The sequence below is a fragment of the Rissa tridactyla genome, chromosome 1 (assembly GCF_028500815.1).
Source record: "Rissa tridactyla isolate bRisTri1 chromosome 1, bRisTri1.patW.cur.20221130, whole genome shotgun sequence".
Taxonomy (NCBI): domain Eukaryota; kingdom Metazoa; phylum Chordata; class Aves; order Charadriiformes; family Laridae; genus Rissa; species Rissa tridactyla.
The window spans coordinates 127,219,745-127,288,163 of NC_071466.1; the positions used below are offsets into that span (position 1 = coordinate 127,219,745).

Sequence of the window (68,419 nt, forward strand, 5' to 3'; positions counted from 1 at the left end):
GCATTTTGTGCCATCAGAAACTGGCCTCAAGGAGCAACAGCATTTTGTTACATATGACTCCTGCTGATACGGTAAACCACAGATCGAGGGGGAGGCTGGGAATTCTCTTGCTTTCATCTCTAGCTCTGGCTGCTGTAGTACCTCTTTCCTTTTGAACGACCCCCTTGCCTTAAAGCGAGGATATTTTCCAGCCACCCTGAAGCCACCTGGCTGGACAGGCCTCTTTTTGCCAGTGCTCTGCCAATTTGGGCACTCGAGCACACATGTTACTTCTTCATGGGCTTTGGGGGACAAAGAGAAGGAAAAAGGGTTTCTCAAGTAATCCAATCTTATTCTACCTAGAGCAGGTAGATTTAGGGAAACAAATATGTGCCACTTTCTGCATCTATGCCCATGTGTTTATTATACACATAGAATGAGAAGGCATTGTGAGAAACACATTTTCCTGTTCATTTTCTCTTGCTGTTTCCACTTGTACAAAACACAGCATGTAGAAGAAAAGCAGCTTGGTGTGATAGCCTGTCAGTGGGGTGACATGGGTTTGTATCCATGTTCCAAGCTTCAGAAATGCTCTGTGAAGAGAGGGCATCTTTCAGTCTCCAGGTGTTCCCCTTCACCATTCTCAAACAGCAGTAGCAGGTACAGGAGGAGATTTATACTAGGGACATGTAATGCTGAAATAGGGGTAATGTGAAAGAGACACAGCTCACCTAGTGACAAAAAAATGAGTCACTGTGGTCACTCTGTGGTCTCTCAGTTGTGCGCGCCTGCTGGTGGAGGACTGAAACTTAGAAAAGTCAGTTCTTATTTAGGGGTGGGGGGAGAAAAGTTAGTGCAGCCTTTAAATTTGTTAGAATTTTCCCACCCAACTTGAGGTTGGTAAGTTCCCCCCCCCCCGCACCACTTTTTCCCCCTCTTTTGCCCTTCTTTTTTTCTGAAGGAGAATAATAGTTTAAAACTGGTATGGCTGAAGAAAAAAAAATCATAAAAAGGTAAGAAACGAAGCAATGTTTTCCTGCTGTCTTGGTTTAAGGCATCCATCAACTAAACCTCCCTGCAGCTGCTCATGTGCTTCCCACTCCGTGGTGGGATGGGGGAGAGAATCAGAAGGGCAAAAGTAAGAAAACTTATGGGCTGAGACAATGGCAGTTTAATAAGTAAAGCAAAAGCTGCATGCGTAATAAAAGCAAAATAAGGAATTCATTCACTACGTCCCATCACCAGGCAGGTATTCAGCCATCTCCAGGAAAGCAGGGCTCCATCATGTGTAATGATTACTTAGGAATACAAACACCATAACTCCAAACGGCCCCCCTTCCTCCTTCTTCCCCAGCTTTTATTGCTGAGCATGACATCATATGGTATGGGATATCCCTCTCATCAGTTTTGGCCAGCTGTCCTGGCTGTGTCCCCTCTCACCTCCTGTGCACCCCCAGCCTACTCGCTGCTGGGGTGGTGTGAGGAGCAGAAAAGGCCTTGACTCTGTGTAAACACTGCTCAGCGATAACTAAAACATCCTTGTGTTATCAACATTGTTTTCAGCACAGATCCAAAACATAGCCCCATACCAGCTCCTATGAAGAAAATTTACTCTATCCCAGCCCAAAGCAGCATAATTCTTCACCCCTTATTCCCTACCATTTACATCATGCCCAGGCCACACACTGCCCAATAAATCCTCATTAATCACCACACCTCTTCCCATCCTTTGATATATACACACAGATATCATTCCCTTAGTTTTTTGACCACCCCCCTGTAAAATGCCCATAAATGTCCATAAAATGTTCAATGAGTTCATTCAGTCTATGACTTCGGCCTCCATCTGTTATGGTGGTTGCTCAGGACAGGAGAGGTGATGTGTTGCATGGAGTTACTGGGCACCAAAGCCAGTTCAGGTTGGGTCACTGCTGCACTTGCTCTGCTTCTTGTGTGGCTTGTCCTCCATTGGTTCGGGTGGCTCCTGCTATAGTACTTCTTATAACATGCAACTCAAATCATGCGCTAGAACAATTTAAAGGTGTATCTATTACAATCCGTACCCCTGGTCTCTTGGGACCAGACCACAGAGGTTAACACTGTAATGAACTCCTTCCCTTTACCCTGCTCCGGATATCCTGGGACCGCAGTCCCTCAGGAGTGCACCTGCCTCAAGTGGAGCCTTATCTATAAGCCACCGTCTCTTCAGGGGTATAACTGCTGCAGCACAGACTTATCCACAGCCACATTTGCTTAAAGGTGCACCTGCTCAAGCACGGCCTTATCCATGGACCACAATCCCTTCAGAGATGTACCTGTTCCAGCGTGCCCTTACCCACAGCCACAGTCCCTTCAGGAGTGTGTGTGCTCCAGCATGCTCACAGGCACAGTAGTCTAAGACGATAAGCAGTACAGCAAGCAGCAAAAGCAAAACTGAACCACTAATGAGCACTAGACCCTAATATACAGTAAGGCAAGCAAGCTCCATGACAAGCACAGAAGCCTGCCAATTAATGCCTAAACAGCTATAAATTCAATGTAGCACATTCCAATCAAATCTGTCATTATCTTGTGGTGAACACACCAGTAAGAAGAAGGGGTGCCCAGTGAGAGAAAGGAAGAAAAGTTGCTCCAGTAGTTGCCCAGGAGACTGGGCTGAAATATGACCATAGAAAGCTTAGGTTGCTTTATCCTCACTCCTGCAAGAAGGATTTCTGATGGCTTTGAGAGTAAATAGACCAAGGAGTAGGGGCAGGGCTGGTTACCCAACCCTGTTGACTCCGTTATGCAAGTTTGATCTCTTTTATCCCTGATGGAGGTTAGAGAGACTCTGAGCCTTTTGAATATAAACTGCAACAAAGGATGTGAGACATTTTTCTTTCTGTCTGGAGAGCTGACCGGTCTGGAGAAAAGGAAAAGAAATGTAGTAAGTAGAGCTCAACAAGAACATGTCCCGTGTACTGCTGACGCCAGTGGGCTGTTGCTAACCTGGGGCATGTCTGTTGGTACCTCTGAAAATTTGACTTGGCCTGCAGTTCGTGAAGAGAGGAAAGGAAGATGGGTCTTCTCTGTGTACTCCCTTTGTCTGTAATATACTTAGTAGAGCCAAGCAGAGTTGCCGCTTTGCAGATGGTTTTAACATAAAATGAGACCACTGGTGGAGAAGCTGTGCGTTTGCCTATAGGTTTGTATGTGTAGGTGCTGAACGCTTGCATAGCTGCTGCAAGTACGGCTTGCGTGCAGTCAGTTGATGTGCACTGTGGAAACTCAGTTATCAGGATAGCTGCAAATATCAACTAAAGTCAGTGTGGTTTTCTGCTTGCTGGCCGTTTGATAAAGCAGTTAGGTTGCCACAAAGAATTGGCAGTAATTCTGTTAGCCTCCAAATTGTTTATTCTTCTAGATCTTGTCTCTGAGTTCATCTGCACTGTCTGCCAGCTCTGCAGAGTTCAGACTCTGTTGTGACCAAACAGCCTTATGTGACAACAGACAGACATAACGTGAAAGGAGCAGTTTCTGTGCCAGCAGAATAAATGTCTGCATCCTGCAGGTGTCATTCTGCACAAACCGCCCCAGGCAGTGACTTAGAGGGTTTATTAGCTGCACCAGGAAAGGGTGAGGGGCAGCAAGGTAGTGGTAGAAAAGCTGCAGAAGGGAGAGAGTGCGTGACACAGCATTTCCTTTTCTGTATAAAGCTAGATAACTATTCTGTGTCACTGATACTCAAAGAAATTAAATAAATGCACGAATAGCTAAGGGGGGGGGGAGGGGGGAAGAAAAAGAAGAATAAAAAAGATTCAGTCTGGGATTGGAAAGGTTGTGAAGAGGGTAGAAATGCCTAACAGCTCTGCAACCTGGGCATGTGAAACACAGAATCACAGGGCAGCATGCCTGGCAAAGGTGCTCCTGCAGTGCCTTCCCACTTCTGCCCTTAAGTACGCTGACATCTCACAGGAATATCATTGACATGGCATTGTGGAGATGTAGCAAACTGAATGACTGTAGCAAGTGGAAAAGATCTCCAGATGTATGACAGTTTGGAATAGAGTTTTCTGTACAGGAACAACGATGAGACGTGTATTTCTGCTGAGCATGGAGGGTGAGACGGGTCTGAAATACCCGTGCTTCCTTTGAAATTTTGGGTGCATGGTGGTATTCAGCTCACATCTATTCAGAATAGAAGTTAAGAAATGCTGAAGAGACACAGCTATGTTTAGAGGCTTAGTAGTGGCAGTGCGTCATCAAGTGAAAGAATAAACTCAAGGGCTCCCTTGTGGTAGGACCAGTAAGATATGTTTAAAGAAATTAATGTGAGAGAGCTGTGTTGTGTGGGCTGCAGGTCTCTGGATTGTGCACAGAGGTAAATGGGTGTGAGGCTTAGATCTCAGGAGTGCAGTAACTTCTGCGCTCCAAGTAGCAATAACTGCTTAAGCTCAGTTATTCTCTCTCTCCCATTTTTGTAGCTGTTGGTGAAACACTTTAAAATGCTTATGGTGAAAATGAGAGTTGCTCAAAGTTAGCTTCAGTCCTGCATGATCATACTGGGAAGGCTGCTGCTTATCAGTATGCAAGGAAATGTCTTTGGATTTCTTTTATCCTGTAAGACATGACACTTAAATACTAGAACACAATGTATTTGAAATGGTGTGACCTCATCTTATACAACATGACTTAATTTCCTATTGCTAAATATGTTAGATTTGGTTTCATAAAAAAAGATTGATACTTGCATGAGTGACAACAGCATCTAAAGTTGCACCAGAGAGACGATGGGAGACAGAGCTGACAAGGGTCAGGTAGGATCTGCCCTCCATGCCCTAGTTCTGCACAGTTACAGCAGCTGCGTTGCAGATGTTTGCTTCTTTCTCCGGAATGCTTTGGTGAGGTGTCCAGGTCAGACTGGCAAGTCCCTGCCACAAGTCGCATTGCTGACTGAGGCGTACTGAGAGTTTCTTTCATCACTGCTCAGGTGCTGAGTTTGAACGAGGCCCAGACAGCTCTGCAGATGGAAGAGGCCTTGGCTTGTACTGTTTTCTCATTGTCCTAGGAAACAAGACACCAATACTGTAAGTGTGAGGACGAGGCTGTTTTGGGAATGTGGTTTTGGGAATGTGGTTTTGGGCTCTAGGAATGTAAGAACAGGACTCCTCCCTTCATTTGATAGAGGAACAAAAGAACATAAGGCTTTACATCTGTACTGTCACATGAGCATGACTGGCCATGCTCCAGCCAGCACCAAATGGAGAGGTGCCAAGAGCCCTGGCAAAGCGTGGAGCTGAAGTGACTGGAGCACAGTAACTAGTTCTGCCCCTGCCGTGTTTGTACTGTGATGCTGGGCAGCAACTGCACCTTGTGACAGACCCGCTAGCTCAGATAGAGTATGCGGCCAAGCTGCCAGACTGCTGCCAGAACTCCTGAGCAGTTACAGCAGCAGGCCTGTTCTGCTCTCGTGCGATACTTCCTGCATTTCTACACTGGCCCTGCCTTCTCTGGCTTCCTTTCAGCAGGACAGACTGGACTGAAACTCTGTCTCCAAGCTCTGAACGATACTTTGCCGCCTCTTTAATCTTCATAGCCTGGCAATCTTTGTTCAGATCTCTCAGTTGGGTGGGAAAACCTAACCATTCCCTTTGTATTTTTGCTTCTGAAACAGGTATGGCAGCAGGGAGAAGGTCCCTAGTGCTCATGTATGGACTGCCTCCCCCTCTGCCCCAGCTGTGGTGATGTAGACCTTGGACAAACCTCTATCGACATGGGCTGAACTGGCATGTTTCTGACAGACTGAGGTGACCGCACATGACATGAGTTAGTACCAGAAGCCCTTCTAAACCTCCCCAGGACTGGCCAAATGGGTTTGTGTGCATCATGTCCCATACGTACCTGCTATCCCAGAAGGTGTAGAGATGAAGAACAGCAAGCAGAAAGAGGAGGCTCAGGAGACTAGCAAGGCTGATGACACAGTGAAGAAACCGTGTACTACTCTCTAAAGAGAAACAGTTGCTGCTTTAGGTACATCTCACAGACTTTTTTTTTACCCTGTGCCTCCATCAGGATGGCATCTTCTAGATACTGCTCTCTTTGTGCTCTACTTCAGAGGATGACCTAAGGTAGCTGGAGCACAGCGCTAGGCACAGAGCTGGCAATACGCAATGTCCCTCCATGCCCTTGATGGAGGACCCTTGTCTTTTGCTCTACAGGCACTAATTAGATCCTCCTCCCTACCCGTTCCCATGCTCCAGCTGCATCCTTGCGCGTGCATCCCAGCAAATTTCACCTCTGATTCTCTTCCAACCAAGTACTTCAGTGAAGTACACACGGTTGCACACAATTTCCCAGCAAGGTCTTCAACTTCACCACCTAAAGCCTTCACCTACCAGCTATACTTTGGAGCTGTTAGGTAGCTTTCAGTCTTCCTGTCACAACCTACGTATAACCGAACAATTAGCAAGACATACTGGTACCACTGGATCACAATACGTAGATCTAGGTGATGGTACCATTGACATCTTTGTGTGTCACAAACTTCTGAATAATCCTGCCTTTCCATCCAGCTCTATTGGGTGGAAGGCAAGACCACTTCTTCTTTCCTAGAATTTCACAGAGGAAGTTACAGCACTCTACAGGACTTTTACAGGGGACTGACAGCACTTTTGTTTATCTTTCCCCCTCCTGACAAATTTCTCACTGGAAACCAGCTCAGCTGCATGGTTCCTGCTGCAATCCTGCCAGTGCCACTGGTGTTTGTCTTAGTCCATGAGCAGAGGGCTAAATAGGGTTTTGAACGCTGAATGCACAGGGGGAAGCTTACTTGTGGGATGACAGGCTATGGACTTGCTCCAGTTCCCAGCCAGGTGGGACACAATGCAGGTTGTCCCATTGGTGCTGTATGCTGTGAACTTGCTGACAACAGTCACTGTCCCGTCGTCATGGCCTTCTTCCTTGGGGGTGGAGTTGTTCTCTAGGACCCACGAGATCTGAGCAGCCGGTTTCCCTGCCGCTGCCTTGCACACGGGGTTCCCTTGATCATCACAGTAGAGGGTCAGCCTCGGGGGGACTGCAAAGCATCAGGAGGAGGAGATACATGGAATGAGTTTGCTGCAGCTGGGGTAGGATGTTCTTGTTTTCTACCCAAAATGAACAGAGTGAAAAGAGGAGAATAAGGTAGGAGGTGCAATCCCGTTACAGTGACATGGGCCCAAGTCACAAGAGACAGAGATCGTGCCTCTTTTTTCCTTTTGGACAACTCTCCCCCATTCAGGTGGCTTACCACAGCCATGGAGGAGGTTTCCCTGGACATTGCGGTAGGCAATTATCCCAAATGCAGGACTGAATTAGACTTTTGACCTAAGCAGCCATTGTACACATTTTTTAAAATGTATTTGAATGGCAGCATAAGAGGAAATGGGTCCATTCTTACTGTCTGGAAAAGAACATCCCCTGTTCAGTACAATATCTCGGCACTTGGAAGTGTCAGTCTCACATGCTTTAGTTCTCTTAAATAGTGTATTTACAATTGATTCTACAGGATGACTGTATGCATATGCAGAATTCTCTGTTGGTATATTGGATATTGCTTCACACCTGCCATTTCTAACTAGGCAGTGGAGAAGGGGGCGGGACAAGGAAGAGAAGTTTTGGGAAATAAGGAGAAGGGAGACATGGAGCTGCTATCAATGAAATGCATGAAGTTTATCCCAGGAAGAAACCTCCACTTCTTACTGCGCGCTTCCCCTGGTGCATCCCCATGCATGTCCCTTTGTATGTCCAGGCCCAGCCACGGTCCTTTGGAGAACTGTAAAATAAGGAAGGAGTCCCTTACCCAGCACAGTCAGGTAGTATGACGTGTGGAAATTCCCTTCTGCTACTACTACTTCGCAGGTGTAACTTCCCTCATGGGCTCTTCCCACTTGCTGTATCTCAAAGGTAGGATCCTGATCTGGTCTGAATTTCCAGTTGATGCTCTCACTGCAGTTTGTTCTGTCTGTCATGTTCTGGTCAGCCCTGTATCCCAGGCTGCAGGGGCCTCCAGCCTTGGGGTTTATTTTCCATGTTGCCATAGTCATATTTGGTTTGGGAGAGCAGATGAGCACAGAGCTGTTACCTACTGTCACTGACACTCTCTTGTGCCCTGAAGGAGAGAAAGAAGGAGAGGGATATTTGAGAAGGATCCCAGGGATGTCACTCACAGCCTTGGAGTTCTGGTCTGTGCTTCACAGAGAAATACCTGCACTGTTACACACTAGTGTAAGGCCCTGTCTGGACCAGCCTGAGCTGCGTCTCTCTTCTTAGGTGGGAATAGATCACCAAATTCATGGTTGCCTTCTCATACATTTGTCCTTGTTTTCACTCCCTCCTTCTGTAAGGTCCTCTCCCTAGGACAGTGGATTAAGAACATGACTAGGGAGCAGAGTTGGAATGAGCTGCAGAGCCCATCTATTTGGGAAGATCTCTCAGGTTGCTTTTACCTCAGTATCACAGCCCACTACATCAGAAAAATGAATGTTTGAAGACATTCACCCTACTTTTGTGCTTGATAGAAGCAGCCCTCCTAATCAGGTCAAGCACAGGTGGCAATTTCTGCCCTGCTGCTCCAAAGCTTATACGAACCAGTTTCCCTGATTATAGTGATGACAGAATATATAGTAGAGAATTACGACATTTAACTGGAAAGAAAACACATTCCTGTTTGCTGTTACATGCAGAGATTCCTGACAGACTCAAGATCACTGCCTTGTGACCTGCCTCACCTGTCCTAACAAAAACAAACAAGGAAGACAAACAACATTTTGCATAATCAATGTAGTGTAGGGAGGAGAAGGGTTATAGCTGCATTTTCAGATTCCACATTTTTGGAATTAGCTTTTCTAAGTATTTAAGTAAGTTTGTAAAGGGGAAACAACCTTCCCATTAAGTATTATTACAACTTTCATCTGAATGTAGTGTCATAAAATCCCAGTATCCTTCATTTTTCAGGACAAGTTATTGATACCTAAGGGTAAAGCCTGATAGGGTACTCAGACTGACCAGAAAACCTCCCATCAAACAGTTTTTTTAATAAGCCTGTTAATTATCACGAAAAATATCATACTCCAAGAAAATCATTACCAGTTTTCATCACATCATTGAAAAGCCTAAGTTCAACATCTTCTTGGTTGACAACTGAAAAGATCTAGTTGCAGCTAGAAAAGTTTTGATCTGCAGGTTATCGGGTTTGCATAAAAAATTTCCTTCAGCAATTTGTAAAGATCCCTTCTTCTAGATTTTTTTGTTCTCAGAGAAGAACGGAGTAAACATCACTCTGATAGATTGCCTTTTCCTCCTCTGCCCTTAACAGAGTTGGTACCAAAGTACCATCACAAGTACCTGTAGCTCCTGTGACCGCAGTGATGGTGAACAGAACAATGGTGTACGTGGCCTTCCTGACACCTTTCAAAGTAGCTCTTGCATTTGTGGGCGATGTGGGTTTCTTGCACCATCCGCCGTGCTGTGAGCTCCCCATCATCCCCTGCCAGTGATCCCCAGCAGCCAGAGTTACCGCTCCTCCTGTGCTCCTGGGTACCCCACAGTGCAGCTACAAAGAGGTGGTTCTTCTTCTTCCTAGCACAGAGCTTCCTGTGCCGAGAATTGGTGAACACAGAGGAAATGGTATTGTTATCTGCTTTCTGACCATTGGCCTTCGGTATAGTGTTACTGTGGGAAGAAAAACTCTATAACAGAACTTGCATGAAGTCTAAGTAGTGTGATTTTTCATGTCTGGTTCTGATCTCGCAGTGAGAATTTTATCATTGGGAACTGGGGGAAGGATATTCTCAACTTACCACTTAACGGATGCTCAACATATTCCAAAAATTCTCTTAAAACAAATTCCTTTTCCTCCCCACCCTATTCTTCCCCACATACCTAACAGCCTAAGACCTTTTCCTCTAAAGGGCACTGTGAATCACTTCTTCCCTGCAGGGAGGGAAGGTAGGTAGGTACATTGCTCATTTATATTACATTTAACTGTTTTGCTGATAAAAGTATGTCTATAGACAGTTAGGCCAAGGATGCTTTTTTTTTTTGCACCACTGTTTTGTTTGTTTTTCAAACTATTCTGGTATTATATTCCCCCCATACATAACACAAGTGAACACTGAAGGACGTTCCAGTGGTGAGCTGCGAGATTCTCTTTAGAGCCAGAAGAGTCTCTTAATCTTTACAAGGTCCTTAAAAACATTTTCCCAAGCTACTACTCTCCGTCTTCCCATGTGATTAAATACCAGCAAAGACAGCTTCCCTAAATATAAGATGAACCTACTTGGAAATGAATGCACTGAATTTCATTTTAACAGAAAAATGTTAGCCTCCCCAAACTTTGAAGCTACCAAGCTGAAATGAGTTGGTGACCATTTGCCGGTTCTAAGAAAAGAACTCTCCCCTCACAACTATTGTCATGGCAGATTCATGTATTTCCATGGCTGTGCTGAAATGTTCCTGGAAGGTCTTCAGTTCTGTGGTCAAATAGATGCACGGCATCCACGAATGGAGGGGATCACTGGCAGGCAGGCAACTAGTGGGTGCCATTTAACTGAGAAGAGGCATAGCGCCCATTAGTGACTCAAAGGAAGAGCTGTGTAAGTTCAAAAAGAAGGTTAGGCAACCTCTGTTCACAGTCCTTGTATTCAGAAAAGTCAACAGCAGCAATGTAATGAAATCTTCGTCTCTGCTGGCTGTTGTTGCTGCAGTTATGCTTTCCAAAAGTCACTTTGTCAAACAATTTCAGACAGCTACCTGCGCCTTGGCCAATGCAGCTTCTGCGTCAGTGCTGTGGTTTGGCGGTTAAGTGCAACAACCATTTCTCATGTTTAGAGGCAGGTCCAAGACGCAAAGATCACATTTAGATCCCTGCAGTGCAAGACATACCATAATTTCAGCCATAGAATCTGTGAGTGATGTAGCTTAGCACTAAATGGCAGAGGCAGCAAGAAAAATGGTCCAAGTCATGAAAATCAGACGCTTTCAGAGTCCTAATCACTTGGGGTTTAATTGGGAGCAATGCACCCTGGCACCTGAAAGGATCTAGGGTCATTTTAGAAACTAAGACAGGAAAACTCACGGTAAATGGAAAGGGAGAATTTCCTACAGCACGTGATGCAACTTAGTCCAGTTATCTTTGGGGTGAGGCCTAATATTTTTGTGTTTGGGTTTTTTAGGGTTTTTTTTGTTAAAGATTCTGCTTGCTCTCTGATAGTGAAGATGATGTATGAACACCATGTTCATATTTCTTTAGTTAGCCTTTTGGTTTTTGAGTCTTTGGATTACAGTCTAGACAGAGCACAGCAACTTACTGCGTGACTGTGAAGAGTGGAAAGGTTGTATGTGGGCGATCTGGCGGGGGAGAGTTGAGGGGGGTTCTTTATTTTTTGGAAGCCCAAACTCTCAGTCTGACACTAGAGCTGGAGACAGACAGCATGGTAATATTGTGCCCCAGAGAGGTGATCCAAACTACCGAGCTGCTGGATCTGGTTATTCTCCATCCAGCTCTGGCACAGCCTGGAACTGGTTTTAAGTGTCCTTCAGTATTAGATTGTTTCCTCCTTAGCTTGTGTTTTTTGAGACCCTGTTTTACTTGAAGTTGTAGAGTACCACGAACAACTGCACGATATCCTGTTTCCTTTGTGTCGTTTCTCTCTTGCTATCTTACTTTTTTTAGCCATTCTGCAAGAGCCCTGGTAAGGGGCTCTATATGTACACGATACCCATAGCAGATGGACTTAACCTCACCCTCACCCTCTTCCCCCCAGTTACTGATGTACCAAATCTGGTTTTAGCTACCTTCCTGGGTGTTGCAGAGCATGCTGACACGTAGTTGCTCAAAGGTTATTAGTAGCTCAGCCCGCGGGGAGAACACCGTTTTGCAAACGCTGGCGTCATGCTGCTGCTGCTGCTGCTGCTGCGCACTCCCTCTGAGAGGGCTTTTGTCAGGGCCCAGGCTCCAGCTGCGCTTTCCTCTCCATCTCCTGGTCAAAGCAAGCAACAGCACTTACCTTGAAAAGGTTACCTTGAAAAGGTAAGTGCTGGTTTTTTGGATGATCAACTGTGTCACGTTCAAAACAAAACATTTTACTTTCAGGGATGTTCATTATTGCTTTCTAGTACTGATGTGATAAGTTTGGGTTCACTTTTAGGTGGAGCATTTGCAATTCCTGAATGAGGGCATTTCCTTTGGGGACTGAAGAGGAAGGCATTTGCTGAAGCTGTTACTGTTGTTCCTAAATGGGGGTTCTTCACCCGGTGTGCGAGAGCCAATCAACACACTGAGTCGAAATACTAGTTTTTATTTCAATTCTGCAGAATTGGGTGCCAGGCATTTAACAACGGCCAGCACACCTCACGTTTCAAACAGCACAATATTTGGAATGATAAAATGCAGCTGATTGCTCAATAATGATTCATTCACCACTCCTAACTATACATATGCATCTAACTCATGTTTAAAACATTTGGGGAGGTTACTTGATGAGCATGCTCATTATTGACAAAGGGGTGTGTATTTTAGCATTATAATTACCCAAGGTTAGTTTAGGATACACTTCTTGGCTCAAATTTGGTCCAGTGGTTATATTTTTTGCTATCTTATGTCTAAGTCAGCAACTGCAAAAGAACACATAAGACACATTTCTTCATTTCACATCCTATTCAAGGTTAGGTACATTCCTTGATGCCTCAACCGTGTCCCAACCAAAACTTCTTGATAAGCTTTTAACTTTGTTCTTTAGGCATCATTACTGGATTTATAAATTATCAAATAAACACTTTGCTTACATCAGAAATGCTTTTAGGATAGAGCATTAAAGAATATTGTAGTCTGAGAAAATGTGTTGTAGATCTGCAAGGGACAGAACGAGACCATCCCCACCAGCTTTTACAACCTAAAACTCAGAACTGTGTCCCACATGAGCCGCCAGTACCCCTGAATCGTGTCGCACCACAGCCTTCGGATGCCACGCACAAAAAAGCTTCAGTATGCTAAAAAGGGCAATCTCAAAACATTGAGATAATAAGATTACATTTCCAGATTATTATTACAAACACAACAAAGGTATGTTGTGGGATCTCAGCCACGCAACACTAGGTTCTTGCATAAGCTGGTACTTTGCTTAGAAATTTGTAGCAGGAATTACATTATTTAAGTCTTTTTCTTTCATGCCACTGCACTGTTTTACCACAGATATGCATTGTATGAAGGCAGGAGCCCTGCTGACAAACCTGGTTAAGGATGTGGAGTACAGAAGGGTTCTCACATAGCTTTGTCTGATATTCTGAATGTCTCTGCAATAAAATCACTGTATGACACGAGGCACAGCAAGACTGGGGAGGAAGCACATGATACTGTCTTTCTTCCTTAACAATTCCTTTATTTCAAGATTTACCTGCTGCTACCATGGTCCTGGTCATGGCCATAGTAGCAACCAGCGTTAAGGAAACAAAAGTTTATCTCAAATCAGTTCTTGATGTAATGGTTATGTGGTTCTCCATCCCACCTGCACCAATCATGGGGAGCTTTTCCATTTGTCAGTGTCCTCACCAGCCGGTGTTATTGGCACTATTTTTATTTTTTCAGCCCAGATTCAAAGGGTTTCTAACTGATTTAGCACCCTTAAGACGCAGAATTTCATCCTCTTCTGCATATTCACAGCTCTGTTTCCTGTGCTAATGACCAAGGGCAACTCTGAGAAAATGGATGGCGTAATTAATTCTGATTTCCGCTCTTTGCCTCTCCTCAAAGCCTCAAGGGCAAAACCAAACACTGCAGCAGAGGTCAGATGAGGTAGAGATAGAAGAGATTTATTAAATTTGAAATTAATATCAAAAAGAGGATTTCAGTTCTGTGAAGCCGGTGGAAATTACTCTTCATCTAGGACTAGTAGTGTTGGCTACCACATGAACAATAACGCCTCTCTCTTCCATTACATTACTTGAGAAATTTTAAAAAACTTTCCCACTACTGAGTATTTTAATCATTTTTTAATTTTTTTTTGTTTGTGTGTCTTAGAATGCCCAGCCCTTTAGATGTTTATGGCTTTGAATTCCTTCTTGAGGAAAGAGACACTTTTTTTCCCCCCCCTAAACAGAATAGTTTGCATAGAGGAAAATGCAGAGCTTCTTAGTATTTTATACAAGTAATTTAGCCTTTAAAACTGGCTATCCTACTAACTCTAGTTTCTAAACTACCTTCCAAGGGGAAAGAACATAGGCTGTATCTTAGCAGAAAGCACAGATTCGGACGCAGTCAGTGTGCTCTTTACGTTACAAAAAAGCAGAAAGGTTGGTGCATGCACTCCGTCCTTTCTGGCATGTTTCATGGTGACAACATTTGGTCTCAGTTCCTCTTCTTGGAAATGAAGCTCAAAGCCCAGTTGGCTTTGGCACACTGGACCCGACCCGACTGCCCCAAATGCACAAGGAGCCCTCCCTCCTCTCCCAGAACTCCATCTCCAGCTGGTCTCACAGCTACCCTTCTCCAAGAGGTATCTGAAATGAATGATGGTTTGACCTGTCACACGATGCTGGGATAGACAAGATCAGACTAGACAAGACAATTGGTGTCAGTAATTCCTTCCAGCTCCGTGCTCTTGACAATTCTTTGGGACTTAGGTCAGTGTTGATGGTCATAGATCCCTCCTTCCCACTCCAGAGGAATGATTGTCAGAGTTTGTAATTTTGACTAAATTATTTTTGTAGTCATTCCGTAACATCTGAACTATATAACCCACAACTGAAAAGAGACATATGCTGCCACAGACGTGAGCCATAGGCAATTTTAGTCTGAACGCCTAATGTTTGGCAGTAATATATGGAATAGGAAGTAGAGTCTTTCAGGTGAGATACAAAGCAGGCTTCAATGTTGATATTTTACCAGCTCTGACCACAGTAACCTGCCATTTCCAGTCTCCGTACCGTCTACCCACAGAGAACCTAGACTGCAGTTTGGTCTGGGAGAAAAACCACCGCCACTTTCCACTGAAATGCACACTTCTGATCTTCAAGTTTTAGGTGTGGGTCTACTGGATGCTCTTGTTTATCCAGCCCTTTGCTAAAATAAGATGTATTCAGAAGGTCCTGTGTCATTTTTAATTTGTTCCTGTCACCTGTATAGGTACTGTCACATTAAAAAGGGAGACTTAATTAGTGGCTAGGGCACTAGCTTGTGAACTGAGCACCTCCGTTCACATCATCACGCCTGCAGATGTCCTGTTAAACGAGCCGGTGGGTTTCTCCGCTGCCTTCCCTCCTGCCTCTGGCCGGCTGTTCTGGGAGTACTGTGCCAGAGGACACGTGCCCGGTAAGGGTGGGTAATTTCAAGCAGACTAAATTTCAAGCAAAACCCTACTGGAGGGTAATTTCAAGCAGGCAGGTCTGCTGCCAGCAGCGGTGAGCTGCGTGGGACGCCGAGGCAAAAACACCTAAGAGCCCTTGCTCTGTTTCGCGTGCCACGGTTTGGCGTAGAAATATGGAAATCTGCCTACCGGCGTGGTTACGGGCATCATCTCTGGCCAGCGTGGTTTTTCTGTTACTAGATTCACCACAGATTTCAATTACATCAGGTTGCTGCATTACCGCTAAAAAAAAAAAATAAAGAATAATAATAATAGCAGTATTCCTGAAGTAATTCTTCAAAGGTGTATACCTCTGGGTTTTTTTCAATGCCATTTACCTACGGTTATGTGCACCACTGGGGGGGGGGGGGGGGGGGGGTCAGGGAAGAGGTAGGTTTCAAACCGATCTGGCACCAAACACGGGTCATTCGTAGATTGATTTGAGAGCGCTCCGCCGAGCCTGCAAGCGGCACCCAGCCGCCGCGGTCCCTCCCCGAGCTACGCACATCGCACTTTCCGTGACAAACACGCAAACCCCGGGGGCGCGGGGCGGGGGGCGGGGGCCGGCGGAGAGGGGCGGGGCGGAGCGTACGCTCCGCCCCGCCCCTCTCCGCCGGCCCCCGCCCCCCGCTCCGCGCCCGCCGCCTTCCGTGAGGATGATGCTGCTGCCGCCGCGGTCGCCGCCGCCGCTCTCCGCCCTGTCCCAGGTGCTGCGGCTGGAGCGAAACCGCCGCATCGGCGTGGTGTTCCCGCTGCAGAAGCTGGCGCGTTACTTGGCTCCCGGCGTCGACGCGACGCGGTTCGGCCTCTTCCAACCCGGCCTGGACGCCCTGCAACGCGCCGAAGGGTTTTTCAGGTCCGGCCGTCATCACGCCATCGATTACGTCAGCTCCGCCGTCCGTATGGACCATGCTCCGCCGCCCGCCCTGCCTGAGGTCAGCCGTCTGGGGTGACCGGGGCAGCGCAAGGACGTCGCTGTCCCCGGGCACCCGAGGGTGACGAATGAGCGGCAGCAGGAGGGGACACCCCACCCCCCGCTCCGCCCGGGCGCGTTGGGTGAGGGGAGACGGGCGGGTGTAGAAATGCTAAATGCTGTCTTTCTGCCTCTCCCGCTGCAGGTGTGCTTCATCGGCAGAAGCAACGTGGGGAAGTCATCTCTAATCCGGGCCTTGTTTTCCCTGTCTCCAGAGGTGGAGGTCAGAGTGTCAAAAACGCCGGTATGCGACATTTTTAAACTTCAGAAGCTGGCGGCAGCCCATGTAGGGCTGAGAAGGGCAGGAGGAAACAAGCTCTTGGGGAACTTGAAGCAGCAGGAGAACGCGCCAGCCGTGGTGGCTGCTAGCTCAGGGCTGGTGCAGACCTCTCTCCGGCAAAGGGAAAGGTGGAAAGAACCTAGCTTGGCTCTTCATCCAGGCCTGGCGTACACGCCAGACGGAAGAGTCGTAGGAGACAAGCAGGTGTGCCGTAAAGCCCTTTGGGGAGAACCAAGCACAGAGACCCGTGGAGGTATTTTTAGTCTGTTTTAAGGATGGTCACGTGGGATCACTGCAAGGGTAGGAGACTCGGCAGCTTAAAGCAACCGTAGCGTTTTTGCAGCCTTCTTTGGGGGAGGGTGGCAGGGGATGGTACAGAGATGTTTTGCGGGGCATGTCTTAGTCCACTGCTTAAAGCAACTTTTTTAAAACCACACGCACCCTTCCTTCATCTTACCTAAATCCCCTCCTCAGGGCCACACCAAGAAGATGAATTTCTTCAAAGTGGGGAAGTACTTTACTCTGGTGGATATGCCAGGATACGGCTACCGTGCCCCGCAGGACTTTGTGGAGATGGTGGAGGCCTATCTGCAGGAACGGCACAAGTAAGGGACTTAACTCTACCTCCACAGAGCAATGAAAGCCCGACAGGTATCCACAGTCACGTAATTAGGTGAAAAAATACAGGAGGGGTAGCTGCTTCCGGTGGTAGTATTGATTAATTCTGACATCATTTCCCTGGGAACCTCTGTGGCGTCACTCATTCGTGCTTAGACAGATCAAAACAGCAGAAAAGATTGAGGTGCTGCTCCATGCTGACCCTCAGCTCCCATTTGTGGCGTTTCTTGGCTCTTCCTATCCCCAGGTCCCATGTTGCCTGTTCTTGCTTATGAATTTGGGAGCAGGCATGAAATAATGGTGGTGATTACTGTTCCTTGTATTTCTGGCAGCTTGAAGAGGACGTTTCTATTAGTTGATGGTGTAGTAGGACTCCAGAAAACAGATCATATTGCAGTAGAGATGCTGGAAGATTTTGGGCTTCCTTATGTGGTAGGTAATGCTTTGTTCTCATGTTGGTTGTAAGCTACAGATAATTTAGAAAGGTTCATACCCTCTACTGGAGCTTATGCAAGTTAACCTACCTAACTAGTAGCTCCCCCCCCCCCCCGTTAATAAAATAGGCCTAAAATATGTTGAGGTGGGCAAGTGGAATTTAAGGGATTTTTGCTAGATTTATTAAATGGACGCTTTTTTTTCCACTACTCAGCTTGAGGAGCTTGAAAAGGTCCACTGCTTATGCAGGCTATAGAAGTGTTTTGGTGAACTGTATTATACCATTTTTTCCCTTGGATATGACCCAGAGCTTTCAGCCTGCCTTGCAAGATGGTCTAGGACTCTTACAGATGTTCCAGGCTAGCAGCAAAATAATCTTGTTTTCCTCTTTTAATCCTCCTTTTCTGGATCTATGCAGATGGTGTTAACAAAAATTGACCGAGCTTCCAGGGGAGTGTTGTTAAAGAACGTATTGGAGATCCAGGAGTTTGTAAAGGAGAAAACTCAGGGATGCTTTCCTCAGCTATTCCTTGTCAGGTAAAGCTCCTCTCCATTGCTGCCGTTCCCTTTCAGGTGGTGGTTTGCAGTGGGGCAAACTACCTGAAATGGGTCTGTCCGCTCCAGAGGTGGCACTTCTCTGTGCCCCAAGGATGGAGGGTGGGCTGATGATGGGGAGATGTCCCTCTCCTCCTCCTTCCCCCTCCTCCGCAAGTGAGCGGAGTCCCGTTTTCAATTGTGTTAACAATAACAAGCTGTAATTGTTTGATTACATAGCTGAAGTGCTTAATTTACCAAGGTTGTACTGCACTGCAGGAGATGTAATTTAATACAGCCAGTGGCTTGCATTACTCCAAGACACAGCAGCATCTGGCACTGAACACCCACACCTTTGTTTCCACAGTTCTCTGGAGTTTTCGGGGGTTCACTTGCTACGGTGTTTTGTAGCCCATGTTACTGGAAACCTGCCTACTGTAGAGGCCAGCTGAAAAGACTTGCTCCTGGTCTGCTCGGCTCATCCAGAAGAAAAGGTAGCAAAACTAGAGGTGTGGATTTTTGTCGTAAATAACCCGAGGTACTAGAACTTGTATGAATTTTTGGATAAATTAATATTTGTAAGGCTAAGCTTTTTGTTTAATAAATTCATCAGTTCAGGAGGTTTGCACTAGGAATGAATTCAGGTTATTACAAAACTGTTTTATAAAACCTACATGATGGTTCTCAGAAGAAAAAAGCAAAGAGAACTTCCAAAGAGAAGCTAAGTTTTAATACAGCATTTTCATTCCCTCCAGCTAAATGTTCAAAAAGCTACCACTGCGTGCCTAACCTCTGCTATATTTAGGATACTAGAGATATAAGGCTAGTAGGATCATTTAAAAAAAGGTATTTAGTTTAGAAAAGAAAAACTATAGCCCTAACATTAAGCAAACTGTACTTGCTAAGGTGAATCAAATGATACAGAGGTTTACTTCTCTCAGCTTACATGGTAGGGGCCAAAAACTAGCACCTGTGCAACCTGCCTGCTCTAAGGCCATCTAGAGTGGAAAGAGACATGTTGTCTGTGAGGGTGCATTTAGGACTTCTCGTATATTTTACTTTTCTAACTCTGTATCATGCATTCAATAGGTGCAGCGTGACAGGACACCTCGATTGCATACCTCGGGTTCTCCCTGTTCCAGGTGGACGAAGGAATGGAGACATCTTTAATGGGATCTGCTTTTTGATCACTGTTGGCTTGAAACAGAGAGGAATAAATGACTGACACCTAGGGGAACTCTCTCCTTCTGCACTTTATCATCCATCAGTGCTGCATCTACCTTCTGTTTTAAATCCAGCGTGAAGTTCTGCAGCTGCGCTCAGAGGAATTGCCAGCAATAAGACACGTTGTCCATTATCTGCATCTGTTTTACCCTGGCAGCTGAAGCACAATGCTGATGTCCCATACTCTTTAGGAGCACTGTAACAGCTGGCAGAACCGTGTCCCACAGCAGATAAGAGCACCTGAAGTTGGCTTGTTACAAGGCACAGATTTGGAAAAAAAAGGACTGCCATCAATAGCAGTAGTTGTTACAAAAGCATTTACGCTAAAGCTATTAAGTGCCTACATCAAACATAGGTCTTGTCATGTCATGTCTTTAACATTGCCAAATGTGTGTATGCAGTTGTCAAAGTTACTTACACTAAGTGTTTAAACCTCAAGAAAGGGCAGGTCTTTTGTGAACCACCCTGAGGTATTGCTAGTGGTTTTTTTCATTATGGAATTTCTTCTAAGATTAGACATGAGGTGAGGTCTGTTTTCAGCATACATGTAGGAAGTGGGGTGGGGAATGCAATAGAAAGATGTTTCCACATCTTAGCAGAGATCAAACCTGTAATTCTCTAGTATTTTACCTCTAATCCTAAGGCGCTCCTGCGCAAACCAGCCCATAGGATGCTTAGTCCTAGGGAAAAGTGCAGTAGTATCTAGACAGATCAAACAGGTGCAAGTGAACACTTCAGGAATAATCTTTTCTTAGTATCTTAAAACCAGGATCTTCCAAAAGCACCCATCTTGCCAAGGGTGTCATTTTCAAGGCCTCAGCCTTGACTGAAAAGCCTCTGAAAATAAGTCTGTACGTGTAAAAGAAAGTGCAGTTCTGTTTTCAGTCCCTCTTCAGAACAAAACGCCTTACAGTGCTAGGAAGTCTTTTATTAACCACTTAAATATATTCAGTATGTCTGGTAAATCCGTTTGTATAAGAAGTGCTTTGAAATGGCAGCAGACGGCAAATTGGACCCCATGATCCTTGTGGGTATGTATAGCTGCCATGAGGTGTCCTTAGTGGAAGCCACGTGGAGCAAGGTCATGCAGTTTCTTAGAGCTGTACTAGAAGCAGTGGGTCCAGTCTTATCCTGAAGAACCAGCTTAACCTCTGGGCACATCTGGGTTTTCTGCTGTATCAGTCAAAAGCTCTTCATTAACAAATTCTTCAAATACTGGAGTGACTCTTGCGTTTTCTTCAGCCATCTGCAGGAGGGAACACCACAGTTCTGTTACATGTAAGAATCGCTGCCCCTGTGACAGTGTTGTGGTTTAAGCTGGGATGGCCACCAAATGAATGACAGATGCTCTCTTTTACGGTAGAACAGAAACAATTTTTCTCTCCTTACTAACTGCACTCTCTGAAATTAACGGTATGTTTTTCAGACAGTGTCTGCTTCTACCAGTGATAAGGTCTGATGTTCATAGTTAGAAAAGACTTAACTGAAAAGTAAGATTACTGAAAAGAAACTGATTTTGTTCTACCTCAAACCAGGACAGACAAGTAATGTAGTAAATAAAATCACGTCTTCTCCTTCACTTAAACATTAAAACTTACATTTAGGTGCCATCATGGGAACAAGGTTTGGGTAGACAGGTGCCTGATGCACTGGCAGACTTTCTTGGCAAGTCCTTAAGGAACTCAGCTGTGTTGCTGAGTGCAGAACTGTGCTTTCTCAGGCCAGGGCCACAGGAGCTCCCCCGTTTTTTTTCCCCACTCATTGAGCAATGGTGGGCCCAGGAGCATGCCGAAGCAGTAGAGACCATTCAGTTTCAAATGCTTTTGATGTCTTAAATTGTTTGCAGTGTATACACCACTCTGCAGGCACCCAGCATTATCTTGTAAAGCTTTGCCTCTCCTGCACCCGTCATTTACAGAAGTGATGTTGAGTACAGGCTTCAATGGAAAAGGATTTTACCTTGTGCATCTCTCTAGTCTTTCATCAGTACTTTCTCCTTTTTCTTCTTCTACTGTGTCTGGTCTAGTCTGTCACCATAACCCTGGCACTGCAAAGCCAGTATTTTGACCGTATTCTTGCAGAAGTCCCCTGAAGTCAGTATGGCGTAGAATGCATTTTAGCGGGGAGGTTGACCAGATACTACGTCAATAATTCTATTAATATTAGCAAAGTAACCTAAACAGGTTTCTTGGGTTATTTTAAAAAAGCAGAGAGGGGGCAGGTTTCAGCAGGTAGACATTTCAGATTTAGCCTCTCTGAGGCAGTTACACAGAGAGGCAACATGCACTAAGGCAGAAAGAGCTCTGGTTTACGGTCACTTTGAAGGTTGTTTCAGTATTGCCTTCTTTCACTCTGTATCTTGTCCAAGGTCTTGCTCCTTGGGCTCAGCATTGTTTTCAAACTCTGCTCAGAACTAGGACGTATTGCAGTAGGAGCCCTCTGTTACAGCATGGAACACAGAACATGCCAAGTGTTGAATATAGACGATTCATTCTGCATTAAGTGGGGTGGCTGCACAGGAGAAGCAAAATACTGCTACCTCAACTATCAAAGTTTCTGGTGAGAGAGGAAACAGAAATTTTAGCAGCAGCTGATATTTCCAGTCCATCTGACTGGCTAACCCTACTCATGCTTGAGATTACTTTTAGTACCTGCTTATCCCAGCTATAACATGATACTGTATTTAATGGAGAAGTTGTAGCTGTTTCTGTGCAAGCAGAGACAAACCCAGAGGAACATAACAGCTTCTTACATCACTCTCCTGCTTAAGTGTTTTGGAAACAGAGTAAGACCAGAACCCATTTATAGAAGAATCAGAGGAAGGAGGAGTAAGTTGTGGCTTTGTCCCATGCTACAAATAGGACACAAGATGAGAGGAAAGGAACAGAACTAAGAAAAGGCAAACTGATCTTGCATTACATCCCAAAATAGAGATGATAAATTGAGAGGTGATTTATTAAGAGAAGTCATCGTTGTGGGATTAACCAAAAGGTTTTATTAAATAACGATTAAATGATTATTAGACAGTAGTAAAACACTCTACTACTTACTACACTTCTAATAATTAAGCTAGCCTGTATGCAATACACTTTAGATCTAATATAAAATGTCATTTACCCTGCTGTAGATACTGGATGCAAGCTAAAGGATCTCTCAACCTCAAGGACTAACCTTGACAGGTGTCAAGGGGTGATCACTGCCGTGCAGCCTGCTGCTGTGTAAGAGAGCTCAGGGGGCTGTGGTGGCTGCAAAGATTTAAAGTGATTGACTTGTTGTCAAAATCCCCTTTGGTGTACATGCAACTGTGCAACCCCCAGCAGCTGTAGTTTTGTCTGGTCCCAGCTCAGGCTGGTACCATGATAAGACATGACCTAAATTCCTTAAGATCCTGAGAAGATATGACCTAGCACAATTTCTCAAGGTTTGTACAACAGGGCTGATTTCACTCAGGCCTACTTGTCAGCGATGCCTGAATCAAAATACTGTTAATTCAGTTAGCCTGGGTGCACCTCTCACAGAGGCATGACTTACCTTGACAGCTCTCTAGAAGCCACCCTCTCCACAACATGCCAGTCCCGTAACTTCCTTTTATTCTCATCTGATGCATTCACAGCCAGTTCATACCTAGAAACACCAGCAATAAAAAGTAAAGCAAACGTCCCTTCCTTACCTACACAAGTGATTTTAACACTGGGTTCTGTAACTGCAATTTGATCTGCTCCAAAGACATAGCCACAGCATTAAGCCTATATGCAGAGATTTATTTTAACACTAATTTCACACTGTCCAAGCACTTGTTAAATACTTGATCTCTACCTACTTCCGCTGTAACTGGTCTACTTACAAGCATCTCTTAAATAAGCACAGAAACTGTTTTGCTCAACAAGGTCATTATTGAGCAGCTATCAACTGTTTACTTAAACGTACAGCAGATTTTCTCAGGGAAGCTAGTTCACATTTTTGTATTCTAATAATCTATGATGGCATTTGTGCACCTTGTGGCATGTTTACAGGGGAGAATAAATGTTAGCACTGTTCTTGCTAGTGCTGCTCCCCAAGAATTTATTCTCGACTGGTTCTTGTGTGGTGAATACAGCGCTGCTGGACTGTTGCCCTCGCTCCTGGTGCAAGTGCAGAATGTGGTGTCTTGGGATGGCACCAGCCCTCAGCTCCCTCAGGCAAGGCTGTTTAGACTCAGACACCGCAATGCGCTGTACTCACTTTTCTTGAATTCATTCCTTGGGATCCTTCAGTGCTTCATCAAGACCCTCTCTTTGCTCTACTCTCCAGTACGTTATTGTTTCTCCAGTGTCTGTGCCTCAGCTGCACCTTTTCCTTCTTCCTCTTCAGCTTCCTAGAGAAAAAAACTTTCGTTCAAACTTAACTTAGCAAGGCATTTATTACACTAGAAGAGTCAGCCTCCTACTGGAGACATAATGGATTTTTCTTTATAAGGAAAAATTTCTTCATGACAAAAATCTTTCTTAAGGCAAAACCTGACAAAGGCATAAGAAACTTGTATTTCTCAAGCATCAGCAAAACTAGCTTAAATGCTCACAACAATTTATGAAGAATGTAAGCTGTTGTACAATTCCAGAAGTAGTATTTAACAGGGCAAAAGAAATGCACTCAGACCAAGGCCCATGTAGATTCAGTAGGACTTCAGAACCACAGCTGCCTTTGTGCTCAAAGACAATAAAAAACGTTGTGCTCATATTTAGAGATTCCTTTCCTTCAAAAAAAACACAGAAGGTGTGGGAAACCTGGTACTCAGCCCCCAGTTACAACAGAAATTTCAGAAATTCTAGAACTTGATGATGGAAGAACTAAAATAAGGAACAATACCAACAAACCTTGGGAAAGAGTTGGCAACATTAAAGTTTCTTTAAGACATTAAGAATCACTAACAGGTGACCAAGCTGATGAGGATAAATCTTGTTCAAGCCTTACATGTTAAATTACAAAGGAATGCAAATTTCCTTGCAGCTACAGGTAGGAACTTAAGCACAAATAAAAGTTAAATTGCATAGGGCATAGGCCCTTCTATTATAAACCTAGCTGAAAAGCACATTACTTAAGCAACTGATCTGTGTCCATTTCCTTTGCGTGCCCCTCCTCTGACATTTTTTACCTAGTTTAGGCTAACAGCAAGAAACATATCTCACAAAAAAAAAGAAGAAAAAAATTGTTTATTTAGATGTTGACAGAAGTAAAGTGTTAGTATATAGAAAGGAAAAGAGGATTTACAAGTGACATTGTACTTGTTCTTTGGCTTAGGGGAAGTCATTCTGAGCTTGGTCCCCTGCAAGCACGGGACTGCCAGTGAGGACTTCTAGATACCAGCGCAGGCTCCTACACTGAAAGCCCAGTTGCAGCGGGAAGCGAGCAGCGTACACAGAAGTTACCCCAACACACTTGTATTGATTTAAGTTCAGCTTTTGATGAAAGAGTGAACTCCATCCTCTGAATTAAATTCAGTTTTGAAGTTGCAGCCATGGGAAACTGCCATGTTTGTGGGGATTACCTTCAGTTTCCAAGTTGTTTGGTCATAGTCAGTCAATTGTGCTCCAATTTGTGAAGTACTGACAGCTGGGAAAAGGCGAAACTTATCTGAAAAGGCTACACATCCATTCCTGTTTCCTTAATTCCAGAGCTCATGAAGAATGCATTTTCTTTTCGGATTCCCACCCTCACCATCAAGAACAGCAAGAGCATCTAATTCTATCTCTTTACAACTGCCAACAGTTTCACTCACCAGCTCTTTGCCCTTCGCATGCTCCAGCTCTCAGAGCCATCAGTGACTTCACTGAAAAAAAAGACTAAATCCATTCCCTTTCCTGGATGTTAGTTATTATTAAAAGCATAATCTCAACTTTTATTGATCTAAAATAATTTACCATGCTAGAAAGAAAATGCTCTTCATTCACGTGATCAAATTCAAAACAACCACCAAGCATGGATGGATGTTTATATGCATGCATATAAAGCGGGAAGGAAGAACTCACCCAAAATGGTGCTAAAACGGAGAGAAGAATAAAGCCCGGTCTTTTGTCTCAGCCAGGCCAAATTGGTTTGATGTGCAAGCAATGAAACCAGCTGTCCTCTTCTCCCTTTCTACCTATACTTAGCCCATATTTAAAACTTTAGCATGTTGCAAAAACATGTACCAATGCCATCAGGAAAGGAAGAAAAAACCACAAGTTTATTCATACTTTACTTTTTGTTTTTTTTTTAAAAATGGTCTAAGAGCTAGTAAAGTCCTAAGTATTTAAAATTCATGCAGATTACACAGACTCATGCAGATTACACAGACATTTACTCCCACGAATCCTTTTCCTGACAGGGACGGAACTCTGTGCTGTAACTGCGCCAGTATCTTACCTTACATTGTTAAGTTTCATCTTCAGTTTCTCCTGAGCAGACCCAGGCATCAGCAAAAGTTTGTGTGTTCTTTCCCAAGTCAGGGATGATCTGAAAGGGAAATTCCAGAGTTGAGATCCTTTTTCCCTAAAACCCTGCCACAAAGCAACCTGCAATCTTTCAGCCTCCAGTACCAGAAAAAAATGAAGCCCACTGAGTTCTGTGTGACACCCTAGTGCTATTTTTCCTAAAACAAAAGTCAGAAAGAGAAATTAGTTTCCAGCTTTGATATAGCACATCCACTACTTTTTGTAGCTGTAAACTACACAGATTTATACTCAACAGGTTACAAGTGCACAAGAATTTGTCTTCAAGTCAAAGCTCTACGCTTTATAGTTAGTTTATACAGTCACTAGTGATAAGTCACTGATTCCAGGTGAACAACCCGTACTCCGGCTTCTCCTTGTAAGCCTCAACCCCCCTTTCTGTGCCAAGGCGAGCACCTGGACAACCCAACCCCACGCCAGGGGCTGGGTCAGCTTCTCCATGGGAGCCCCCACGGCAACACGGACTGGGGGGGTGGGCAGAAGCAGGAGCCCAGCCCTACCCCCATGGCTCTTCCCGAGCCTGAAACCATCCCTCGGGCAGGGAGAGACAGGGCTTGTCTGCACTGGGAAATGGCTACGCAGTCAGATAACTACTGCGGGCAGAGACCCAACACAATGACCAAGGTCTACACCTACGAAGGGGGATGAGACTTTACAATTTTTTCCCCTGAAGAAAACACACTACATTAAAAGCCTACTGACATTAAAGCAGCTGCAAAGGACGCTGGCCTTGAAAGCACCACAGAATCACAGAATAGTAGGGGTTGGAAGGGACCTCTGGAGATCATCTAGTCCAACCCCCCTGCCAGAGCAGGGTCACCCAGAGCAGGTTGCACAGGAACGTGTCCAGGCGGGTTTTGAATGTCTCCAGAGTTGGAGACTCCACCACCTCCCTGGGCAGCCTGTTCCAGTGCTCTGCCACCCTCAAAGTAAAGAAGTTCCTCCTCATGTTTAGGTGGAACTTCCTATGCTCAAGTTTGTGCCCGTTACCTCTTGTCCTGTCCCCGGGCACCACTGAAAAGAGCCTGGCCCCATCCTCCTGACACCCACCCTTTCAGTATTTATAAGCGTTGATAAGATCCCCCCTCAGTTGTCTTTTTTCCGGACTGAAGAGACCCAAATCCCTCAGCCTTTCTTCATCGGAGAGGTGTTCCAGTCCCCTCATCACCTTTGTAGCCCTTTGCTGCACCCTCTCCAGCAGCTCCCTGTCCTTCTTGAGCCGGGGAGCCCACAACTGCGGCCACCTTTGTGCTGGGCAGCGGCACCGCTGAGGCGCGAGCGGAGCAGCGGACGACAAACCCACGCGCACCGGCACGATCCGCCCGAGCCCCCGCCCTCCACGGCACGGCGTCCCGGCGGCGGCGGCGGCGGCCGCGGGGCGGGGCTGAGGAAGCGGAAGCTCTTCCCCCCGGCTCGGAAGCGACGCGGCGGGTTCTGGCGGCTATGGCTGACGAAGAGGAGGACGCGCCGGTGAGTGGGGAGCGCTGCAGAGGGACGCTCCGGCCCGCATCCGCCCTGGTGTGCCGGTGCCGGGGCGGCCGGTGGCCTAGGCCTCGCCCCGAGCCGGGGCTGTGGTGGGAGGGTAGAGGAAAGGGGTCCCCCTACCGCCCCGGGCGCTGATGGCGGCCTCTCCTCCGCTGTGCCCCTTTAGTTTGAAGAAGACGCGGAAGAAGCCGGCGGGGGCCTGGACGGCGGGCAGGGCAAGAGGAAGAGGCTGTTTTCCAAAGAACGTGAGTGGAGGCGGGGCAGGGGCCCCCGCCCGGCGCTGCGGGGAGCCCCCGGGGCTGGCGGAGCACCCTGCGGCTGTGAGGGACCGTGTCCTTGTCCCAAACGCAGCTGGAGCTCTGAGGAGGCAGCTGTAGTGTTCCAAAACTCGGTTTTCCTTAGCAAAGTGGCAGCTTTCCTTCTGTGCCCTGGCTGGAAGCGCATAAAACTATCATGTAGACCCCCCAGAAAATATTGCTAATGCATCATTTCAGCCTGGAGAAGGCTCCGGGGAGACCTGATAACAGCCTTCCAGTACCTAAAGGGGGCCTACAGGAAGGATGGGGAGGGACTCTATTAGGGAGTGTAGCAATAGGACAAGGGGTAACGGTTTTAAACTGGAAAAGGGGAGATTTAGATTGGATATTAGGAAGAAGCTCTTTACTGTGAGGGTGGTGACACTGGAACAGGATGCCCGGAGAAGTTGTGGATGCCCCATCCCTGGAAGTGTTCAAGGCCAGGCTGGATGGGGCTTTGAGCAGCCTGGTCTAGTGGGAGGTGTCCCTGCCCATGGCAGGGGGGGTGGAACTAGGTGATCTTTAAGGCCCCTTCCAACCCGAACCATTTTATCATTCTACGATCATCTGAACTTAACTGTGCCAATAATCAGTCATGCTGTCAGTCGGTGTTCAGTATTTGGTAGGCTAAATGCATATTTAAGGAGCCTGTTATCAGATGAGCTTTTCTGTGTATACAGCACTAGGCTTTTGTTGGTTTCTGTCTGCCTCCTTATTTCCCATACGTTTGCTCAAGTACTGTCCTGTCCAAGAGAGAAGGTGCCATCCTGGGGCTGGAGCACGCGGGCTGGTGAGCTCCAACTTGATGTGTGCTGCTGACAGCGCTGAATGGATGAAAGAAGCCTCATGCTAAGTGTTTCTTTCTGCAGTAAGGTGCATGATGTATGGATTCGGGGATGACCAGAACCCTTACACAGAATCAGTGGACATTCTTGAGGACCTGGTAATAGAGTTTATCACAGAAATGGTAAGTCAGCTCTAGACAGTGTTATCAAAACATCCTCAGTAAGACTTCAGTCTTCTGAAGGTTAATGCCTCTGACTCAAATACTGCATTATCCCAGGCCAAAACCTCTGATGCTAGTAGGAAAAAGCTAAACTTAGACTTTGCTCTTCCAAGATTAAGGCAAAATTCATACATTTTACTCCACGTGGATTTAGAACAGTGTCTGAAGTCCTTAAGTAGCAGGTAGATTTGTGTTGGTGGTGGGGAAATACACAGCTGACTGAGGTTCACTGTGGCATCACTGTACGTGCAGCTGACAAGGCACAAGGCTCAGCTTTGAAAGTTTATTGGATGGGAATATAGCTTTGCTATGAAAGAAACACAAGCTTCTGAGACCCGAAGCCATCCCTCTTCATTTGGATACTGTTTGCAAGTTTGCTTTGTTTTTTTCAAAAATGTTATTCCTACTGGTTTTGGATGCCTTTTCTTTTGAAAGGTTGGCCTTGCCTTCCCTCATCAAAATGCCCTAAGCTGTCCTGTGATACAGGTGCTTCACACTGCTTCCAAGTTCTGCCTGATGCTGTTCATCATCAAACACTCTGCAGGCTGGGGGGGTCCTATATATAATCTGCTTTAGTTTTGATGTCATTATTGTTAGTGTATATAGTGGTATGTGCTGGGTGTGACAGGCAGCTGGGGACAGCAGAGCAACAGTAACTCCATGGCTTACTGGGAAGTTCTCTTGTGACTAGGATGATGGTGCCCAGATCTTGAAATTGCTTACTTTTTGATTACAAGACAGGAAATAAAGTAGAATGGAGATGAAAAAAAAAAAAACCCAAAACAAAAACACCAAACAAACCAAAATATATATATAAATTAAGGGGCAAAGGAACCCTGCTGACTTTCCTCTTTTCCTCTAACAGACACATAAGGCCATGTCCATTGGGCGGCAGGGTCGTGTACAGGTTGAGGACATTGTCTTTCTAATCCGCAAGGACCCCCGGAAGTTTGCCAGAGTTAAAGACCTCCTAACAATGAATGAAGAACTGAAACGAGCCAGAAAGGCCTTTGATGAAGCAAACTATGGATCTTGATTCTGTGCGCAGGGTGCACTGGGGCATTACTTGAGCACCTGCTGCCCAAAAGGAAGGAATGTCATGTGTGTTGTTTGGAGGGGTTATTCAGGATGGAGGTGGTCACAGACATCACTGCTGGGATGTCTAACCTCACTCCCAGCCTTTTCTGAAAAGTATTGAAGCAGCTGAATGTTATCGGATTGTATGTGGTATACTTATGTATTTTTATACCATTTTATGAAATGAGAAGAGAACTCTGAAGATTCTTGTAATGGCAGGAAGTCTGTTTGAAGGAGGACTATGTTGAATGGGAGATCCAGAGGGCTAATGGTGGGTGATTCCCTACAACTGTTTCAGTTGTAGAGAAACGAAACCCAGGCAATGGATCTTGGCTAACTGGACAAAGTCTTCAAGGCCAAACTGCCAGAGAACTTCTGCTCTTTGCTCTGTACGTGCTTTTTGAATAAAACATGTTAAGTTTGTGCCCACTCCTAACTAAACTTACATTGACCAATTTACACAAGGTGCATAATACAGATTTTTTTTTTAACACAATTGCCTAGGAAGGTTTATCTTTTTTTCTGTCCTACTGGGTAAAGCTCTTGTTTCCTAACAATGTTAAGCCTAAGAAATTGGAGTTAACCTATTACAGATTTATTTGTGCTTACAGCCATTCTTTACCCCTGTTAGGCAGGTGCTCTACAATAAAGCAGATTCCTGTTCTTCATTCTGAGACAATTTTTTCTTAGTATTTCCTGGTGATCCTGATCTTGGGACTTAGTTACAAGCAAGAGCTTGTCAGAAAGCACTAACCACGTTGCTTGTTCTAACATCACTTCGTTAATATATTTCAGAGTAGCTGTGCCTTACATTGCCAAACAGGCAGAAATTGCACTTACGTTAAAAAGATTTTAGGACAGCGAGAAACATGTTTGCAGGCCACAGCTGTGCTTTCCCCTATTTCTGGAGCAGCTCAGAGGCAATACGTTCAGTTAAGTCCCTATTGCAGGACAAGGATAACCAACGTTCAACAGCAATAATACTGCAAGTTAAGGCTGTCCCATATACAAGTGGCAGAGAAGGAAGGGTATAAGGCTACTTCCTTGGAAAAGCAGCAGCAAGTCTTGTCCTAAGCAGCAGTAGGTGATCAGCTGCAGCCTTCTGACATAGATGGCAATTATTGATACTGTGGGTTTGACAGCAGCACTTAACATGTGGTCCAGCAATAGGGGACACTGAGGAGGGGTAGCTCACTGTTTCTGGACAAGGCTAGGTGAAAGGATGAAGACTATTCAGCTGTTTGGAACACCCTTCCATAAAAAAAAAACTGGTTTACAAAAATATAATAAAATAATTGCTACTTCCGTAGCAGAATTCGGGCTGTGAATTACCAAGACACTGTTAGGGTTTTGAGGGTTTTTACTTAAGAAAAAATAATTGGAATGGCTTGATCTCTTTCCTCCTTGCAAGTCCAGGGTCAGACACCCATTGCTGCAAAAATAGAATCAATATCCATGTTCTCAGTAGCTTCTTCCCACGCAGGGCCAGGGCTTCCTTCCAGCAGCAGCTGCTTGGTGGTCCCGGCTGTGTTTAGTCTGACAGAGGCTCTATCAGCACTGGAACGTCCTTCACGACTCGGAGGCCCATCCTGGTAAGCTGGGAGCACAGGGGATGCACTGTTCTCACAGACCCCAAAAAGCTGAGAAGAATTTTGCCGAACAGTCTTCAAAGTTCTCTTCAAGCGTGCGGATGATTTGATCCTCCTTCGACAGAACCGTGCCCTGAGGTACTGCTTTGGCCAGCGTGTGTTTTGTGACCCATATAGGAGGTATTTACGGACAGATGTTTTGACACAGCACAGTTTTTTCTTCAACCTTAAGGGAAGGAAGGTGCACAAAATATAACTTTATCAGCTGCTCAAGTGTTATTTTGTTTTGGGAGATTTAGTTATTGGCCTTCTCTACCATCTTCCTTGTCGTACCAAGGAAATACAACAGCACCTTGCACAATAGTAGTCAGGGCATTCTGAAGAAAGATGACACCCCTTGCATCGGATAATCATTACCATTAGACATGCACATGATTTAAGGTGCATTTTCACCCTCCTTCTAAAGCATTTATGCATTTGTTAGCCTTTTAAATCCTTTCACAAATGACTGAAGCTAAACAAAATGCTCATGTCGGAGCATCCAGTGACCTGAACTAGTGATCCCATTTGAATTTAAAAAGAGTGGGTTAGACCACTGCATTTCTCTACACTAGCAAAATACTTTATTAAAATGTAAAGTGTCAGATCCGGAAACCCCGCACCCACATAAAATTACCTGCATCCTTGAGCCTCCACATGGTGCAACCGATTACTTTTCAACAACTTGTTACGCAGAAAATAAGATTCCGATTTGAATTTGTTGCCTTTGCACCACAAAATAGCTTTTCTGAGTGCCTCTGACAGTTCCCCAAACGACGAAGCTGTTTGGACCATCTGTACAAGAGCTCCAGTATGCTGCGATTTTACTATATGAGAGGAAAGTGATGCTGATTTTGCTTTAAAAGGTGTTGATGCAATGCTTATACCCTGAAACAGAGTAACAGAAACAGTTAGTCTTTTAAAAATGTGACAGGCCTGATCCTCTCACTAAGGTTTTTGGGAGAACAGGCCTTATTTCCTAAGGAAAAAGTGGAAGAGCAGTCTTGTTTTGTGGAATACAAAAAGAGGCGGCAGATAAGTACAATTTCTGGCTGTTCCTGTATTCCTGTCTACTACTGACTTGCTCTCTGGTCATTTCACTTGACATACCAACAAATGCTCAAATTTTTAAGCAGAAATTAGTAGTGATTTTCAGTGCAAAGCTTCCACACCAACTTGGGATGTTGAACAAGCAAAAATAAGGCAGGGAAAGAAGACATTTTCCATCAGGGATATCATGTTTTGAGTGTTAGTGTCTTTAAAGTTAAAAAAAATAAAATACGTAAAATGGCACCATACAAACCTGTTGCGTTAGAGGTCTGGACGGTCTAAGCAAGCTCTTCACATCAAACCCCAGGTGCTTCCCTACAAAGAGAGAGGAGAGTTCCTATTATGAAATAAAGACAGTTTTCAGTCTTAGCACAGAGACGCTGCAGTGCTTTGCCCTGCTGAGCGCTCAGATCTCCTGCCGCCTCAGCAGGCTCACACCTGTACTCAGCATTTCCAGGCAAACTCAAGGGGGCTGCGCTCATCTCCCATGGCAGCTGGCAAGGGATGAAGAGGATGCAGAGACTTACAGATAGCTTCATGTGTAAAAGCTTCACGCAAACACCTGGACGCCTACAGTCACTGGCCATAGCCCTGACTGCAGGGGAGGACTTGGGCACAGCCCAGAACCAGCACGCACAGGATACTTGCATCCTGTACTTAGAAACTTATCTACTCTTGCACAGATTACAGACAGTGCTTGTAGCTTCCCTCACTATCCTTGGGCCCCATCTATATAGAGGCAGGAAAATATAAATGACTATTTACAGGACCTGTATACTGTATTCCTTACCTGCTTCTCTTCAGGCTATACCACATTTAAAAAAAAACCAAAACAAAAAAACCAAAAAGCCTCACAATACTGAAATTATCCACAGCTTTACAAAGGCAAGGGTACATGCAGCATTCACTTCCTCTTCCAAGGTCAGGAGAGGGGGGTTTGTACTAGAATCGCACTCTGTGGGTAAAAGTGCTTGGCTCTGTTGGGCAGAAGCTGCGGTCAGTCTCTGAGATAACCAGTAGCACTGTGGCACAAGGCTTTACCTCTGCTGGCTCTGGTCACCAGAACTGGCTCTCCGATGTCCACAGGGCATGGGATGCTACGGTTTTTCAGAGCACTCGTGCAGGTCGCAAAACGTCTCTTTTTCCCCACCTCTGACACTGCCTCTGGCATCGTAGGAAAGAGCTTCTTCAGCCAGCTGGTAGGTTTTTTTGTTGTAAGCATTCTAGCCTTTTGCTTCTTCACCTCAGAAGAAACATTCACTCCAAGGAAGTTACTGATATCAGAAGGGAAGGTAAACCCCTTGATATAAGGCATCTGTTGGGTCTCAGATACCAGATGAAGTGATGTCGACAATACGCCATACAAGGAAATGAGGCTCTGCAGTACACACCTGTGCTGAATCCTGAAGAGAGAAGACACAAAGGCATGGAGTCTCCTCTAGCAAAACCTCGTGCTCGCTGAATAACTACCTTCAGCTCAAGCGGAAGCACTGATGGAAGAGATTCCAAGCTGATTTTTCCTTGTTCCCCCTCAAGACAAGCTTCTTTTTACACTCCGTACTTTCCTTGATATTAGTCTGAGCTTTAAGGAACTCTTCTAGGTCAGATCACAGGAGTGACTTGACTAGTAAATCCCTGATCAGGAGGCCCCTCTGCTTCCTTAGAGCTTTGTGGAGTGCCACAGCAGGGACTTAGCAGGTTCTAAGGTCACATCCAAGTCATTTGACAAAGAGGACTTCCCCCCAAAGCAGCCTGTACCAACTCAGGACAACGGTACTAGCACTGAGGCCATACAATCGCCTGCTCTGCGTTTACTGGGCAGACAGATTCCTTGTGCCAAAAAAGGCTTTACTGAGTTCTACACAATGCTGTTACTCTTTCAGCTACAGACAGCAGTTACTTTCTTGGCGTTGCTCTGCTGTACTGAGAGAGACTAGAACAATGATTTCCCTGGAAAACTCAGGAGTATTACAGAACTTTATCCCAGCCTTTCTATTTCAGCATGAGGCAGGACTTACTGCTTGCTGCAAGAAGTACCAGATGTTTATGTCAGGCTGGCGTTAACACTGTGATTTTATTAGTGCTACATAAAGTTTGCTACGAGTGAAGAACAAAGCCTTCCAAAACAGCATGTAAGAGGTCTCTCTCCACTTACACAACTTTTCAGATGCTAGAATCAAGTCCAAAAAGGATGGAGGGACCCCCCCACACACCTCCTCCTCTCCCCAACCAAATAAAGCTCACTCAGCAACAAGGCCTAATTACAAGCCCTTCTCCCTGACAGGCACGTCAAACAGACAACAAACAAGACAGACTTTTGAACACACAAACCATAGCCGGCTCAACAACCCTGAAGCCACAGTGTTCAAAAGTATGAATTCTTCTGAGCAGAGATGTTGAACGGACAAGCTGAAGATTAGACCAGTTAAGGATAAAAAATAAACAGTATATAATGAGACTTGCTGAACACACCAACTAGAGGCAATTCACAAGGGAATATTCTGGATAATTTGGGAGATAAACATCCAAACTTTGGGTTGCTCAAGGGTGGAGCAGCAGCCAGCCAACAGCCTGAGGTTCCTACATAATAACTTGAAAATAAGATGTCTGGCTATCAAAGAAACTCCAAGTTGCACATATGAATTGCACGGTTGAGTCCATCAGCAATACGTGGCCTACAGCAGACCTAGTTCTGGTCTCAAGAGGTGCTGCTGGTGAACTGTAATAATGTGTTCATGGTGAAAAAAGGATACAGAAAAGCTTTACAGCAACAGTCCAGTAGACGGAGAATGAGCTTGCAACCTCCCAACACCTTCAGAGCCACTGTTTCCAGCATAGGCTGGCTGGGAACTAAGCACTCTGCATGGGCTTGGGGTGTATTCTTCCTGTGTTGATACAAGGATGAGAAGATGGTTGTGATGTAGCATTCCCACCTTTAGTTCTGCAGGCCTGCTTAATGGATATATCCAGTATATGGGATCGTGACACTTACTTGGGGATCAGTCCTGCCAGAGTTTCAATGCAGCCCACCAAGTTCATCTTCCATAGGCGTTTCAAGCATTGTTCTACCTAGGGAAAAAAAGAAAGCTCCTTTGACTGGTATTTTAAGAGGTGGGAGAGTCTTTTTCTAAGAACTATCACTATCTTAAGTGATACCTTCCCCTTATCAGTTTAACAGCACAAATAGCAGGTTTGTGTGACAGAAAGCTCTGGTATGTTCCTATATCTGCACTATGATGAAAAAGACTCCTTTATCACACTACTGCGAACATGGAATTACGTGAAGAGTTGGAGTAAGCCATTGTTAATTGGTGCTGTGTGGTTTCTCAAGCAGTATACAATGGCTTGTGGTATTGGCTTTCAAGAACAAAAATACAGAAACAAACCACGAGGGTAAGAACAAATTCCTCTTTTATTTCAAAGCAGTTATTTGAAGATACTGACAATCCAGTAAAGTACTGGAAAACGAGTAAGCACTTCACTTTTCATCTTAAACCAGAACGTGGCCTAATAGAGTAGCCTAGGATTATTCTTCCCCCCTCCCATTATTACAATTAATTGAAAATCAAATCTCTGTAGTGCTGATGCATTCAAAAAGTATGTAATTGTAACTACTTCAGGTCTTGGTGTGAGTATAAGAGACCGAGTCTTGGCCCCCCATGGCTGGAAAGCTCAAATGGCACTGGCTGCACAGAGCCAGCGGATCCACTCAACTCAACCGTGCGGAGCCTCACAGCCGACAAAAACGCCCCAGCTTCAAAACGCTGTGCGCACGATGATGCCCCGGGTGCCCCTCTGGGGCCGGTGACCCGCTGCCGGCTGCCTGCCGACCGGCCGGGGCCGCTCCTCACCTGCTGCAGGGCCAGGTAGGGCCGGTGCCGGAGCAGCCTGCTGTGGTACACGTACAGCACGGCCCGCAGGACGCGTCCCTCGGCGGCCAGGCCCCTCCCCGACAGCCGCTTGCCGACCATGCCGCACCGCCGCCGCAGCACCGGCAGCCACCTCACTGCGGGCGGGAAGGAGACACCGCCTCAGCCACCGCCTCGGCCCCGACGGCCCCCCACCCCGCGGCCGACGGGCACCGACCGACCGACGGCCGCAAACCGGCGCCCCGCACGGCGCCTGGCCGCGCCTTACGACGCCTCCCAGCCCTCCCCAGGGACCTGCAGGGTGACTGTCCGCCAGGGCCACCGTGGGGCTACTGGCGGGCCACGGCACGTCCAGCCGGTTCCACGCCGCCTCGGGCGCCGCCATCTTCCCCGGTGCGGGGCGGCGCCGCGCAGGGCAGGAGGGAGCTCCAACGCGGGCGCGACCATGTTGGCGGGACGAGGGGGGGAGCCGGGCCGGACCAAACCATCTGGGTGGGGGCCGGGCCGCTCCCAGCGGCAGCACCTCCGGCCCGCAGGCCCGGGGTGGGGGGCGGGGAGGCGGCGCAGGGTTCGCTCGCCCCGGGGTCTGCGGTGCCTGGGTGCCGGCACCCCGCATCCCAGAGCCGCAGGACGGAAGCCCCCGGGCTCCCCCCCGTCCCTCCCGCCAGGCGGGGCCGATGCCGGGGGCACAGCCGGGCGGGAGCGGGAAAGCCCCGCGCAGCGTCCCGGGCAAGCGGCGTGGCCAGGCCGATGCCCGGGGCTCGGTGAAGGCCGTGGAGCAGCCGTGAGTCCCCCGGCCGTGTGGGGTGTGCTGGCTGTGGGCACCCACTCCATCATCTGGTGACACCAAGGCACCCCAGCCTGGATGCAGCTCCAAGGCCCAGGGCCTGACTCTGACAGGCTGCGCTCCCAAAATGTCATAAGTGAGAAGGGAAAGAAATATAAATTATGGGTGTTATTCAACACTTCTAAAACCTCGCAATTCTTCAGTGCCTGCCTCGGGAGCCTGGGCTGTTCAGAGCCAGAAGTCCCCTGCGTTCTTCAGGGGACGGCCCCGTCGCCAGCCGTGCGGCTGCCCCTGTCATCGCAGATGCACGGCCCCCAGAGTGCAGTAAAAGCCGGGTAACTTCACACCAGTGGCGAGAATCGGCATTTTGGACAAGGAGGGGCTTTGCTGCCCGTGCCCTGGGTGCCTGCCTGCCTCCCAGCCCCAGCCGCTGGGATGGGCTGTGGCAGGGCCAAAGGGTCGAGGCCGGGCAGGAGCGGGGCCTGTGGTGGGTGCAGGTGCCCAATGGAGTTGATTGTTGTATTGGTGCTCCCAGAATGGTTTCCCATCAAATGGATTGAATTTTTGTGGTCTTCCCTGAGTTCTTCTCCCCTGAGTATAAGACGTTATTTCCTGCCTCTGTCCCTCTCTGCCTGAAGTTGAATGTGCTCTTTTCTTACCTGCCAACATTGGTATTGCCATTAAAATATTTGCTAGAATTCGTTAGAAACAACAGAGTTAAATTGAGAATAAATTTTGTACACAATTATCATCTCTGTTTTCTTTCAAGGAGTCTTACACAAATAAGATTAAAGTGGCGTCCCTTTAAAAAGACAGAGCAAAATTGGCATTAATAATCACACCTGTAGGGAAGAGAGGCACGAGAGCAAACCAGGAGGCAGAACTGATAAAAGGCTGCTATGAGCACTTGCCTGCCCTGGGAAGGAGGGTGTTCAGCTTCCTAGGCTAAGAGTGGTGATGAGAAGCAAAGGTGAAAATGGAGTCTCCACGGTGTGAGCAGAGAATCACAAAGGTCTCTCTAGCCGAGATTCTGAGGTGCTTTGAACATCCTATAAGCGAGGAGCAAGCCTGGGCTATCTGCTTTCAGTGTTGCCGTAAAATGGAGCAGCTGGCTGTAGGGCTGCACCCACCACTCCATTCTGTGTTCATAAAGGGTCCTGGAAGCATCTTTATCCATGCTGATGGTACTGCTTCCTTCAAGGTGTACCACAAGTCTGGTAAGAGCGTAGGTAGCTGTGCATGCCAAGGGCTGTTCCTATTCCAGGCTGAAATATGGGGACAAAGTGGGCAGATATTCTTTTTCCTGCCTTTTTTATTTTTTTTACCTCTCCTCTCTCTGTGTGTTGTCACGAGGCTATGCTGCTGCCTATACTTCATTGCAAAAGACTGCAGATGAGTGGTAATGCAAATGTGCGGCCTATTAATTTTTCTAATAATGCTCTAGAGAGTCATTTGTTTCTAGGGAATAGCTGGGATGAAAGTTTGTTACCACTTATGTGATTTGAAATAAATAGTCTGAGATGTTATTATATGCCCTGCTCTGTTCATCTTCCAACGTATGGTTCCTTTGTTACAGCAACTCTCATGACATATCTATGATTGACAGTTTCCCTTTTTTGTCACTACATGTAGTCAGCAAGTGGCAACAAGCTTTGTCTTAGGCACTGCTTAGTTGCACTGCTGCAGAAGGCAGTGCTAGGCCGACCCTTCAGGGACAAGAGCGGGTAATAAAGAATAAAAACAAAGATCCAGTGACTTCCTTGTGGTTAGATACCTATTAGCAAACAAAAAAAGTATCCAGCAGCAGTTAATTTGGGGCTAATGCTCACAATAAGAGTATTCTGTGTTGCTTTCCAGGAGTACCCAAATATAGGCCTACTTTCCCCAGGCGGGACTGACCTTAGTCAGAGGGGTTTTTTTCTTTATTAACAAGAATTCTTCCTGTTTCTCTCTCTAGAGGGATTCTAAAAGCTGTTTATCAATGCCTATGCACTTGTCTTTCTCTCCATCCCCTCTTTTTTTCCCCTTTCAGATGTTGGCAGCATTCAGCAGTCAGAGGACAAGGTAAGCCTGTGTCTTCACCTTCGTACATGTGCAGATATAATCCTACTGTAGTAGAAGGCCAGGTAAGGAGATAAGGATGTCTTTGGAAATTATTAAGGTGCTTAAATTTGCTGTTCCCTGTGAGAGTGACTCTGTCCTCTGCAATCTGTAAAGTGAAACAAAATCTTAGGACCGAACTCCAGTAAGACAATGGGGCTGGGAAATAACGTGCACAGACACTGCCTACTGAGGAGTAGCCCACAGTCTTTTTATCTTAATAATAGAGAACTTAGAGGTGCTAGATTAATGGCTAGGTGCCATTTAAAAATCTTGAAACAGCTTGTTTAGGGAGTATCTCAGGCTATGCGATGAGCATCTGGCTGCCTTTTGGGCCCTTCTCATCCTGAGATATGTGCTCAGCCCTAAGGGGCAGTGGAGGGTACATGCGTGGCTGGGAAGTGACAACTGTGAAGTTCTCCACAACACTTTGTGCTGCACTGCTTCCTTGGTCTCTGTCTGCAGCTGCTGGAGTTCTTGGGAGTGGTGATCTATGAAGCCCTGGACTGGGGAATCGACAGCCAAGTGGAGCGAGAACTGAGTGATCCCTTGGAGAAATTGCTGTGCCTTATGTTGAAACTGGACGATGAGGCAATGAAATCAGCAGTCACCCTGCAGGATGTTATCAAGGTTTCCTTCTTCCTACTTAGTAAATATAGCAGCTTTAGATGGAACAATGTTGTGAACCAAGGGACAAGACCATTTCCAGGAAAAATCTGGGTATCTTATTGGAAGACATAGAGGGAGCACGTGGCTTTCCCATCAGAGGGAAAAGGCAAAACCATCTTAGGTGTGCACAAGTGACTATGAGAAAGAATTAAGAAGGAAGACTGAGCATGGCTCTCACACAGCTGTGCCTACAAAGTCCTTCTGTACATAGTCTCCAAATTGGATACCTAGAAGACTATGGATATTCAAAAAAGTCACTTGTCCATAGTATTCAGTTTCTGCAAGAGTTGGGAATTGAATGTCTCAACTAAAACAAATATTTTCCTCTCAGCCATAATTGAAAGGTATGAGGAGCTTCCCATCCCTTAGACTGATCAGGGCAGGGGAAAAGAACAGGAAAAGGGACTCTACCTGCTGCATTTTGTTGTGCTTTGTCTGCACTGGAGACTTCCTCTTCCAGGTATTCTCCAGAGCACACCTTATGGAGAATGAGAGAGAGAAATTACACAGCTACTTACATTCTTGTACGTATAAGACTGGACATTTTGCTTCTTTGTTCCTATGCATCTGCAACAGAAAAACAAAAAAGATAGAAAGGGGCTGTGAGGAAGATGTTTTTTAACCATGGATTGAGAAAACTGAATCCTGCTTTATTCCATCCTACCATATCTTTTCATTTCAAGATCTCTCTTAAACAGCTGCACTTCTTTCAGGCCTGCGAGGAGCACTCGTCCAGGCCTTCTGAGGCTACCAACCATTACGAAGTGACCTGTAGTAGTCTGTTTACTGAATATATGGAACTTCAGAAGCTTGTGACCATTATCCAGACCTCCAAAGAGGTACATTTGGGATCACCCCTTAGCTGTTATTCCTTCTGCCTTCACCCACTCACTTGGTTCTAAAGTAACCTTCCCGTTGCACTAGAAATGGAGTACCTAGCTGAAGGTCTGTTTTCACGATGTGAAAGCAACTGTCTGCACCATATTAGTACCTTTTGAAGGTTTGGGTGTTTGGAGCATCTATGCTTTTCAGATTAACATCAGTAATTTATACTAGATAGATGGGAAATCACTGAACAGTGCAAGGTAATGACCTCGTGTGCTTGCTTCTCAGAGTCTGAGAAAAATGGATGTGGAAGATTTGGTGGAAAATCCCCTTCAGAAGGAGGAAAAACATTGGGTGAGAGATTTAATTCCTTCATTATGGGTGCTTGGGGTTTTTTGTCTACCTTGGCTCTCTGAGGCTTTCCATTGACTCCTCTATGAAAAGTACAGCTTGAACACAAACAAAACTTCTTAGGTTGTTCAAGAGCTTAAGTAGTTAAAGACTGGTCTGTAAAGCAAGCTGGGGAGTGAACTTGAAGTTAAACTACTTCATGTGTTAACCTTATGTGGACATTTATTCTACACAAAGAGTGTCTTTGTGGTTCAACTTAAACCACTTCTAAAAATGAAGTTGGAGGCAGTCTTTGGAATAAGTGTCCACAAGTAGTTATTCAGGCTGTTTCTTCCTGCAAATGAGCCCCAAACCTCCAGCTCTTGGCAGGAACTCACACCTGCCAAAAGCAATCTGTTCCTTTCTTGTAGCTGGGCTGAAAACTCCCAGAAAACTCTTCTGTTGGTGGTAGTACTGGGGTGGACAAGTTCACTCTTATGTGGGGTCTGTGCTGGGTCAGGGCTGGAGGGGACTGAAGGCCAGTAGCTCTGTCCATCTTTGTGGTTGTGCAGCTCCAGCAGCTCAAACAAAAGAGGTGATGGAGGGTGAGGTTGGAGATGTAGCTCCTACCATCTTCTCACTGCCTTTCTTGTCCTTCCAGTGTGTCCTTCTGTAGATCTCGGACTGTGTGTTTGGGGCAGAGAAAGCAACTTATTCTGTTCTTTTCAAGGCCCTACACAGTCAGGGCTTGATCAGAAACAAATAGCTCTTCTGGCTGGAGCTCTGCCCAGCATAAACAAATGCACTGTAGTCTGGAGTCTGTGGAGACAAACGGCAAGCCCCGAGAGACTTGTGGACTCACTCCCTTTGTCTAAATAGCACTTACTTTGAAGCATGCTCAAACTATTCGTATGAAAATGTTTGTGAAATGTGTGTTTGGGCATATTTTCAATTTTGTGATCTATTAAAATAAACTGGCAGGCTATCTCAAACCACAAACTCATCAACTGCTATAGCTCTTTTCTGCAGGGAATACATGAATAAATACATGGGCTTTGCCGTGTGGCCTGAAGGCCAGTGTATTTGGCCCCTGTTCCTTTAGGAGACATGAATTCCAAAAGCAGGATGTCTGTTGCAAATCCTCTGCCTCTAGTTTCCAAGTCCCTAAGAACCAGTTGATTGCATTGCTCTGACAAACTCTTGAGCTTAAAATAAGCAGGCTGCCAACTTCACTGGGATCTGACAGATTAGAGCTGATGCCTTGAGCAGTGCCAAGCAGCTAGTCTCTCTGTGGACCATACTTTTTCACATTGATTGCTCCAAAACAGGCCATCTGAAACAGAGATCACAGCCTGATGGTGTGCAGGGTTGTACAGTTTCAGCAGACCTTATCTGTACATGTCACAAGACAATCTTTACCTTGAAGTGAGACCTCTTAGGAACACAGCTGTCTTACTGTTGAACTGAATTCACTGGTTTTGGAGTGTTGTGGCACGTTGCATTGTGTTGCACAGGTGTGGGAAGTTTATCTGGAGTTTGACAATACATGGGATTGCCCAAGTAGAATAATTGCAGTGATCCAGTCAGTAGGGAGAGAAAAGTATGAGTGATAATGATGTCGCCTACACCAGAAAAATGTTTTGGGTGTACAAGTTGCTCTGAAATGGCCAGCTGAAGGCAATTCTTGTCCTGAAAGTAATGCGTCAATGTTACAGTACAGAAGTCTCTCTGTCATATCTTTCAGTTAAGCTCTGTCACCATCTGAAATACAATTTTAGAAAGTGCAAATGGCTCAGGATAAGCTATTTCCAAGGTCTCTAATACTAACCACTTTGCCCAGAGACTTTTGTGTGTTCTCCTATACAATAAATATAGCCTAGGAGATAAGGCTAGTATATGCTCATTCTCTGAGAGTTCTGGTTTTCTGGAATTGAGGTATGACTCTACCAAAGACACACTAAAACAATCCAACAAAAAAATCCATCTCCTTGAAGACAGCCATCAGTCAGAGCTTGCCTAAGACTCTTCTGATATTATACCAAAATATCTGAAGGGATAAGTTAAGAGAAGATGCTTCATACTGTAAGTGGAAAAGGAAAAGAAGTCTAAGTCAGAAGCTTTGTTCTGAGGCAGTTTTCTAAAATGTTTTGCTTCCCTTTCTCTGTTTATAATACAATCGCTTGTTCTTACTCAATTTGCCTTTGGGATCCAGATAAGTGGTTGACTTTGCACTTCCATTACAGTGTTGTCTAAACATGATATTGAGTTGATTATTTTTTTTTCTGTCTTTAACTTTTGTTGGGTTATACTGCATGTCTGAGCATCCTCAGATATTAATACAGGAACAGGATGAGCAGATGTCAGAGTTATCAGCTTGTGTCTCCAGGCTGAAACTGCTAACATACACTGCTGTGATGGTTACAGTGTGAGATCCCTTTCTCCTTGCCTTCCCCTTTTGTCTGTGGGCCCTTCAGCCCTTGGTTTCTGAAAGTTCAGAGGATTTTAATGGTAAGATTTGGGATTTCATTTCTAGTGTTTCCTAGGGTCCAATAATATGAAAAAACTCTGGCACCTGGAGCATTTGCAGGAAGTAGGTATTCAAGAAAATGGGTCTAGCTACCTGGCAGCAGCAGATGTGTTTTGCTAAAGTATATTCATAAAGTTAATGACAAAATTTGGGAATGAACCTGGTGAGCCAGCTCCCAGATCCCTTGTTATAAATTAATTTCTGCAAAGAGAAGCAATTCTCTATTCTGGTACCGTGCCCTGATCTGCAAGTGAGTTGAAGGGGGAGTTAAGGACATGCTTTAGTGTTTCTGAATAAGTTCAATTGCTAAGTGTGCCGTATTACATGGAGGAAGGGAATGCTGCTCTGTGCATTTTATCCAGCTGTTGACTTGGCCCTCACCGGTTTCTCCTAGGCATCCTTGTGGCCCAGTGTCATCCAGGAACTGCAGAATGGTGTGAGGCTGCGCAAGGCCACTGAGCGACCACAGCATCACATGCCTCCAAAAGAAAGTGTCCGCTCTCCCTATGAATTACTTTTGGATGATATTCAGCACAAGAGGTACACGCTTCGGAAGGTGAGTGACTAGAATCAATGGACATCTCTGAAACCACCTGTTCCACTGCATTTCTAAGCAACTTTTGTTGAGATGTCTTCTCCAAAAGCCTGTCTTTCTCAAAGGTACTTCCAAGTCCAGAAGTGTCTGTGTCTCCCTCTCAGCTGCAGCTCAACATTAGATCACCCTGTTTGTCCACCCAAGTGCTTCATTCCCAGTAACATTTTAATTCACGGACAGCAACGTTTTCATGAAGCTGGATGGTAAACTTTTTCCCCCTCCAGGGGTCAACCACTCCCTTCCCTGGAGCAATTATGATGCCTTGCACACAACAGTTTCATGAAACAGTCCCTTGCCTGCTTATGCTTTCCACCTTGGACACATCTGTCTGCTCAGGCTCCTTGAGCTGAGCTGTGCCTGGCATCTCTTGCTAGTTTCCTCACCTTCCTGGATGTTGTGGGATGTGTGCAAGTGCAAAAGCACTTTTGAGCAAGTCCTTTGCTCTGCCTCAGGTAGAGGCCTCTAGGCAGTGTACACGAGCTACTGCAGAAGTTTTGTCAGGGTAAAAAAAGCTGAGCCCCTTCCAGGGGCAGCTGCTGTGCTGACTCAAGTGGTGGGGGCTTCCAGCAACATGTACAGTTGGTGAAGATGACCAGATACAAAAATATCTGGGGTGCCTCTAAAGGCTTGTGATGCTGTTTGCTTGCTGCAGCTTGAGCTGGGAATGATGAGCAGATCTGAAACACTGGCATACGGTTTTGTGGCATTGGCCTGCTTTGCAAACAGACATCTTGGCAGAAGATGAGACACAACTCTACTTGTAATAAAGAGTGATATTTTAAAAAGTGAAAACTTTGCATACCGCACTAAACATCATCCTTTTTTTCTCCTTGTTGGTGCTGCTAGAGTGCAGGGGGTTTAAAACCCTCAGCTAAACCATGCACCTTTATAAAACCCCAGCTCTCGCTTTTCTTGACTGTGGCTCCAGACTTCAGATAAGGCTGTGACACTTCTCCGGATATGATATCTTGACAGATATATAAATGAACAGTAGTGGAAAGGAGACAATATATCATAACTACTTGTGTTCCTTGCAATGTACTGTTTATCAATTCACTGTGCAGTACAGAACTGTAACTCAAGGTGGCAGAATGAACTGGGTCTTTTTGTTTTTCTTTTTTTCTTTTATTATATATTTTTTTCTGTGGTCAAGGAGAAGCACAAAAGTGTTTGAAGAGTAGTGGTCAGAAATGCTAGAAGAAAGCATAGAGTGCGGGGCTCAGGTCTTTGTGAAGGCTCTTAAATGATAATTTCCCCATCTGCAAAGCTATTTTAAAGCTTCTCTAGCAAACAGTAGTCCAATTTGCAAATGAATGAAAGCACAGCTAGTGTGGGAAGCTGTAGCGTTTTTCTACCTGCACTCCCACGTGTTCTGAAGCTGTACACACAGGGAAAGCAAATGGCATAGCCTCAAAGTAAGAACGAGTGAACAAGGCAGCTAAAGACATACATGTGCAACTTGATTTTTTGTCAGTTCTCCCCTATGCAGCAAGCACAGGGCCTGATGAGGGAGACAGCCTGCTTCACATGAATACCTGCCCTGCAATTCTATCTTGCTATTGTTTGTAGTTCATGTAGGGCTGTACGCCAGTCTCTGGGACTCTAGCTTATGCATACAGCTGCCTGCTGCTACAGTTCTTGTTACAGTCTTGTTAACCCATTCAATTACTCTCCTCCCTGGAGCTGAGTTCTCACTGATGAATGTGATGTGACCATGGTGCTTGTCAGGATCACTCCTGACATTAAAATCTGAGTACAATGTTTTCCAGTTTCCTCAGAGCAGTTCATGAGCTGCTGGGGCTAGAAGCCTGTATCTTTCTTGTGCAAGCCCCAAAGGGCTGTGCAGTGCTGCTGATTGCCTCTAGTCTTGCCACAGCAAATCTGTCTCTACCAAAACCCCATGTAAGTAAACATCATTCTACACTTCCTAACTCAGTTTTGTTATGCCTTCTCCACCTCTCCCATTCCCAAATCCTGACTTGACTCATTCACTGTGCCACTGATTGGGAAGGTGTACCAGGAGTAGAGAAATAACTATTGCTTAAGCATCATTTCTGCTCTTTCAGGTGATCATCGAGCAAAACCACAAGATCCCTGAAGCTGATGTAGCTGTTCTGAAGCCTTGTCTAAAACCTGTAGGTGACCTGGTGGTGTATCTAATGATAGCAAAACAAGATAATTCGGGAGTAGACAGGACAGTTTCTAGGAATATAGAACTAATGTCTTAGCTACTGGTTTGGATTTCGGAGAGGGATATATTAACCACACTTAACTTTTGGGTAGGCCCTCCTGCCAAAACACGGGGCTAGGAAAATGGGAGGTGAAATCTTCATAGGATGAAGATGATCAGTCTCCCTACTTCCTCCTCTGCTTCTTCCATTTGGAACATTTTTTGGTCCTGAAAGTACTCCTGAAGTTCTCAGTTTCAAATTTGAGAGTCGCTAAAGTATTCTCCTATGCATTATCAAAAGGTTCTTTCATGTGTCTCTTGTGTGCAAGGCCCAGTGCCCTCTTGAATGAGAGGCACTTGTAAAACAATGCTGTTGCTGAAGGAATAGTTCTGTCACCAGTGGTCTTCTCGCTTCATCCACTGGCTCTTTCTGGTGCTATGCTTTGCCTGCAGGTGCTGGAGAGGAAGCTGAAAGAGCATGTGCCGTGGGAGGCCAGCTGTCAGGAACAGCTCATGGCAGAAACAGAACAACCACAGAAGCTTCGGTCATCACCAGCAAGGGAATATGGGAGCAGGCCCAAAGGTACCTGCTATGAAGTGACCTATCAAGCATACAAGTGAAGTCAGCGTTGACTGAAAATAATGGATAGCTTTTGAAATGAAAGCCCACTTATCTTTCCCATAGCATGTATAATTCAAGAGAGGTGGGAATGCAAATTCTGTGTTGATAGAGGTGGTATGGCATAAGGATAGTTCTTTCTAGAATATCTGTTTGTGACTTATTAAGACTCAAAAGATGTTTCAGCTTACTCTTTTTTTTTTTTTAGGGGTGTTCAGATTTTTCTGTCCACTAAGTGAGAGAACAGGATTTTGACCATCACATAAAACTAAAAGATTATGTAACTGCCAGGACAAAGTCCATCCAAATCTTAGATTCTGATGTGTGGGTATCAAACTAGTCATTTTCTTGTCACAGCACAATGTCTTATCTTCTCTGTGGTTTTTGTGGGGTTTTTTTTGTTCCCCCTCTCCCCTGCAGAAACGCTTGTGACACCAAATATTGCCTTGAAATCTCCAAGCAATAGTTTCTTAACTCTCCAAGATGCCAGTACCAAATTTAAAAATGTCAATGCTACAACAGAGCAGCTGGGACCAGTTCAGGTAAGGCTTTAGACTGAAGGACTGTGGAGAGGCACAAGTACTTCAGGCATTAGATCTGCACATCCACAGCCTGGAACAGCCAGTTCAAATCCTGATGTGGGCAGTCTTGTCTCTCAAAAGTGAACAAATGTGGAACTATTAAGTTCAGTGAAGTCCTTTCCTCTACAGAAGCTCATGCCATATTTAAACACTTCTTTTTGTGGCACGACTGCAGCCTATAGAACCAACGTCTGCTCTGGTCTCTTAAAACTAGATCCTGCAGAAGTTTTGATATGCATGGGAGTTTGGCCAATATCGGCCAGAACTATTCCCACTCTTACCTTACAGTGAGGCATTTGATGCTAGATGTATTGATATATTTGCATTTGACGTGGTATGTGAGCTTGTGAAAGGAAAACCTCATGATTTATTTTCAGGAAGCAACTTTACTGGTGAATTCCCACTCTTTCTGCCTGTGGAGCAATTTCAGGAGCACTGTTCTTCAATAACCCATGATACATAGTCCTTGGGTTCTTTAACTCCTGGCTTGAATATTAAAAGCTTGACTGCTTGGTTCTGGGATTTAGCCTGAGCATATTCAGAAATTCTGTGGAACAGAACTTAAGCTCTAACACATCATGTCTAGCACAGATGCACTGGCATACAAACAGGAATCTGTTTTCTGTAAACATTTCTGTCTGAAATGCAGTTGCTTAACTGAGGAAAACAGATATGAATTAATAAAAGCAGAAAATATTCACTGTATTTGCACAAGTCTGTTCTACTTGTAGGAATGCTCAGCATTTGAGAAGCCTGTGGTCGATGTATTACTGCTATAATAGAAGGACCTTCATATGGAGACTAATATAATCAAATTTGTTTTCTGCTTCTCTAGAGAAGCTACGAACAATGTTCTTGAGGTACAGCATTGGGTTTGAGTTGGGTTAGTAGGGCACCGTCTCTTGAACTGTTGCCAGTGTTGCTACATGTCAGTTGGAGCCAAGAAAATGGTTCCAATGTTGTATAGGGAGGATTTTGTGAAGTTGGTTCGTGAATAGATGAAACTTTGGGACTAGTATATCTGTATTGAACTTGAGTGAGAGAGAGAACAGATACATTTGAAAATTCACTATCTTAGTTGGAGCTTCCTGGTTGTGGGGGGAATTAACTTGCTATTACCTCTTGAAATATAAAGTTGCTAAATGCACCACATTGATTTCTCTCTCAGCTGCGCTTCCAGCTAAGCCTTGAATGTTTCTGGTCAGTCCTGGGTATCCTGGGTTTTGTTTAGCAGCAGCACTTCTGAGGAAGCAGGCTTGGTGTCTCTTGTATGTAGCTTAAGAACATCCTGTCCTCTGGTCTACAGGAAACCACTCCCAAGCTGCCTTCCAGCACCTGGCTTGCCTCAACCAGGTCATCGGTAGTATCCTGCAACAGCACAGGTCAGTGTACTTTAGCTGCATGTCTAAACCAGGTGACAAAGTACAGTCAGTGGTCTGCTGGGTTCCCAAAGCCTTAGGTTGGGCTCACTGTATGCTTTCTCCCTGATCACCTGAAGACATTTTACAGGAGGAGCTCCAACAGTTACTAATGAGTCTGGGGAGGTGCCCTTAGAAGACCATTCCTCAGCAGTTGACTGAAGCTTGTATAGCTCCTGCAGCTTCAAAACAATGATAGCATGTCCCCAAAGACCTAACTGGAATTCACAGTAAAAGCTAAATGAGTGGTTTGAATGTTCAAGTAGAAAGTGGATCACTTGATTTCATTAAACTAAATGGTGCTAATGAATTCTTATCACTGCCCACTGACAAGCAAATTACTGTAACCTCTGCTATTTGTGATCTAGGCTGGTGGGGGTTGAGGGGGAGAGATGTAAGCCTTGCTACCTTCAGAAGGCAGTGTAGAGCTCTTGAGCATTCAGCTTTTGGGGTGAATATTTAAAGCTGCCATCTGTCTTTCTGCACCCTAAATCTATCTCTTCCTTTCCAGGTCTTGCTGCAAATTGCACATGTCCTCCCATGAGTGCACCCACACTAGGAGACATTAAACCTAATGGTTTCCTGAATGCTGGTCAACAGCAGCTGCCTCCTTACAGAGGAAGGTCCAAATCTTTAGAGAGAGACCTTCAAAGCAAGGAACTTGTAAGTCCAGCATGTCAGCTAGCAAGCCTAGTCTGATACATCTGGTAATGGTGCAGAGCTTGCACCTTGATCCTCATGCAAGCAGTAAGCAAGTTCTGTGGTTTTTATCTTAGGCCATATTGTATACTGACCTTAAGTTGGGATATTATTGTCTCCTTGGAGACAGCTTAAGAAAATATTGGATGCTGTAGTGTCCTTGTGGAGGCTTCCTAGTTTGAATGGTACGATATAGAGTTGTTCCTCGTACAAGAAGAGAAAGATATCACTGCATTACTTGAAAGTGTCTGTCAAGGTTTCCTCAAGCAGACTGTAGTTGGCAGTGGGATTGTCCTGCTTTCTCTGTCTCCCCTCATTCTTTCTAGATTCTGATACATTCACAAGCATTCTTTAAGCTGCAGTAAAGGGAACAAGTGGTTGACAAAATGTAGATAGCACAGTATCAGCGACTTCTAAATGTATGCAGTACTGAAGTCGTCAGGCTCTGAATGACTGTTGTGGGAACAAGGCTGGGGTTTGTGCGTTTCCGTGCAACCTTCTGAATCATGGCCTTGCCCTGTTCTGCCCTGACAAGGTAAGGTGTGTTGTGTCCCTGCTGCCTCCTTTCCTTCTGTTTCCCTCCCTGCCCCATCCCCAGCAAGTCTCTAAACTAACCATAACTCTGTATGACCTCTTTGTTCAGCAGTGTGGTGGGGGATGCAGGTGGGTTGGGCTCCCCACCTGGGGATAAAAGCACTGTTGTCTTTCCTGGTCAACAACCAGACCATAGCTGCCATTTGTGTGGAGCTAGTGGGTCTTGGGAAAGAGAAGGCGAGAGAGCGTTGTGCTGTGGAAGGGGATCCTGTACCTAGGAGGGGCCAGGGTGCCATCTGTGCTGTCGTCTGTACCAAAGGGTAGAATTCCGCAGAGACTGGCTCTGGAGATGGTATTAACTACTGTGGTGACCAAGGGACCTGTTTCCTTAATTGAGGTGTCAGGAAGCTGCTTGCAAACTATAGCAACCACTAAAAGGCCTTGTAGAAGATCCTCTGCTACTATTGTCAAAGAGCCAACTGATACCCGCCCCCATCATTGGCAAAATTGAGTTTTGGGGACAAATGTTCCTGAGCCTTTTGGGACCTAGTTTTGAGGATGACTTCCCCAAATACCTGCTTCCTTCAGCTTTCTCTGATGCTTAACTTCTGTCTTTCAATTAGGACTGTCCCTTTTCTACCAAGTGGCCATCACCAACCATTGCTGAGCTGATTGAAACCAGATATGCAATGATGGTTCTGGAAGGGCAAGGCTTCTTCCACCAAGATAGTGATGGTGTCTTTCCAAGAGCAAAGGTATGTTTCCTCTCCTTCTCTTTGTGCTGTCTTTGCCTTTTCAAAAGCTGGCTGGCTTCATGGCCCTCAGAGCTGAACTACTGAGGTGCACTCTGCCTCAGCTTACCCTGTTGATACAGCTGATCCGAGTTTGGCCCTCAGCTGTAAAAAAACTCTTTTGATACCTGTGCAGTGATAGCTTCTAATCAAGCTTAAGCTATTTTAATTGCCTGGAAAGTAACCCAGCCTTTGCTTGATACTTCTTGTCTGTTATTTCTACTCTAGGAGAGCTGACTGCTATGAATGTTGGCCAGCTCTGAAATCACAAAGTAATTGGGATTTGGTACTGATAAACAGTGAAGCAAAGGCTCTTAACTAAGGCTCCCACATCTGAGTTGTGCTGACTCAAACCACCTTGCTGAGTGGACTCAAAGGCTGGGGAGATGAGGGGGACAGGGAATGACCCACAGCACAGGACTGTTGTCTGTCCACTCTGCTAAACTGCTGGCTTATTCACTCAGCCTCCCCTTTAGAGGGAGTGTTGCAGCCTCCAGAGCAGACATTGTGAGTACAAGCCCTTTGCAACACAGATGTGAGGAAGTCCGTGCTACTTGGCTTAGGGGTCAGCTTCTTGCCCTCGCTTATTTAGCAGTATAGACAGAGCCAAAGGGTTCTGCTAGCGGAGCTATGCTACTTCCATAATCTGTCTGATGCTACTGAGACTAAATCCATGTTTTTATTTTCTCATCTTACTTACTGACCCTGCTTTAACTTGCGTGTTCTCTGCCTATTCTAAAATGGCTGTCTTACCTTCTTTGTGTTCTTGCTGCTGAAGTTTTTTTAGCTTTCTCAAGCTCTGCTTCTCAAGATAATATCAATTCTGACTGCCAGCTGTGTATGAATGTGTTCTCTTTTAAAAAGTTCAAGCGACTCATCAGCTTCCTTATGACTCATTTTTTGCTTCAGGATTGGATTCAAATTTGCCCTGACTTAATCTCTTTGGGATTGCTGCAGTCTACCTCAAAGAATGTCTCTCTTCTTCCCTCTCTCTTAACTAGCTACTGTTACACTCTTGCACAATACAGCTATTGTTTTCTCAAGAGCCTTTTTTTAAACTCCTGTTGTCTGGCAGCTGCCCCAAACCTCTGCATCATAAAAACACTGGCCTACAAGTAAGACTTTTTTTTGCCTTTTTAGCTTTTAATTCCTGTGTCTTTGCTATCCTTTATTGGACCTCTGTTATTGTATGTGGATCTAAAGCCTTTAGAAGGCTGGTTTGTGTGCTTGCTCTTTGGCAGGCAGTAGATGGTCTTGGTACAAAGATATTTCCCATTGGCATTCACAAGTAACTTTCCTTTCCACAGATCTGTTTCAGCTGCCATAAGCAGATGTTTCTTAAGTGGCCTTACAGCTGTTACCTCTGCAGCAGGTGAGCTGGTACAAAAGAACTGAATGAGGAGGGAGAAAAGAGTAGAACAGTACTGACAATACTCAGTATTCAAATGGTTGCAGTACTGGATAGGAACAGGTTGCTGAGCCCTTCAGTTTTGCCTTACTGCACAAGCCAGGCTGAAGTGTCTACAGCTGCAGAGGATGTGGAAAAACTTGCCTCTGAAGTGGTATCTCAATTTTAACTCTTAGTATTAAGCTAGCAATAACCAAATTTACTGTGCAAGATTAATTTCTTTCAGAGATCACTCTCTGCATTTTGCTCGAAATGTTGGATTTAACTTCAGTCAAGGGCTTGAGCACATTCCAGGAGAGGCTCCTCACCAGAATCTTCTGTTGAGGACTGGAAAAGTGAATTCCAGACCCTGTGACTGGGAATGGAGTTGGACCTACTTGTATCCACTTATTTGTCAGAGGTTTTCTGTTTGTGGGAGAGGAAAAGAGTTACTTCAGGCTCAGTAAGGCTCACTTAAATTTATTTGAAGCAGTGGTGAAGCACTGAATTGATTACAAGCAACAAGTAAACAACTACTGGGAATTGAGTAACTGTCTGATGGTAGTGCTGTGTGAAAAATAATGGGCACTGGCAGATAAAGCCTTCAAGCTATGGATGTTGACACATTTCAGATGGTCTAAACTAGCATAAATAAGAGGGCTAGCAAACTGAATAGGGGAGTTCTAAGCTTGCTCACTTTGCCATCAAGTGATTGTGCCACAATCACAAATTAAGACTTGCTTGGGAAAGTCACCCTTAGCTGCAATATTGGTATCTGCTGAGCTTTAATCAAATGATAATACTGGGAACTTCTTTCTCTTAGTGTTGTCTGCTGCGACTGCTGCATCAAGGCAAGTCTAACCTTTAGAACAGCGTATGAGTTTTTTTTTTTTACATTTTCTATTTCCCCTGCACCTCACCTAGTCTTAGGAAGCTTTCCTTCACCTCACTGATACCTCAAATCTACCCTCTAGCTTGTTGACAAGAAAATAGAAGAGGGAATATTACAAAGTGCAAAAGGAGCCATGGTGCCCCAGACATCTCTTGTCATATGCAGCTAAAACAACTCTAGTTCCTCTTTCTTTCGTCCTGTATAAAGAGGTTGGGATTACTCTGTGGTCTATTTATACAAGGGTCAGGAAGTTCACTGCATTAATATCTATCTTCTAAGTGCACCAATAAATTAATTGCATGCCATGCAAATTTTCCTGGTAAGGAGGAGGATGTGTTTCCGTGAGAACTCAGGTGACTTGTGTTGTGATTCTAGATGTCCATGCCCTTCAGAACGTGTATACATCTCCCACTTCACTTCTTAAAACTTTTGAGACTCTCCAGAGAAGAGGACCCTGCTACTCAAGAGCAGAAGAGCTCAGAGTTGCTGCATGAAATAGAGCACTGGGAGTGTTTTGGGTAAGCTGGGACAGGGATGTTCCGCTTTTACTTTGAAAGATGTTACAAGCTACTTGTAGACTTGCATATACAAACATGCAGACAACAATATGTAGTATTATGCTGGTCAGCTGAATGTTATGCTGAATGACTGGTTTAGCCACTGGTCTAGCTAGTCTAGAGTTCTCTGGAAGTATTGTGGATTTTAGATGACCAAAAGTGAGGACGTGTAGGTTCTCTGAAATCCATTTTGCTTTTTAGCTATCAGGTGTCTGATATGGATTCAGAAGTGTCTATATTAGCCCAGATATAGATGGTTCCTTGTGACAGCTTAAATTTATATGAGAATTTCGAGACCCCATTATATTTTGTCCCCCACAGCTGTGAGTCTGTCACTACAACCCAGGAGTAGCCCCTTTATACCTAGAAATAAACTATGCTAATGGTCTGAGGTATAATGGATTGAAGAGTAATGCCACAAATGGTTTCTCAGTCCCTCCACACACATACAGACACCCTTTCCTTTTTGTCCACAGAAAGGGAACTATTTCAAAAAGAGTTCTGGGTGGAAAAGATAGACCTTGTGGGTATAAGTGCAATACGTAGGTCTTGAAACATGCATTATCTGTTCTCGTCTTTCCAAATCAGTTATATATTCCACTGGGGGAACAGGTATCTTTTATCTCTGAAACCATTCTTTAATGTAGCCAAAGTAAATAGTCACACCAATTTCTGGTTCAAAGGCTTGTACTTCAGTAGTGAACACTGCCCCTGATTTTTGGCCACTGAAGTTAACTGTGTGGGGCAGTGGTTTGTTCTGTCTTACAATGCAGGTGCTGCAGAAGAGGTCTGAGTGACTGCATTACTGCCATACTTCAGAATGGCAAAAAAAAAAAAAAAATCCTGCAGCATAAGGATGCAGCCATAACCTTGGAACAACCACAGATATCTGTTAGGTCTTTGGCTGACATACTGTCAATAGAGAGAAGGTGTCTTAAGTGAAGCTGTTCTGGTGCTTAGTAGCTTTCCTAAGCGGAGTTGACTGCTCTGTTGAACTCATGCATTTAGCTAAATCACTTAGCAGTGTTGGATCAGGTGTGGGGGAAGGGTGGAAGAGCACCGTACCCTCTAACAGAAATCTGGGTCAGCTTTCCTGCTTTTCTTTTTCCCTCTCCCACTCCAGTATACCTGTTATTTTGGAACCCCATTGCCTAGCACAGCCTCTGTGCTGTTACGCAGGGACCATGGCAGACTGGCTGACTGCAGACATCTGTATGCGATGTGAGCGGTATCTGTTGAACATGGCTTCCAGTCAGCAGCAGAGCATCCCTCTCAGGAGAATTTCCTGGCCTTGAACCAAACTGGAATGACTCTACCATACATCTCTCCTGTCACTTGTTCCGTACCTGAAGTAAATGAAACCGCTTTATGCACCTACAAAGACCTATAAAGGCCTGAATAAAAGACCGCCCTGCTGGCTAGTCTAAGCAGGAAGCACAGTTAGTATTTATGCATTGTGAAGTATTATAAAGCATTGTGGTTTTTAGAGCTGTTTTAATTCTTGTCTGTGTCTTTGGGAAAAATAAATGTTGAAGCACTATCACGCCTCTAGCATTTCCTCCTTTGCACCTGCAGTTGTCATTGTTCTGTGGCACTGTTTGCATTCATTGCTGAGCAGACTTCACCCTATGTAATGAGAACAGGCAAACTTTTAACCTAAAACCTCTGTTCCTGAGAGGCTTGGAAAGTGGACCTCTCGGTTATGTGATCACATCACCGTGTATTTTTCTGGTAACTCACTAAAAAGCGCTTAAAACTCACTGCTCTGCATGCAATGCTGTAGTGATGGCTGTCAGGTGGCCGGCTCAGTCTGCTTGCTCAGGAAGCTAGCTCTTGATTTGTTTTTCATCTGTGCGCAATCCGTGCTTTGCTACCAGAGCACTCTGGTGCATGTCACTGAAGTACCTAGTATGTGTCAATGCCATCATCACCTGAGGGGCAGATGGTTGTTCTCAATAAATTCTTGCTCTTTTTTATTGGCCTTAAACTTTCCCTGAAGTTAAACTGGACTATTACAACATACGACATTCTAGAAAAATAAAGAATGTTTTGGTAAATTCTTTGTGTGCTTAAACCCAAAAATTGGATATTTGATAGTTTGTCTTTTTCTCCCCAGGAGTTGCCTGTATGGAAGTGGTGTAGGTGCTCTGATGGAGTTCTCCCTGGTGTGTTTTCCAGGTTGTTGAAGGATCCAGGGTGTTGAAGGATACAATGGACTTGTAGGTGGAATGAGTCATGCTGAAGAAAATAATGGCTGGGAAGGGCCAGCTCTTCTAGATAGAGGAGAAGGGAAGAAAGACATGTTTAAGCTGAGCCCCAAGGTCTGCATCCAAACTGCCAGGAGGGTCTATACCTCCAGCTGACTTGTGCTGGCCTAACTCTGCTTCCTCCAAACTGCCTGTCTGCAAGCTGGTGCCTACTTGCAGGTTTGGGCAAGCTCCGCAAGTAAATGAATGCGGGGAAGCTGGAGCTTGTACTTCCTTTTGGAGCACGTTCAAGTGTTCCTCTTCCTTCAGTCAATTAGGAGGGGTGCAGCCTGCCTGCCCAGGTCCTCTCCTGCATGTGCTAATCGCTGGTGCTGCTGGGAGGCACATCCATACCAGGCAGGTGGGCTCCTTGCAGGCTGCAGGGAACGGCAGCCAAGCCACAGCTGTGCTTGCTGGCATGATGGGCACAGCGTGGGGCCGGGGGCATGAGGTGCTTTTGGGTGCTTGCTGAGTGAGGTTGTTTAGATAGAGCAAGAAATGAGCTGAGATCAGCCTGTTTTGATTAATGTGCAAGGCCAAAATGTTTCTCAGAGCCTGGGTGCAGTGGTATGGAGCGACGGTTATCAGTATGGAGAGACAGTATCTGTATGGCACCACGGTAGGCTTCAGTTCACCTGGAGCGCAAAGGCAGTTCTGTCTCTTGCATATCTGCTGTGTTGCCACATGGGCTCTTTTTACTGGCTTCCCCTTTTCCTACCTTGTGACCATGAGCAGGGTGAGGAGATGCCTTCAGTTCAGAAGAAACGGAGGGGTGGATGGATGCTAAGGAACTGCCTGACCTTCCCTGTCTGTCCCTGATCTAGCGAGCTGTCAGGAAAACCCATGTTTCCATTGCTCCTCTCTACTATATTGGTTGCATTAGCCCCTGAGTGGGCTAGTAAAACCTCTGTTCCCTGTACAGGAGTGACACCTAGTCCTTCTTAGCGCATAACCGTTGCTCCTGGCCAGGGCAGGTCATGACAGCTTGTAGGGGCAGGCTTACTGGAAATGTGCATCTGTTTAAACACAGCCAAAAGAGCCTGGCCATCTCCTTTCCCTGGCTGAGGAGAGCCCTTGGGAGGGATGGATCAGAGATTAGGCCTTACTTGGGAACCATGGAGCACAGGGTGGAGCAGGTACAGGCAGCCTGAAGCCAGGGTGCAGAGTGGGGGATTCCCTTATGGAACAGATCTGGCACCAAGAGCAGCACTTCCCAGGGATGGGGAAGTGACTGTTCAAAACCTCTTCTATTCAGAGCCCCTGAAAGGTGACGGTTTGGAGGAAAGTCTTCCCTCTGCAAGTGTGTGGCAGGACTTGATCTGTCTTTTGCTGGTTCCTCTCATCATATGGACCAGAGCCTGCTCTGAGTCAACTGATTCTAGTTATTGGTGTTGTGTTTGGGTGAAACTTGTCTTTGAACACGGGATCCTTTTTGCATTCTCCCACTGCTGCAGATAGTGGCCCGTCTCCGGGCTCTGGCGTTGGGTCCCTTCACACAGCCCCTCATCCCTTAAAGCACAGCTGCAGTCTTTAGCCCTATCCCAGTTGTGAATCATGACTGGAAAATGGGAAAAGTAGTCTTCATTATTACTACTGCCAACGGCAGGAGCCTGGACCGGGGCACTGGGAGCAGAGGAGGGAGATCTGCCTGGGCGAGATTACTTTCATCTTGTTTCCTCCCCGGGTCAACTCTGTGCCCGCTGCTCCTTGAAGCCAGCCGGGGGCGGTCAGGACTGAGCCGGGACACCTTTCATTTCGGCGGGGGGGGGGGCTCCGGGCAGTAACCCGCCGGGCGGCTCACCCCAGCCAGGCGGTACGGAGGCGGCGAAGTTCCGCGCCTCGCCCTCACGCCTGCCAGCAAGGCAGGGCCCGGCCGCCCCGGGGAGGCAGCCTGAGGCGGGAGCCTCGCCCGCCCGGCCTAACGGCTCCCGCCGGTTCCAACGGCTCCCGCGGGCTCCGCGCCCGGCAGCCAACCGCCGCTCCGGTAGGGGGCAGACACGGGCCGCGCTGCCCGTCGCGGGCCGGGGCCGGCCGGCGGGCCCCGTGGAGGCGGCAGAGGGTTTGGCGGGCGGGTGCAGGTGGTTACCCCCAGCCTGGCCGGCGGTGCCGGGTTTACGGGCTAAGTTGCTGGCCGGGCCCCGTCCTTCGCCACTTCTGGGAAATAAAAGATATTTTTACCATATTTATTTATTTATTTATTTATTTTTGTCTCTCCCGCTGCACTCCCCTGAGGCCTGGTCCAGGGAAGGTCCCATCGGGCTTTCCAGTATCTGAAGGGGGCCTACAGGAAAGCTGGAGAGGACTTCTTACAGGGGCATGTAGTGATAGGACGAGGGGTAATGGCTTCAAGCTGGAAGAGGGTAGATGTAGATTAGATATCAGGAAGAAATTTTTCACTCTGAGGGTGGCAAGACACTGGCACACGTTGCCCAGGGAAGCTGTGGATGCCCCATCCCTGGAGGTGTTCAAGGCCAGGCTGGATGGGGCTTTGAGCAGCCTGGTCTAGTGGGAGGTGTCCCTGCCCATGGCAGTGGGGTTGGAACTAGATGATCTTTAAGATCCCTTCCAACCCAAACCATTCTATGATTCTGTGGTGGGGAGGCGAGGAGTGGCTGGGGTGAGGGGGAAAAAGAGGGTGCATGTGCCAAAGAGAGCTGGGAGGGAGACACAGCAAACCCCAAAGGAGGTGTTAGGTGGAGCTGAGAGCAAGAGAGGCCAGGCTGCAGTAACTTGGTGTTGATGTCCAGGTTGTTTGGTGTTTGGTGCTTGAAGCCATTTGGGACAACATGCTGGTGTAGGAAGTAGGTGCAAAGCTACTTGAATAACCTCACCCAGGGTGCTGCTGCCAGCAACTTCTTGTTCAGGTGAACGGTGGTTTTGAGTGGGGTTTCACCCTGCATCCGATTCAGTTTGGCTTAATGTTTTGTTTTTTTCTTTTGTTATGAAGAATAAACATAAGGGCGTCATATTTTACGCATGAAATGAAACCGTAGATGTGGTGTTGGGCAGGACTCGATCTAAAACCTATGGGGGCAAATTGGGGAAATGGTCTGGAAGAAACAAGAGGCAGCTGAATTAGGATAAGTGGAAAGTCATACACTTGAGCAGCAACATGAACTCCCCAAGTACTGAGGAGGGAGTGATGGGTTAAGTAGCAATTCTTCAGAAAAAGGATCAAAAGCTGAATGCGAGTCAGCTATGTCATGGTGTTGAGGTGATGGAAAATAAGTTGAGGGGACATGTGGGGTAATTGGATCCAGCCCAGCGGAGAGCAGAGAGAGTGAGCGGAAGTCCAGAAACCATTACCTACCGGGGCAGCCTGAGAGAACTGAAATTCTCTAACCCAAAGGAGGAGAGAACTGAAGTCTTTAAGCACATAAAAGGACATAATCTTTGCTCCTTGTCTGTGATGGAGAAGAGGAAAAAAAGAAAAAAGAAGGCTTAAGTCACAGCAGGAAAGACTCAATTTAGATGTTAGGAAAAACTTTCTAATGACAGGGCTAATAAAGAATAGGCTGCCTGGGGAGTGGAGAGCTTTAAGATCAAGTTAAGCAACATCTGTCAGGGATGTCCGAGGTTTAGGTGATCCTGCCTTGGGTTAGCGGGATGGACTGGTCTGACCTTTCAAGGTCCCTTTCAGCCCTAATTTTTCAGTGGTTCTGCGGGCCGACATTAATCTTCTTAATGGTATTTAAACAGTCAGCAGCTTCTCTTAAGTAACTGCTAGCAAGTCTCTTCTCTTGCCTGCGGTTTAAAATTAACTTAATTTCCATGCATCACTTTCACCCTCCAGCTCCCAAGTCCTGCATAGCCAACCAGCAGGCTGAATTCCTTAACTGCTTGTTAGTACCTTCCTTGCGGCTCTGTAGCTATCCAGAATGAAAAAGGAGGGATAGAAATGCTATATACCGGTGGCAATGTTGCCAGTGTGAGGGTGGGTCCTTTTCTGCGTTTATACGTAGGAGATACAGTCCCCCTCCTTGTGGTAGCCGGATCTCATATATGGTTATTTCACTTTGTGTGCTCCAGGGACCTGACTTTCCATGTTGCCTGCAGCTTTCTGAGGGAGCTTGTCATGTCCCACCTCTGGCAAAGGCTGGCCTGTTTCTGAAAGGAGTCGTATCAGACCATGGGTCTTCAGTCTCAGTTTGTCACAGGTCAAGGCTTTGAGTGTCCAAGCCCAGACACTGCCCAATGTGTGTGGTGCTTGTGCCTAACAATGTGTACAGCAATGGGTGTTGTAATTAATACATTGCCCACAAGTGATGTCTCTTCAAGTGGCGCAGAATCCAGAAAGGAGGAGTCTGTGGTGTGAAGCTGGCCCTCGGTCTGGGAGCATGTCCTTCCACCCCTTGAAACTACTAATGAAGGTGAATTAAGTTTTTCATCTGCCAGCAACAGAGTAAGAGTGGGGGAAGAAGACCGGTCATGATGAGCAGTATCTGCAACCCTTGTCTAGTGTCCTCGGAAAACAGGAGAGCTGGTGAGTGTATCATGAAGGCAGGGTGTCTGCAAACTTCTTAGGTATTTGCTTAAAACAGAAAAGATGGCATTTCCATAGCTGGGAAAAACTGTCCCTAATGAGAGAGGGAACCATTGCCTGAAATTCCTCGCCTTTGGAAAATAACTCCCTGCCAGCCACTGAGCTGCACCTATGGATTGTGACTGGGGTGACACTGCTCAGTGTGACTATGAAAACTGGGTGGGTATGGCACCAAGAGCATCACTGACTCCGCACCGCAGCTAGGAGATCAGTGATAGAGGAGAAAACCATAAACAAAACCACATTATCCAAAGTCAGGAAAACAGGAGGCTTCCAAACCTTCATTGCATCCTCCGTAGTTATTTACCTAAAACAGAAAAGATGACATTTCTGTAGCTGGGGAAAACCGTCCCTAATGAGAGGGAGAACCACAAGTACCTTATTTGCCCACAGAGAAGCAGTCGCAATTTCTCCCACTAATCTTCTACAGTGTTTTTAACCAGCCAAGATAATTGTGGGCCAGATACACAGGCCTTCACATTCGCTTCTGTTAACAGAGCAAGATCTATCCTATCTCTGCGTGATTGTTAAGTATGAAGAACTTTATTTTATAAGTGGGAGTAACGTATAAAGAAACGAAGCGGCCACCGCAGCAGCAGGTTGGAACACAGGGTCTTTCAGTCTCGGCGCTGAGCTCCTTCTTCCAGACCGTGCTGCCAGCGCTGAGAAGTGGAGGGGCTGTTATTTATACGCATAATAAAACACCACCTGAATGCAGCTGGAGTCCTACCTTTGAGCAACATTAACACGCTTGTGACTTCATTTACAGTTATTTCATTTTGCCTCTCTTGACGCTGGAAATGAGAGTTTCAGGTGTGCTCCTGTTTAAAAAAAACCCCACTGTGAAATATGCATATGTTAAAGTTGGTTGTGCTTTTGTGGAGCCAGTATCCCAAACTATATAGTAGCCGCTTTATGCACAAATTGTACAAAGGCACAGTTCCACTCCAGTGAAAATGTGTTTATCGGAACCATGGCAGTATGAACCCAACTCATTTAACGAGACCTCGGTTTTTTAAGGGAATGTTAGGAGCAATACAAATACATCAAGCTTATAATGTCCTTGCAAGGTAAGGGTGAAGCAAGCTCACTCTTTAAGTGCTGTGACTTGGGAGAGGTTTTTTGGAAGAGCTATGAAAATCATAAGCTTCCTTCAGATATTCTGAACACTGCTGTATCCCACAGGATTTGGGGGAAGGATGAGATTAGCCACCCAAATGTAAGTTTATTTGAACTAAGCAATTTATATAAAGTGCAGCAGGACATTTCAAAATAAGAGGAAATCAGCACCTTTTTTATTTTTTGCCCAGATACCTGGGGAACTCAGGTTCAGCGACGCTTGAGCACTCTGCATTTTTGGGTATTGCAAACTCAAAAGTTTCCCATCTGAGGGGTGTTGCCAGCTGCAGGGAGCTTGATCTCTGCTTAGCTCCGGAGCTGGAGCCAGGCTGCATGCTAACACAGTATGGCTGCAGGCCTTTTTCGTGTTTTTGCTCTGTGGAGTTTTTATGAGACCGTATCTGTCAAATGTATGTGTGAAGATAAATCAAACAAGCACAGCCACAGCTATTAAATAAATGTGAAATCTGAGTGGCTTCCACCAGCCCCTCGGTCCCTCCCCCTCAGCTGCCGTGTGTGCTGAGTGTTTTACAGAAACAGGACGGTGGAGGACGGCTGGTTATGAGAAAGGGAAAGCAGGGGGGAGGCAGTTCCTAGGGAAGGGGGGCATTTCCTTGCAGGGGGAAGCAGGGAGCGACAAGATGGGTTTGGGGCTCATGCTGCTGAAATATTTTGGGTCTGGAAAGAGCCTGTTTTGGATCTCGATGACTTTTGAAGGAGAGACTCGACAAATTCCATCAGGGATGTGGTCTGACTGCTGTCATGGCAGCCAAAGTGCGATGAACATGGGGACTCAGCAAAGGCGCTCCAAGCAGAAACGTAATGAGGTAGTCAGTCTCACACCATGTTTGGGGCTAATGCTGTGTGAGCAGCGTGAGGTTGCTGTGCCATGAATACCAAAGCATGAGAAGGCCATCAAGCTTCTACATACCTCATAGCCTGTCTTCTCCTGGAAAATAAAATAATCTTGACCTGATCACCACTCCAATTTTCCCCCTATTCCCTAAACTGTTCTTATCCCAGGAGAAGTGTGGTCCTTCCAAGGTCAGTGTTGAGGTTACTGACAGGTCAGGGAGGGCAAGGTCAGGCTTGAAGCTGACTGTCTGTACCAAAGCTGTCCCACATAGGGAGAGGGCCTTGCAGTTTCCAAAGCCATCAATCTCCTCCCCACTTTCAGCCCCTATTCACCTCTCCCAGTTTTAAGTGGACGAAAATACAGCCAACCTCTTCAAGCCCTTGTGTCGCGCCTCTGGGAGCTGCATTCTTGCTCTCGAGTGGTCAGTCACCGAAACAGAATAGCCAATATATCACTCCCAGTGTCTTTATTTGGGGGTTGAAGTTGGATCAATGTATCTGAAGGCTACTGTAACTGGGAAATGATTCTTCTGATTTCTGACAAGGGGGCCACTTCTGACACCAAGAAAGCATTTGTCACTTCTCCCTGGCTGCACTGGGGTTTGGCTGAACCCGCTTATTTACCCCAGCTTGTGGGGAAAGCATCCTCGCAGAGGAGATGGGGACCCGACAGGGGTCGAGACTAAGGAATCGCATGGTAACAAAGCGTATGGTGTTGGTGCCTAAGGTGAAGCAGGAGGGGCAGCGCTATGCCATGTGCTCTGGGCATGGCCCATCAGGCAGGAGTGTGAGACAAAGATTATTTGACCTGGCTTCTATGTCTGTGAAATCATTGCACCTCCACTGATTTTTAATGTTGATTGACGCTAGAAGAGGATTTGACCTATAGAACTATAGTCCACTACACATAGGGTGTCATGATGTCTCTTGGTCCTTTTGTGTATATGACCAATGTTCAGCTGAATGAAAATAAGTAGTCAGAGATGGGTTTTGCCAGTAAAAACATACCAGGAAAGAAGTCCAATGTACTAGCCAAGTGCATTTCTGCTGAGTTGCTAACGCAATGCAAAATAATTATTAGTAATATTTAGCAACGCACGTGAGACTACCATTGAACAAATGATCTGTGAGCACCCGAAAGGCAAAGAAAACAGAACCAATCTTTCTTTGCAAGTAAATAATTTAGATTCTTTGGGCTTACAGGGCCAGGTTGCTTAGTTGATGTGCTGGCACTGTTACTTTCAATGAAATCTAAATCAGCCAATTTACACAAGCTGAAAATCTTATCCTAAGTTTTCTGTTGAACGTTAGAGTCATTATTAATGTTAATCACTTAAGGGGCTAGCTTTTCATTCATTGCTGGAACCTGCAGTTCCAACTGATTCAGTTGCCACTTGCCAGCTGAAATGCTGAGCCTATACCATCATGTCAGTGGGGAAAAATTTTATCCTGAGCCCAAATAACAGAAAGCACAATTAAGAGGTCCTGAAGCGTTTGGTTGTCAGGGCAGAGCATAGGGCGCAATTTGAATTTAGAATGAGAACACGGAGGAAAAGGTGGTTGTGAGTGATAGTAGAGGTGTGCCTGCAACTTATCTGTGCGTATGAACACCTAACAACCCCTACTGTGCCATCCAAGGATGATATGTAGGTTTATAATATCTTCTACTCCTAAAACTATGCTTCCCTGTAGTGCAAATCCATTCACAAATGCAGATTTTTGTGGAACAGAAGTAACACAATGGTAACTTTCAATTATCTGGTCTTCAGTTTATCCTACCTATCTCTCCTGTGGTCACCAGTCATCTTCTGTTTACATTGGTGCTCTGTAACCAAGGGAAGAACCTTGTTAAGATCAGGCTAAAGATGCAGATTGCCTTTGATAGCTGCCTGTTGTGAGAAAATCCTGTCAGTGGGATCTGTAACATGCTCTAAGGCACCAACAACATAAGCAGTTGCCTTGGGTGCCAGACTTGCAATCTTTCTCTTTCCTTAGGCCAGAGGAGACAGGCGCTGGTTGCTGCTGGGGACGTGTGAAGGCAAACCACCAGTTTCCCACCTCCTGCAGGCATATCCCCCCGTTCCTGTCCCCACTGTCAGTGCTGGCTGCAAAGAGTTTTCCTTTTGCAGCAGCAATAGGTGTCTCCCCACCCCATACCACCATTGGCACTGGGAGCCACAAGCCTCCAGGGTTTTCCGTGCTCTCCCATCTGGCCCTGCATCCCTCACCTCCCTGGGACAAGGTTAGTCTGCACGGGGCCCTTCCTGCTCTTCAGGCGTGCAGCAGCAGCAGCTGGGGAAGCACAAAAAGATCAGTGACACCTACTGCAGATAAGGGACTGCAAGGGGAGTAAGCGGAAACAGGCCCTGTGCAGAGAGGAAAGAAAGTTTGGGGGAGCAGACTGAGGAAGGGGGAAGGAGAAACATTCTAGTACTCTGCCCTGCCTGTCCCACTGATTACTCCTAACAAGGCCCTCCACTTACAGTGGACCCTGTCCAGCTCTCATCATCAGTCCATCTCCCCCAGAAGAGGTGCTGACTACCCCCAAACCTCTGTTTCCCTCCCCTAGATCCCTGAGTCAGGATGCATCTGTCATTCCTGACAGCTATCCAATCTGTTCTTGAAGGTCCACTTAAGGAGGCTTCATGCCCAGACACTTGATGCATTGCTTCCATCTATTTGCCCTAATATTTTTTTAACATCAAGTTCGAATCTTTCTTACTGCAGTTTAAGACTGTTATTATTTCTTAACCTCTTCATTTTGGGTAGGTAGAACTGACCAGTGCCTTTCTCCCCTTACTGCAATCTTTCATGACCTTAAAGACATGTGTTTATCCTTGGTCTTCTTTTCTTAAGGCTAACGTTTACCAAGTCTTTCATATTTTCCTCCCAGATCATGTTCTCTAGACCTCTTGTTATTCTTGTTTTCTTCTGCACTGTGTCTAATTAGCTCACATCTTTTTTTGGCTTTTCCAAGAGCATGACACTGATGACAAACAGTTCAGTTTTTAATCTGCGCTAAACCTCAGCTCCAGTAGTTCCATATCCATATTTGTGCAGTCAGTTATTCCTCAGTGTGGAGTCTTGCATGGATTCCTACTGTGTCCTTTCTTTTTTTTCCCTGACTGTTTCTTTATTTTGTCAGGCTGTTGTGTTGGGGTTTTTTTAAAGTCTAATCCTGTCTTCTATGTACTTGCAGATCCTTCCAGCTTTGGGCACCCTTCAAATTTAATCATCCTTCTTCTGGTTGACAGTCCAAGTCACCAAGAGACTGGAGTTTAAGAGAAACCTGTACATCTCTGTTGAATAGGTTCCTGTACATGGAGAGTGAAGTCCTGTTCACAGACTTCTGGGTACCAGTTCTGTGTCTGCTCTGCACTAGATAGACCACACATTCCTTGCTGGTTTAGGAGAATTTCATGCAAGACAGTGTTGAAGGACTTACTCAAGTCAGGATACTGACATCTGCTTCTCCTTACTAGCCTGCGAGGTCTGTCTCCTTGTTTTAAAAGGAAATTAGATGGGTTTGTCAAGACTAGACTATGAAGCTAATATTGGTTGTTACTCATCCCATTACATTCCAGTTCCTTACAAATAGCTTTTTTCATTATTCATTCCAGAATTTTTCCTGTAATTGAAATTAAATTCATTAGTCTATAATTCCCCAGCTCTTTTTTTTTCCAAGACATTCTGATTTTGACTTTCCGATTTTAGCTTTCCTTGCTTTTACTATGCTTGTATACTAATTCTTAGTAATCCAGCCTAGATTCACTACCTATACATAACCTCTTTATGCTCAAGGTCAACAGCAACAGTCTAAGTCAAGCTGTTCTTTTCTTGTACTCCTTTCCTTTCTCTGTACTGGTGTGATCTTGCTTGGGCAAACCATGTCTTGCTGCTTTCCTGTCCCAGCAACTAGCTGGGTGCATAAAATCCCCCATTACCACCAAAGCCTGGGCTGTGGTTGAAATCTGGTGGTTGCTTCCTGGCTTGATGGTTTGCAGGAGACTTGTCATGGTGATGAGGCCTACATCTGGTGACCTGTAGGCCACCCTATGCTGTTGATGCTCGTGTTTTCTCCCTGAGCTATGTTAGCTATAACATTTCACCTGGCTGATGTTCTGGGCCACCCGCCTCAGCACTGGTGCCACCTTATTTCTTTCTTTCCTTTTGGTCTTGTCAGAAATGATGGGCGTGAATGAGATGGCCACATCTTCAGCAATGCTCAGCAACTGTCCATTCCAGCTGCTCTGCAGAAGAGTGAAGGGATACTGAGCACCGCTGGCAAACTAGAGCCTCCCCCCGCAATTACTTTTCTTAGCCTTTGAAGTCAAGGTTAGATCTGTATTACCATACTGGCAGCAAAGTCCTAATTCAAGCCATCTTTGGATAATGTTTGCTCAGGTGTAGTATCTTGGAAGTGAAATCATCGCTGCTCCTTCCCCAGAAAAAAATAGTCATTGTTTGCCACATTTAATTAAGTTTTCCCCTCTGTTCACACAGCCTCCCACATCCAGATCTGAAGTTAAGTTTTATAGTTTCCTCTCAGCCTTCTCCTTTGATCCTAAAGTAGCTGTCACCTCAGTACCTACAGCCCTTCCTTTCTCACCTTGGCCAGCATAAAACGTGTTTGTGTGTTAATGGCTTTCTCCTCGGGGGCTGCTGACTCTCTTTACTAGTCAGCTGGATGCTAGATGAAATCATTCTCTCTGCTGGTTCAAGTATGTCACATATATATATTTCCCCGCCTGTGTTTTATGTTCCGTCCTGACTTCATTCATAGGAAATGATTCTGTTTTAGTTCATTTTGTTTTGGAAAGTGAATCTGTTGCCAGGGGAATGCGAGAGATTTCCAGAGACTGGGTCCAAGTTTAGTGCAGGAAGGTGCTGCACAGACTTTGCCACACACAGCCTGCTGCTGCTGCTGCTCCTTGCGCCTGCGCTGCAAGAGGCCGTTCCCTCCTTACAGCCTCCCCAGCACCAGCCGTACTCAAACCAATGTGTCTTAAGTTGTGTAGAGTCTCTGCTTTGGTCAGCCACATCTGTGACCTGCTCTCTCCACCTTATTTGAACTTCTGTCAGCCAACTTGCTCTATACCCGAACTAGAACCGAGGCTTGAACTTTCAGGTCTGCGCACTGGGGGAAAACCTGCTTCAATAAACAGAGCTATATTACAGCAACCAAAGCAGGACAGGAGCAAGCCTTCAGATTACAGTGAAGAAGGCTTAAAATAGCAAAAAACCCCAGCCACTTGACATAAATAAATGACAAAATAACCCTGTGCTACAAGATGTAAGTGCAATTATGAGTGGTATCATTTTCAGACTGTTTGTCGGGATAAGGTTCTGCAACAAAAGTTATTAACAAAATGCTTCACAACGAGTGTTGCTTCAATAGCGTGACTCAGAAACCTCAATCTAACGACAGCTTGTCTGCTGTAGACCCTAATTTGGATGCTGCGTGCAGCCATGCCACAGCAGGCTAGATTCAAAATGTTCGATTAGTATGATTAATCCGAAGTAGACTGCACATTTTCTCTGGTGTGCTGTCAAATCAACACTCTTTAGCTCTGGTACTGGGATGAAACAACAGGATCTGTCTCCCAGGCATGGTGCATGAAGAGGACTAATGGGGGAGAGGGCTGGTCTGAGGAGGGTCTGGAAGAGCAAATCTAGAAGGGAGGAGTGATGGCGTGTGGAGTGAAGTGCCAGAGAAGAGATGTGTGCAGCTACATACAGGGACCCCAATCGGCTCCCCCTCTGCTCCTCAGAGGTAAAATCTTAAGCTGCTGTAATAGGCAACAGATGCTGGCTGCTAAACCAGAGCTCTGCTCCATCTCAAGAGAGGAAAGTGAAGAAGAGGGCGCAAAAGATGTGTGTTACAGTGGTACAAGA

The 68,419-nt window shown here is 45.8% G+C and overlaps 5 protein-coding genes and 1 long non-coding RNA gene across 9 annotated transcripts; 3 read left to right on the plus strand and 3 right to left on the minus strand.

Annotated features, from left to right (window-relative positions):
* Positions 1-4,864: 4,864 nt before the first annotated feature.
* LOC128905749 (cell surface glycoprotein CD200 receptor 1-B-like) lies at positions 4,865-9,478 on the minus strand. Its single transcript, XM_054192269.1, has 5 exons — positions 9,343-9,478; positions 7,799-8,107; positions 6,788-7,033; positions 5,860-5,962; positions 4,865-5,022 (listed from the first exon to the last, which is right to left on the minus strand). The coding sequence occupies exons 1-5, from the start codon at positions 9,476-9,478 to the stop codon at positions 4,938-4,940; spliced, it is 879 nt and encodes a 292-aa protein (XP_054048244.1). The 3' UTR covers positions 4,865-4,937.
* A 6,485-nt stretch (positions 9,479-15,963) lies between these two features.
* On the plus strand, positions 15,964-24,118 carry GTPBP8 (GTP binding protein 8 (putative)). Of its 2 annotated transcripts, none has more exons than XR_008468050.1 (7): positions 15,964-16,273; positions 16,457-16,555; positions 17,066-17,196; positions 17,542-17,641; positions 18,063-18,181; positions 18,546-18,687; positions 19,268-24,118. XR_008468050.1 is itself a non-coding variant. In XM_054211797.1 (7 exons), exons 1-6 carry the CDS (start codon positions 15,995-15,997, stop codon positions 18,628-18,630), a joined length of 813 nt encoding a protein of 270 aa, XP_054067772.1. In that variant the 5' UTR covers positions 15,964-15,994; the 3' UTR covers positions 18,631-18,672; positions 19,268-24,118. The 2 variants fall into 2 exon arrangements, 1 of the variants encoding a protein (XP_054067772.1); XM_054211797.1 differs by having other exon boundaries at positions 18,546-18,672.
* On the minus strand, positions 20,516-27,239 carry LOC128913739 (uncharacterized). 2 transcript variants are annotated; one of them, XR_008468056.1, is made up of 5 exons: positions 27,038-27,239; positions 25,784-25,873; positions 23,624-23,756; positions 22,934-23,026; positions 20,516-20,648 (listed from the first exon to the last, which is right to left on the minus strand). It is a non-coding gene; the product is annotated as an uncharacterized LOC128913739 (long non-coding RNA). The 2 variants fall into 2 exon arrangements; XR_008468055.1 differs by lacking the exons at positions 25,784-25,873; positions 27,038-27,239 and having other exon boundaries at positions 23,624-25,385.
* TAF13 (TATA-box binding protein associated factor 13) lies at positions 27,239-30,401 on the plus strand. Its single transcript, XM_054211813.1, has 4 exons — positions 27,239-27,339; positions 27,521-27,599; positions 28,520-28,617; positions 29,522-30,401. The coding sequence occupies exons 1-4, from the start codon at positions 27,313-27,315 to the stop codon at positions 29,690-29,692; spliced, it is 375 nt and encodes a 124-aa protein (XP_054067788.1). The 5' UTR covers positions 27,239-27,312; the 3' UTR covers positions 29,693-30,401.
* A 674-nt stretch (positions 30,402-31,075) lies between these two features.
* On the minus strand, positions 31,076-36,680 carry NEPRO (nucleolus and neural progenitor protein). 2 transcript variants are annotated; one of them, XM_054211779.1, is made up of 9 exons: positions 36,575-36,680; positions 36,263-36,417; positions 35,404-35,480; positions 35,165-35,296; positions 34,743-34,820; positions 33,453-33,814; positions 32,665-32,726; positions 31,999-32,249; positions 31,076-31,548 (listed from the first exon to the last, which is right to left on the minus strand). In XM_054211779.1, the coding sequence occupies exons 1-9, from the start codon at positions 36,663-36,665 to the stop codon at positions 31,152-31,154; spliced, it is 1,605 nt and encodes a 534-aa protein (XP_054067754.1). In that variant the 5' UTR covers positions 36,666-36,680; the 3' UTR covers positions 31,076-31,151. The 2 variants fall into 2 exon arrangements, with proteins under 2 accessions (XP_054067754.1, XP_054067762.1); XM_054211787.1 differs by lacking the exons at positions 34,743-34,820; positions 35,165-35,296.
* Positions 36,681-39,048: 2,368 nt separating this feature from the next.
* LOC128904544 (protein spire homolog 1-like) lies at positions 39,049-55,751 on the plus strand. The gene is given in 16 exon segments (XM_054189034.1): positions 39,049-39,081; positions 39,084-39,131; positions 39,633-39,797; positions 40,550-40,675; positions 40,950-41,015; positions 43,913-44,074; positions 46,180-46,248; positions 46,737-46,866; positions 47,323-47,444; positions 48,790-48,865; positions 49,413-49,564; positions 50,758-50,889; positions 52,233-52,297; positions 53,136-53,163; positions 53,580-53,722; positions 54,885-55,751. Coding segments are annotated over 16 exon segments (1,689 nt in total). The 3' UTR covers positions 55,057-55,751.
* Positions 55,752-68,419: the final 12,668 nt, after the last annotated feature.

What these genes read in the sequence shown, in the direction of transcription:
- NEPRO (XM_054211779.1), bottom strand. Translation starts at nt 36,665, where the DNA reads ATGGCGGCGCCCGAGGCGGCGTGGAACCGGCTGGACGTGCCGTGGCCC. An exon ending in TGTTGCTGTAAAGCTTTTCT is followed by an intron (nt 34,821 to 35,164) that starts GTATCCTTTTTT and finishes TCTAATCTTCAG; the next exon opens with CTTGTCCGTTCAACATCTCT. An exon ending in GGGTTGTTGAGCCGGCTATG is followed by an intron (nt 33,815 to 34,742) that starts GTTTGTGTGTTC and finishes TTCTCTCTTCAG; the next exon opens with GATTCAGCACAGGTGTGTAC.
- GTPBP8 (XM_054211797.1), top strand. Translation starts at nt 15,995, where the DNA reads ATGATGCTGCTGCCGCCGCGGTCGCCGCCGCCGCTCTCCGCCCTGTCC. An exon ending in CGCCGCCCGCCCTGCCTGAG is followed by an intron (nt 16,274 to 16,456) that starts GTCAGCCGTCTG and finishes CTCCCGCTGCAG; the next exon opens with GTGTGCTTCATCGGCAGAAG. An exon ending in CCTCAGCTATTCCTTGTCAG is followed by an intron (nt 18,182 to 18,545) that starts GTAAAGCTCCTC and finishes TTGTTTCCACAG; the next exon opens with TTCTCTGGAGTTTTCGGGGG.
- LOC128905749 (XM_054192269.1), bottom strand. Translation starts at nt 9,478, where the DNA reads ATGGGGAGCTCACAGCACGGCGGATGGTGCAAGAAACCCACATCGCCC. An exon ending in TGCGGTCACAGGAGCTACAG is followed by an intron (nt 8,108 to 9,342) that starts GTACTTGTGATG and finishes TCTCTCCTTCAG; the next exon opens with GGCACAAGAGAGTGTCAGTG. An exon ending in TACACCTTCTGGGATAGCAG is followed by an intron (nt 5,023 to 5,859) that starts GTACGTATGGGA and finishes CTTGTTTCCTAG; the next exon opens with GACAATGAGAAAACAGTACA.
- TAF13 (XM_054211813.1), top strand. Translation starts at nt 27,313, where the DNA reads ATGGCTGACGAAGAGGAGGACGCGCCG. An exon ending in GAGGCTGTTTTCCAAAGAAC is followed by an intron (nt 27,600 to 28,519) that starts GTGAGTGGAGGC and finishes TTCTTTCTGCAG; the next exon opens with TAAGGTGCATGATGTATGGA. An exon ending in TAGAGTTTATCACAGAAATG is followed by an intron (nt 28,618 to 29,521) that starts GTAAGTCAGCTC and finishes TTCCTCTAACAG; the next exon opens with ACACATAAGGCCATGTCCAT.